Source organism: Megascapheus bottae, chromosome 2, assembly GCF_031878675.1.
Source record: "Megascapheus bottae isolate mThoBot1 chromosome 2, mThoBot2.hap1, whole genome shotgun sequence".
Lineage (NCBI taxonomy): Eukaryota > Metazoa > Chordata > Mammalia > Rodentia > Geomyidae > Megascapheus > Megascapheus bottae.
Genome location: NC_143510.1, coordinates 89,591,000 through 89,660,804, shown reverse-complemented (window position 1 = coordinate 89,660,804; position 69,805 = coordinate 89,591,000). Strand labels below are relative to the sequence as shown.

General features: G+C 52.7%; 1 protein-coding gene across 4 annotated transcripts; it reads right to left on the bottom strand.

The window, feature by feature from the left end:
• Positions 1–12,225: 12,225 nt before the first annotated feature.
• Triobp (TRIO and F-actin binding protein) lies at positions 12,226–61,916 on the bottom strand. 4 transcript variants are annotated; one of them, XM_090328668.1, is made up of 21 exons: positions 61,781–61,847; positions 60,715–60,886; positions 56,200–56,893; positions 54,325–55,995; positions 50,155–50,266; positions 48,708–49,598; positions 45,833–45,910; positions 42,896–43,033; positions 34,533–34,589; positions 31,714–31,782; positions 31,500–31,589; positions 31,189–31,298; positions 28,774–29,296; positions 26,918–27,028; positions 19,790–19,937; positions 18,097–18,199; positions 17,711–17,870; positions 17,516–17,626; positions 16,224–16,310; positions 14,485–14,648; positions 12,226–12,788 (listed from the first exon to the last, which is right to left on the bottom strand). In XM_090328668.1, the coding sequence occupies exons 2-20, from the start codon at positions 60,827–60,829 to the stop codon at positions 14,487–14,489; spliced, it is 5,430 nt and encodes a 1,809-aa protein (XP_090184794.1). In that variant the 5' UTR covers positions 60,830–60,886; positions 61,781–61,847; the 3' UTR covers positions 12,226–12,788; positions 14,485–14,486. The 4 variants fall into 4 exon arrangements, with proteins under 4 accessions (XP_090184794.1, XP_090184798.1, XP_090184799.1 ...); XM_090328672.1 differs by lacking the exons at positions 42,896–43,033; positions 45,833–45,910; positions 48,708–49,598; ... (3 more) ...; positions 60,715–60,886; positions 61,781–61,847 and adding an exon at positions 38,911–39,087; XM_090328673.1 differs by lacking the exons at positions 12,226–12,788; positions 14,485–14,648; positions 16,224–16,310; ... (10 more) ...; positions 60,715–60,886; positions 61,781–61,847 and adding exons at positions 26,306–26,754; positions 38,911–39,087.
• Positions 61,917–69,805: the final 7,889 nt, after the last annotated feature.

The following is a 69,805-nucleotide window of genomic DNA, read 5'->3' as shown; positions in this document are numbered from 1 at the left end:
TGAAATAGTGCTCACACGCTGAGTTCAAGCTCCAAGTCAGACACAGACACAGACACACACACACACAGACACACACACACACTCTAAATTATGTATGTTGAAAAGTGATGGATACCAAAAATAAATGGAGTAGGGTGGCGCTGAGAAGAGCGGAGCTGGCATAGGGTTCCAGAGACCCCAGCAAGAAACTGACATTTAGGCAAATATTTCAAGGTGAAAAGGGAAGGAGACATTTTTATTTTAATTTGATAATTGGGTTATGGATGATGCTACTCCAGGCCCTCCATTTTGGCTTGGCTTTTCATTCAAGGCTGGTGTTCTACCACTTGAACCACAGCACCACTTCTGGCTTCTTGTTGGTTCATTAGAAATCAATCTCTCAGATTTGTCTTCCCTGGCTGGTTCCGAATCACGACTCCCAGATCTCATGCCCCTGAGTAGCTAGGATTATAGGTGTGAGCCACCAGGACTGCACATCTCTATTTGTAGAGAAAACCTGTCACATACCTAGTGCAAAGGTCCTGTGGCAGGCATTTGCAGTGTGGTTGACTCAAGAAGGCCAAGTGGAAGAGATGAGTTTTAAAAGGATCAGGCAGCTGGGTTTGGGTGGCTCACTCTGAACCTGGGCATATCGGAAGATCCAGGATACTCCCCCAAAGCCAGGCATCTTATTAGCCACCTTCATTCCCTCTTGTTGTATAAGGCAGAGATTAGGCTTGGGTGTCTTTAGGCATAGTTCCTCTCACACCTGCCCTGCCAGCAGCCCTGAGATGCCAGCAGATTTTTCCACACCTGTTCCAGCACTAAGCTGGGCCCAGCTCAGGTCCCTGGATACTGATTGCTGATTGTCATGTTGAAAACACCTGAGTTGGTTTGGAGGCACGTAGACACCACAGCAGTATTCAGCTCTGTGCTGGTCTGGGGGGGGGGGGGGTGAGAGGCCGCAGTGGTAAAAACTGAGTAGACATTGTTAGACTTCTGGTGCCCCCAAATCTTGCTGCTTTTCCATTTATTTTACTTTCTTTCTTTATCATATTATAAAGGTCATGTGCAGAAGGGTTACAGTTACACAAGTCAGGTAAAAGAGTACACTTTTTATTTCTGTCCATTGTGAGGCTTGAACGCAGGCCTGGGTGCTGTCCCTGAGCTCTTTCTTTTGCTCAAGGCTGCTGCTCTGCCACTTTGAGCCACAGTTTTACTTCCAGTTCCTGGTGGTTCATTTGGAGATAAGAATCTTGTAAACTTTCTTTCCAGGACTGGCTTTGAATTGTGATCCTCAGATCTCAGCCTCCTGGATATCTAGGATTGCATAGGTGTGGGCTACCAGCCCTTGGCTTTTTGGACACTGTCATCCCTCCCCTACCTCTCTCCCAGTTTGCTTTTCAAAGGATTAGAGCAACGCTCAGGCTGGGTGTAGAGCAGGTTTCCCCGTGCTGACGGCATGCCTGCAAGCTTAGCTACTCAGGACACTTAAGAGCTGAGGACAGCAGTTCAAAGCCAGCCTTGGTAGGAAAAGTCTTTGAGACTCTTACGTCTAATTAACCATAAAAAGGTAAAAGTGGAACTGTGGCTTGAGTAGTCAGGTGCCAGCCTTTTTTTTTTTTGGCCAGTGCTAGGGCTTGAACTCAGGGCCTAGGAACTGCCCTTGAGCTTCCTCAAGACTAGAAAGACTAGAGCTCTACCACTTGAGCCACAGCACCACTTCCAGCTTTTTCTGTGTATGTGGTTCCGAGGACTTGAACCCAGAGCTTTGGGCATGCTAGGCAAGCACTCTACCACTAGGCCAAACTCCTGCCCAAGAGTGCCAGCCTTGAGCAAAACAGTGCAGGGCCATCATCTAGGCCCTGAGTTTAGCCCCTAAACTAACACAAAACAACCCCCCCCCAAAAAAAGCTAAAACAAAGCAAAAAACTCACAGAGAAGGGAGGATACCACCAGTCTTGAAGGCATGGCAGCATCCCTTGTGCCAGGGACCTTTCCATCAACCTTCCTATGGTCTCATCTCTCAGTTTCCTAGTTTTGCTTCCATTCCCCAGTGACCCCTCTGTTTTCCCATTTGCCTATCCACCCAGCATAGTGTGGAACTCCAGCAACGTCCAGCACATTGGAGGGAAGACAACCCTGTGGTGCAGTGCAGGTTGGTGTGTGTGTGTGTTGTTGGCCCCGGGGGTTGAACTCGGGCTGGTGCTCCAGCACTTGAGTCACAGCTCTACTTCTGGCTTTTTGATGGTTCATTAAAGATAAATGTCTCACAGACTTTCTGGCCCAGGTTAGCTTCAAACCACAATCCTCAGTCTCACCCTCTTGAGCAGCTGGGATTACAGACATGAGCACTGGCACTCAGATGGCCTGTCCACCTGCTGGTGGCTGTGTGTGAGTAGAACGGGGCACATGCTTGTCCTCCGGTGACTTGGACCCCAGAGAGGGAGACTGGAATTGCTACCATTGTAAACTGCCATAGTGACAAGCGCCAAGCAGGAAGGGGTGACAGGAGTGACAGGTGCTGACTTGAGCGCATGGAAGCCAGTGTTTAAGGCGGAAGCCTTGGGCTCTGTGAGCCAGGGGAAGACGTTTGAAGCTTTGGCTTTGCTCTGGGGGCTGGTACGGTTGTGAACTGTGCCCGGGCTTACTAAGCAGGCGCTCTACCATTTGAGCCAGTAACCACTTTCACTTGGTTACTTTTCAGGAAGAGACTTCAGGGATGGCCTCCATCCTTCTATTTGTGGCTTCCCAAGTAGCCAGAATTGCGGGGTAGGGCAGCTTACCAGCTTGGTGGTTGAGATGAGATCTTGCTATGCTTTTGTTTTCCGCGTGGGCCAACCTTGTTAGATGTTCCCAATCTCCAGCTCCCACGTAGCTGGGATTTACAGGGGTGAAACATCCCCAGAGCAGCTGGACTATGGGCACGAGCCACCACACTCAGCCTTGGAAGTTTGTTGTAAGTGCCATAAGGGAGCATTGTGGAACTAGGCTTCATAAAATCATTCAATTATTTTAAAATAAAAACGTGCCGGCACTGATGGCTTACATCTTCTACTCCTAGCTACCCGGGAGGCTGAGATCTGAGGATCATGGTAGGAAGACAGCCTGGGCAGAAAAGTCCATGAGGCTCTTAGCTCGAATGAATCCCCCAACAAGTCCAAATTGGAGCTGTGGCTCGGGCAGTAGAACATTAGCTTTGAACAAAAGGATCTCAGGCACAGTGCCCAGGCACTGAGTTCAAGCCCCAAATGAGAGACAGAGAAGACAGAGGGTGGGGGGTAGGTAGGGAGGGAAAAAGGGGGAGGGAGAGGGAAGGAGGAGAGGAGGGAGGGAGGGAGGGGACACACATATGTATCAGGTTTGTGGTAATTCCCTGCAGCTGATAGATGGTTGGGTCACTTCCTAGACAATGTTTTCATGACCTTTTTCATCCTGGGACAAAGCAGAAGGAGCTGGAAACGTGCAGGGCTTCATTGCTGCCAGCTAATCAGCGTCACCTATCCACAGCTCAGCAGTGTGAACGCTGCCCGTTCAGCCATCCATGCACTGAACCAAAGTGGCAGCCGTGGAGGTGGGAAGCAGGGAAGCTGGGAGGATTGGGGAGGGCAAATCCAGAGGGCGGCCTGAGGGCTGGGAGTGAAGAGGAGGGAAGGACACCAGGCAGGGTGAGGTCCAGCATTGGCTCCAGGTCCTTGCTTTGGCCCCACCTTGAGCCTCAACTCTCACCCGCTTTCTCCAGTCAAGAAATCAATTATAATCCCACATGGGCAAAGAGTCAAACAGTCAGAAAGATAGACACGTTTCCAAAGCAACTGTTCACCAATTAAAGTTTAACTCATCTGACGGCACTAAACCTTCTTTTTCCCACAGCTTATTTTCATTTGTTATTATTGTTGGGATGATGTATCTTAGCGGGGTTACAGTTACATTCGTCAGGTAGCAGGTGCATTACTTCTCCCACATTGATACCCCTTCTCCTGTTTTTGTCCCTGTTTCCCTCCCTCCACCCCTAAACTAAACCTTAACAAACTTCCTAAACTTATCCCAGAGATAATCACCAAACACTGGGGTTTGAGTTCTCCAGCGATCAGCGCTTTACCCTGTGAGGCTCTGCACTCTGCCTTTGAAGAACTCATCTCAGTTCAGGCGGGAAGAATGTCTTGGCCATATTCAGCGGAGCTGGCTGGGGCCTGTCATCCTAGCTACTCTGGAGGCAGAGATTTAAAAGGATTTCAGTTTGAGGCCAGCCTTTGGGGGCAGGGGGTGAATCAGCTAGATCCCCATCTCAACTTATAATCTGGGCATGAGGTTTCACATCCATAAGGCTAGCGATGTGGAAGTCATAGGTGGGTACTTACCTGAAAAACAGCTAAAAGCTGAAAGGGTTGCAAGTGTGGCTCGAGTGGTAAAGACTCGAAAACATGAAGCTCTGTGTTCAAACCCCAGAACCGCCAAAAGGAGAACCACAGCCTTCACCTGGGGGTAGCTGAGGGAACCCAGGAGGAGAGACCTGGCTCCCATCAGTCCCTGAGAGGGACTACTGGTCAGCTGCCATCTGAGCCTTCAGTGGGCACAGAGGACACAGGCCTTTCCTGGAGAGGAGATGGGTCACTCTGTGGGAAGGAGGTGAGGCCCGCTAAGGACGTCATGCAGGATGCCTGTGCCATCAGTGGTGAGGGCTCCACGCCCTGTGTTGCCCCCACCACACCCCATCACCCTTCTCACTTCCAGGATCCCGGGCTGAGCTCACACAGGACTGGGGCAGACTGTGACCCTGGGGCCCAGCAGCATCCTCTGCCCCCAGTCCTCATGAAACAGCTCAGCTTCCTTTAGAGGATGGATGCAGCAGCCCCTGAGACTCTTCTGGAAGAGCCCTCAAGAGGGAGACACTGGGCTGAGTTTTAATCAATCGAAGTTGCAGTACTGAGCTGGAACTCAAGGTCCTTTTCTTGCCTAGTTTTCGGGAGTCACACATTTCTACAGTATTTTAATTCTATACAGGATTTTCATGTGTAAGAAAGAAAGAAAGAGAGAGACAGAAAGAAAGAAAGAAAAGGGTATCAACGTATGTGAATTAATGCACCTTCTATCTGGCAAATATCATGTAACCCTTTTATTAATTACAATAAAAAATATAAAAAAAGAAAGAAAGAAGAAAGAGAGAAGGAAGGAAAGAAAGGAGGGAGGGTGGGTGGGAGGGAGGGGAAGAAAGAATCACCCTTAAGAATATCAGAAACAAGACCTTTCCTATGACCCAGCCATACCATTCCTAGGGATCTACCCTGAGCATCATAACCCAGGATATGATAAGGACACCTGCACAGCCATGGTCATCACTGCACTACTCACAATTGTCCAGCGATGGAAACAACCCAGATTCTCCACGACAGAGGAATGGACACAAAAAATGTGGTACATTTAAATATACAATGGAATCCTACATAGCCACCAGACAAGATAAAAATAATGGCATTCGCTGGGAAGTGGATGAAACTAGAGCAAATCCTGTTGAGTGAGATAAGTCAGGACCAAAGGAACAAAAGGCAAAAGGCACATGGTCTCCTTGATATGTGGATATTAGATCTAAACAGTACAAGAGCCAGGACTCAATACTCAAGTATTCAAGGTCATTGACATGAACTTGGAGATACAAATATAACTAGATAGACATATGAATCTATGATGGGATATATATTATATAGATAGATTGATATGTATCTATGACATACAAACTCTCAGCTTAATTTTAATTTTGTTCTTAAGTTTATGTGCCAATGATTGCCTAGAGAGATCCTGTTCTTGAATACGTGTTTGTTAAAATTGCCATTTGAAATGCGATGTAAAAAATCAGTGTTAATAAAATCTTTTAATTAAAAAATAAAAAGAATAGCAGAAACAAGCCCAGCATTGTGTCTCATGCCTGTAATCAATCCTAGATACCTAGCTACACAGGAGCCTGAGATCTGAGGATCACAGTTCAAAGCCAGCCTGGGCAGGAAAGTCTTCTTATCTCCAGTTAATCACCAGGCCAGAAGTGGAGCAATGGCTCAAGTGGAAAAGCAGATAGAGCACTAGCCTTGAGCAGAAAAGTTCAGAGACAGTGCCCAGGCCCTAAATACAAACCCTAGAACCTGAACACACACACACACACACACACACACACACACACACCACACACACACACACACACACACACACACACACACACACACACACACGTCAGAAATATAATGAAAGCTAAGCAAACTGCAGGAAAGCTGAGGAATAGTCATAGCTTTAGCTAAAAGAAAAACAGTAACTGCCTCATAGGAAAAGTCCATAACAAGAGAGTCAACACTGTAGCCAGTGTGACCTCTGATTCCTGAGGCAGCGAACTTGAGCTGTTCTAAAGGCAGCACTGCCATAGTTTCCACTCTTGAGATGAAGGAAAGTTTTACAAAGGACAGCACCCTGGGCTCCACCCAGGTTCCCCCTCCCGGCCCACCCCCAGCAGAGCAGAGCGGGTTAGATTAGCATTCAAAATTATTTTTTTAGCCAGGAGAGCGGTGGCTCACATCTGTAAATTCTAGCTACTCGGGAGGCTGAGAGCTGAGGATCCAGGTTTAAAGCCAGCCTGGGCACTAAAGAACATGAGATCTTATCTCCAGTTAACCTCTAGAAAACAGAAGTGGGGCTGTGGCTCAAGGAGTAGGGGGATAGCCTTGAGCTAAAGAGCTGAGGGACAACATGAGGCCCAGAGTTCAAGCCCCAAGACACACAAAAAAAACGTTGTTATATATAAAGGTGATTGTACACAGGGATTACAGTTACATAAGTCAGAATATGAGTTCCTTCCTTCCTTTCCTCTCTCTCTTCTCTCCTCTCTCCTCCCTCCTCCCCCTGTCTGCCAGTCCTGGGCTTGGACTTAGGGTCTGAGCATTGTCCTTGGACTTTCTTAACTAGAGTTCTACCACTGAGCCACAGCACCACTTCCAGCTTTTTCTTTTTCTTTTTTTTTTTTAATTCTTTTTTGCCAGTCCTGGGGCTTGTTTATACTCAGGGCCTAAGCACTATCCTTGGGCTTTCTCAAGGTTAGAGCTCTACCACTTGAACCACAGTACCACTTCTGGCTTTTTTCTATGTATGTGGTACTGAGGAATCAAACCCGGGTCTTTGTGCCAAGCACTCTAGCACCATACCAAATTCCCAGCCCCGACCCCCGACCCTCTTTCTCTTTCCTTTCTTTCTCTAGTTCTAGGGCTTGAACTCATGGTCTGTGCATTGTTCCTGAGCTTCTTTTGCTCAAGATTAGCATCTACCACTTAAGCCACAGCACCACTTCTGGCTTTTGTTTTTGTCCATTGTGGGAGCTGTCCCTGAGCTCTTCAGCTCAAGGCTACCGCCTTACCCCTTGAGCCACAGTGCTACTTCTGGTCTTCTAGTGGTTAATTGGAGACAGGAGTCTCATGGACTTTAGTGCCTGGGCTATGACCTGTGATCCTCAGATCTCAGCCTCTGAATAGCTAGGATTACAAGCGTGAGCCACTGTACCTGGCTTGTCCTGTCCCAGAGCTTATTTTTTTGGGGGGAGGGGCAGTCCTGGGGCTTGCACTCTGGGCCTTGAACACTGTTCTTGGGCTTTCCTCAAGGCTAGTGCTCTACCACTTGAGCCACAGCCCCACCTCGAGCTTTTGCTATGTATGTAGTACCCAGGAATCAAACCTGGGCCTTCATGCATGCTAGGCAATCACTCTACCACTAGGCCAAACTCCCAGCCAGTCCCCCTGAGCTTCTATGCGTAAGCTGGCACTCTACCACTTGAGCCACAGCTTCACTTTCAGCTTTTTGGTGGTTCATTGGAGATAAGCGTCTCATGAACTTTTCTGCCCAGCTGGCTTTGAACCATATCCCTGAGTGGTGTGAGCCTCCAGAGTCCAGCTGTGTGAGGTCTTCTTGCAGGATCTGGCCAGGCTGAAGGAATGACCTCTAATGGCAAATACTATGGTGACCAGACCTGCTGAGACTGAGTCACTGCATTATTGGCCATTTTTTGTCCTCTGTGGGATGAGAACAGCCCCAGGCACTTCAAAGGCTCACTGAGAGCTTTAAGAGGGGCCCTCTATCAAATTCGCTCCTGGAAGATGCTCTATCAAAGGAAGCGCTTCTTCCTTGGCCCTCGGAGCCTGTCAGAACTCGTAAAGTACAATGGGACGCAGGGATGGCTCGCATGAGTCAGTCACAGACTCAGCCTTTTCATGTTCCACAAACTACCATTTGCCTCTCTCCCTTTGGCTTGGCTATGGGGCTTTTCAATGAGTTTATGGGGAGGCACAGCCTCTTGCCATTTGGCGTGGGCCTGGGGCTGTGCCTGTACGCTGGGTGCCTGGCTGGACAGTCATTCATTTCCTTGGTGAGTCATCAAACATGCATCAGCTGAGATTTCTGCACACTCCATGCTGGGTTGGAGGGCTCTGGGGATCGCTGAGTCAGAATGAGCCTCAGGCTCTTAATGTGGGAGACCCCTAGAGCAGATCAGATGTAGCCCCATCTGGGGATCAAGCAGGGCCTCAGGTGGTGGGTGATGACACTGAGTCTTGCTTTGCTTGGGGGGGGTGGGACGGGCAGGAAAAGAGTGGAGAGGAGAGGAGAGGCGGGAGGACAGGCCAGTACATAGGGGCTCCTTGGGAGCTGCAAGTGGCTTCCTGGTTTGGAAGCCCTGAGCCTAGGGAGCTGAGAGGAGAGGGAGGAGCTGTGGCTGGGGGAGAAGCTGGGACAAGGGGAGAAAATTCGGCAGGTGGAGAAACTGAGGCAGATGGAGAAGTTGACATAGGAGCTACAGCAGGGAGAGGAGCTGAGGTAGGTGAAAAAGCTGAGGCTCACGCCTGTAATTCTAGCTACTCAGGAGGTTGAGATCTGAGGACCATGGTTCAAAGCCAGCCTGGGCAGGAAATCACATCTCCAATCAAACACCCCCTCCTCCAAAAAAAAAGTGGAAGTAGAGCTAGGGCTCAAGTGAGAGCCTGAAGTCTTGACTGGTAAAGCTCAGGGACAGCGCCCAGGCCCCAGAGTTCAAGTCTCAGGGCAGGAAAAAAAAGCCAACCAACCTGAAACTGAAAACTGGTCTCGGTCTTCCCCCCCACTTCTTTTTCTCTCTCCTCCTTCCTCTCCTACCCCTCTCCCTCCTCTCTCTGCCAGTATGCAGGGCCTAGGCACTGTCCCTTAGCTTTTTCTGCTCAAGGCTAGCTCTCTAACACTTGAGCACAGTTTTTCTTCCAGCTTTTTGCTGGTTATTAGAGATTAAAAAAAAAAAGACTGTTGTGGATTCTAGGATTATAGGGATGAGTCACTGGTGACAGCCTGGACACTTTTTTATTTTTGCCTATCTTGGGGTTTTAACTCAGGGCCTGAGCACTGTCCTTGGGCTTTCTCATGGCTAGTACTTTACCATGTGAGCCACAGTACCACTTCCAGATTCCCTATGTATGTGGTACTGAGGAACCAAACCTGGGTCTTCATGCATGCTAGGCAAGCACTCTACCACTAGGCCAAACTCCCGGCTCCCAGCTGAATACTTTCTATGCAGACAGATTGCAGACATTCCAGACTCTCCCAAGACCACCATACTGTGAGGAAGCCCAGGAAGTGGCCTTGTGAAGAGTGGAGAGGCATCCCAGTTGAGGGCGCTCTGCCAGGAGGGAGGGACAGTGTGGGTGTCCCCAGATGACATGACTACAGCTGCTATAGAAGGACCCAAGAGAAGCTTGGATGACCAGATGAACTTGTTCCTCCTAAGATTAGAATTTCCTTTCTTCTGGCAATGCCGGGGGTAAAACCCAGAGCCTGTGCATGCTAGGCAAATATTGTGCCAGTGAGCTATATCCCCAGATCCTGGCTATTCCCCCTCACCCCTTTTCTTGTCTTTTAGGCAGCACTGGAGCTTGAACTCATCTTATGCTTGCTAGGCAGGTGCTCTCACCTGTTACGATAGCGTCTCAACTTTTTGCCAAGGTCAGTCCAAGCTACAATTGTATTTATATTTCTCACATACCTGGGATCATAAGCATGCATTACTAGTCCCAGCTACTGGCTGAGATGTAGATCTCAGGCCTGGGTGGCTTTGAACCACAACCACATTGATTTCCATAGTCGACAGGCATGATACTACAGTGCCCAGTTCTGGCTTATTCCTTTGTGTGTGTGCTGGTCCTGGGCTAAACTTAGGGCCCAGGTGCTGTCTCTGGGCTTTATTGCTTTAGGATAGTACTCTACCATTTGAGTAACAGCTCCTCTTCCGGTTTTTCTAGCAGTGAACTGGAGATGAGTCTCTCAGACTTTCCTGCCCAGGCTGGCTTTGAACCAGGATCCTCAGATCTCAGCCAGAGGAGCCAGGATTAGAGGTGTGAGACACTGGCATCTGGTCCTGGCTTATTCTTTCTTAAGGCAGTTTTTTTTTTTTTTTTTTTTTGTATTGAGACACAGTCTGTAAACAGGAACATACCTTTCAGGGGGTTTGAACTCAGGGCCTGGGTGCTGTTCTTGAGCTTTTTCAAGGCTGGCCTAGCACTCTCCCACTTGAGCCACTGTGTATGTGGTACTGAGGAAATGAACCCTTGGCTTCAGGCATGCTAGACGAGCACTCTACCACTAGGCCACACTCGTGGGCCATCAGGTCCTTTCTTGCAGGTGTACATTCTCAGGTGAAGCCCCTCCTCCCCAGCCCAGGGGTACCCACCATTCTGAGGATGCTCACCAGTGACTACTACATCCATTCTGAAACTCCATGTAAATGGAACCTTCTCGAATGTGCTCCATATGCTATCTAGAAGATATATGCAGGTTTCCTTGCACATAGCAGTCACTTTTATTACTGTGTCATATGACAGTATATAAATATACCACATCCCCTTTGGTCTGTTGCTGAGGGACAGTCATGTTTCCAGACTTGGGCTGCTTCGATCAAGGCTGCTATGAATCACAGTGAGTTATGCTGTGGACATTGCTGGGTTCCTCTGGGTGCATCTGCAGGAAGGAAATGCTGAACCCCAGGGCAAATATGTGTCAGCACGCGGGAGAGCCACAGGGCTCTGAGTGTGCCAACACTTGGTCCTCTACTTACCCTGTGTGGTGGACCCTGCCTTCATGGCTCGTGACTGACAGCTTAGCATGTTCACCTGTTTGTTTTTGCTCATGAGCGATGGAACAGAGGACAGGAGCCAGAGCCAGGGGGTAATGGAGGGGTTTCAGCCTCAACTGTATGGATGCCAGTTAGTCGCCCCATCTCCAAGAGACTTAGGGACTTTCATTTGAAGAAGCCTGAGGCTGTAGCTCAGTGGTGGAAAGCTTGCCTAGCATGTAAGGTGTCCTGGGTTCATCCCGAGTCCTTCTCCCTGAACACTTTCCTTCTCATTAGCTAAGTAGCAGCAGGCCAAGTCAGGGTCTGTTCTGAGTTCTCAGTCCTGAGTCCCAGCCCAATCTGGTATTTTTCTTTTTCTTTTTGCCAGTCCTGAGGCTTGAACTCAGGGCCTGGGTACTGTCCTTGGGCTTTCTCAAGGCTAGCATTCTACCACTTGAGCCACCATACCACTTCTGGCTGTTGGAGATGTCTCATGGACTTCCCTGACTGGGCTAGCTTGGAATTGCAATCCTCAGATCTCAGCCTCCTAGTAGAATTACGGATATGAACCACTGGTGCCTGGCTTCTGTGTGGTGCTCCCATGGCTGAGAATGTGGCCTCTTCCAGCTCTTGTGATGGTGACCAGCCCAGCAGGCCACGAGGACACCCATCTTGGGCCAGGGGAGCTGTAGTGGTTGCACCTACTGTTCCCACCCTTCTCCCTGGCACAGCCTCAGTGTAGCAATAGCACTAAAAGACCTATTTACTGGAGAAGCAAACTGGGTTCAGTGAGGCTGTGCCTTGCCCAAGGACACAGTCAAGGGCAACCTTAGCTCCAGCCCTTGCCACAACTGCAGGGCTGCTCAGATGGTGAGAAGCCATGATGGACGAGGTACCAGGCTTGAGTGCAGATCTGACAGAGCAGGTTTGGGTGGGTGGGGCGGTCCCTGGCTGTCACAGATGCTGCTGTGGGGCGCCTGCACACCCCGCCCCAAGCCTGCACACCCCACACACGCATCACAGTTTTTCTCATGTGGAGGAACTGGATTGTCAGCCCCACGCTCAGAAGCCCACACCCAAGCTTTAGGAAGGGCGGGGTGCTGGAGAGAGGTCCTCACGTCCCAGTGTGCCTTGCCACCCAGGACACTGAAGCTGCTGGAAGGTTTTATTAAGTTAAGAGAGCTTGTGGAGCAGAGGACGTGTCTTCATGGGTCAGCGAGCGGCTCCATGGCCAGAACTCCTCAGAGGGGCGGGGGTGGGGACAGCTGCTGGCTCACTCTGTCCCCATCCCAATGTATGGGCCACCCACCCAGGACCCCCCCCCCATCAACCCACCTTGGCCATTGCCAGGATCTCCAGGGACCCTCAGGGCCAAGATGAAGCTCGGGAGGGGAGGCAGATTCCACCAGTAATTGCTTTTCTTTAAAAGTAGAAAGTATTTTAGGAAAAAAAAGAAGAAAAAAATCTCTATAAAAATCTCTTCACATAAAAAATCCTGAAGGTGCAAGGTGAGACCCAGTGCGAGGGGCGCGCTCAGATACGCAGTGTGTATGTGCATGTGTGTGCATGTATGCACATGCGTACATGCTTGTGTGTGTGCACGTGCCTCCCACGGGGTGGGAAGAAAGCTTGGCTTCTGACTTCTATCCATCAGGAGAGCTGACAACTGGTCCCCTAGGCTGAAAGGTCTGCAGCTGGGCTGGACTCCGAGGACCTGGAAGGCAAGGACAGGTGCTGAGGTGAGGCACGGGGTGAGGAGGGACTTCCACACTCCTACAAGACTCTCAGCTCTTCTCAAAAACAGCCTGGCTCTGCCAGCGCCTCCCTCTCACGAGTCTTACGAAGTATAGACTTGTCACAAAGAGGACCCTCTTGTGCCAGATAGATACTATAATCTCACCTATAAGACTAGCCACTCAGGAGGCTACGATCTGACCATTGTGTTTCAAAGCCAGCCTGGGCAAGAAAGTTTGTAAGACTCTTATCTTCGATTAGCCAGCTGGAAGTAAAGCTGTGGCTCAAGTGGTAGAGCACTAGCCTTGCACACAAAAGCTCAGGGGTAGCACCCAGGCCCTGACTTCAAGGTCCAAGCACAAAAAAAATAGTAAGATTGGGGTGGGAAAGTCAGACACAGTGGCTCATGCCTGTAATCCTAGCTACTCAGGAGGCTGAGGTCTGAGGATCATGGATCAAAGCCAGCCTGGGCACTAAAGTCCATGAGACTCCTATCTCCAATTAACTACTAGAAAACCGGAAGTAGCACTGTGGGTCAAGGGGTAGGGCAGTAGCCTTGAGCTGAAGAGCTCAGGGACAGCACCCAGGCCCAGAATTCAAGTCCCATGACAGAGGGAGAGGGAGAGGGAGAAAAGAAAAAAGGAAAATGCCAGGCACCAGTGGCTTATGCCTATAATCCCAGCTGTTTGGGAGGCTGAGATCTGATGATCATGGTTCGAAGCCAGCCCAGGCAGGGAAGTCTAAGAGACCCTTATCTCCAATTAATCATAGAAAAAGTCGGAAGTAGCACTGTGGCTCAAGTGATAGAGTGCTAGCCTTGAGCAAAAATAGCTTATGGACAGTGCTTTGGCCCAGGGTTCAAGTGCTAGGAATGGTTTTAAAAAAAGGAAAGAGAGGGCTAGGACTTTGGCCTAGTGGTTAAAGTGTTTGCCTAGCATGCATGAAGACCCGGGTTCGATTCCTCGGTACCACATACATAGAAAAAAGCCGGAAGTGGTGCTGAGGCTCAAGTGGTAAAGCTCTAGCCTTGAGAAAGTCCAAGGACAGTGCTCAGGCCCTGAGCTCAAGCCCAGGACTGGCAAAAAAAAAAAAAAGGAAAGAGAGAAGTGGACATTGGTCAGGCAGGAGTTGGGGTAGATCACAAGGACAGCTGTAAGGAAGCAAGGTACAGTGGCCATGCCTGTGAGCCCAGCTATTCTGGAGGCAAAGCAGAAGGATGGTGAGTTCAAGACCCCAGTAAAGTTAGGGAGATCCTGTCTCCGATACACAATGAAACTGCAAGGGTTGGGGCACAGCTTGGTGGTGGAGCTCTAGCCTAGCACGTGTGAGGACCTGCACTTGATCCCTGGTATGACACACAGGAGACAAGGGGGACTGAGCGCCTGTGCAGTTTGACACAGAGGAGGGGCAGGCCATACCAGTCTCTATGCCAGCCTCACCCCTTACCTGTGACACTGGCTAAGTGACTGCCCAGCCCCTGGCCTGTGTCTGACTACCACCAGATCTCTGTGCACGCTTGGTGTCATGGTCCCAGTTGCAGATGGGGAAACAGAGGCAGGAAAGGGACTGCTAGCTCAAGGGGCCAGTTAGTCAGGCTGGGTACTGTCCACTTCCCCCCAGCAGGTTTGGGCCTCACTCCACTGTCCCTGCCCGTCCTGCAGCACCAGGGCATCCACCTCTACTCGGCCAGGCTGTTGCGAATGGCTTCCTTCTCCTGCAGGGCTGCCATCGCGAGGCGCAGGTGCTCCTTCAGCTGCTCAATCTCCCGCTCTGACCGCGTCTTGATGTGGTTCAGCTCTACGTACACATCCTGGTACTTGCCTGATGTGAAGCGCTTGTCCTGGGATGGAAGGTGGGCCATGAGTGTCGCAGCCCCCTACTGGACCCACCCCTTGGCACATGACCTCTCTGTTCCATGCTGGCAGTGCAGGGAGCTGCAGTGAAAGCCTCCAGGGCTAGCGCAAGGATAGGGCAGCCATGCAAACCAGACCTGAGTGGAACTGGCCTTCCCAGCTCCTAGCATGAGACCTGGCAGGTAGAAAGTGCTCAATAATAAATAAGTCAGGTGTAGTGACATACACCTATAATCCTAGTTATTCGGGAGATGAACACAGAAGGGTCAAAGGTTCAAAGCCAGCCTTGGGAATAAAAGTGAGACCCTATCTCTAAAACAAAATAAAGCAGAAGCTGGTGGCTCACACAAGCAATCCTAGCTACTCAGGAGGCTGAGACTGGAAGATCAAGGGTTGAAACCAGTCAGTCAATTCAGATAAATCTGGAGAAACTCTTATCTCCAATTAGCCAGCAAAAAGCTGGAAGTAGAACTATAGCTCAAGTGGTAGAGCACCAGTCTTGAGTAAAAAGGCAAATAAGAATACAAGACCTAGGACCAGCACAAAATTTAAAAAAAATTAAAATTAAAAAAAATAAATAAGGGGCCAGGAGTTTGGCCTAGTGATAGAGTGCTTGCCTAGCATGCATGAAGACCTGGGTTTGATTGGTTGATACCACATACATAGAAAAAGCTGAGGTGGTACTGTGGTTCAAGTGGTAGAGCTCTAACCTTGAGAAAACCCAAGGACAGTGCTCAGGCCCCGAGCTCAAGCCCAGGACTGGCAAAATAAATAAGTAAAGCTCACACCTGTATTCCTAGCTACTTAGGAGGCTGAGATATGAGAATCACAGTTCAAAGCCAGCTTAGGCACAAAAGTCAGTGAACTCTTATCTCCAATTAACCACCAGAAAATGGGAAGTGTTGCTGCAGTTCAAGTGGTAGAGTGGTAGCCTTGAGCTGAAAAGCTCAGGGACAGAGCCCAGGCCGAGTCAAGCCCTACAACCAACAAAAACTAAAAATAAATAAATAAATAGGGCTGGGAGTTTGGCCTACTGGTAGAGTGCTTGCCTAGCATGCATGAAGGCTTGGGTTTGATTCCTTAGTACCACATACATAGAAAAAAGCTGGAAGTGGTGCTGTGGCTCAAGTGGTAGAACTCTAGCCTTGAGAAAAGTCCAAGGACAGAATTCAGGCCCTGAGCTCAAGCCCCATGACTGGCAAAAATGAATGAATGAATGAATGAATGAATGAATGGATTAGGGGCATGACATAAGCAATAGAGCACTTGACTAGCAAATGAGACGCTTTGCTTCAGTACCCCCACTATAATGCAACAAACCCCCACATGGATGAGCAGTGATAAGTAAATATAATAATGCTGAATTTAAAAAAGAACAAGTGTGGCCTTGAGCAGTCACTTTGCCTTTCTTGGTCCTTCTTCCATGTCTGTAATGGGTCAAGGGCGGCACCAGGAGGGCTCAAGAAGGATGAAGCAAAGAGGTGCCAGAACACCTCCCTGACGCATCCAGGTGGTCTGAGTCGCTGTGTGCCCCCTCCCCACGCCCCACTGGTCCTCCCTACCTTTTGCATCACCTGCAGCTCATCCCGGAGGCACTGTACCTCCTTCTTCAGGTACTGAAGCTCATTCTCCTTCACCCGCAACAGCACCTGTGGGTTCAGGAACCAGGCTGACCCAAGGCCACAGCCCTGCAGCCAGGTCCCTTCCTGAGTCCCAGACCCTAGAGGAAATTGCCGACCTGCACCAAGATCCCTATTATTCCATCCTGGGGACCCACCTCCCCCATAAAGCTGGGGTTGCAACTGTTATGGTCACCTTAGTTGTAGGCCCAGCTAGGGGCCACAGGTGGAAAGGAGGCTGGGCTGTAGCCCTCCCTTGACTGACTGAAAGCTATGTGACTATGGCAGACCACTGACCCTCCAGTCTGAGGGACTGTGTAACTGTGAGACAGACTGGACTGTGGGGGATAGGCCCAGTCTAAAGGCTTAGATTGGAGCTGACTGCCTGGTGCAAACCTGCTTCCCACAGCAGGGAGCTGGGTGACTTCTGGGAAGGCCTAGGACCCCCTGGATCTGATTTCTCATCTGTCCAGCAGGGACAGTAACTGTGAAACTCCTAGAACTACTGGAAGATGAGAGCAAAAGATGTACAGAAGTTCCAGACACAGATAATAAATAAAGTAAATCAAAACCAGGCACTGGAGCCTCAGATTTGTAATCCTACCTACTCAAGAGCCTGAGATCTGAGGATCCTGGTTCAAAGATAGTCAGGAAAGTCCTTGAGGTGTTTCTGTCTCTGTCTCTGTCTGTCTGTCTGTCTGTCTGTCTGTCTGACTCTCTCTCCCCGCCCCCCATCCTGGAGTTTGAACTCAGGGCCTGGGCACTATCTCTGTGCTTCTTTTTGCTCAAGGCTAGCATTCTACCACTGGAGCCACAGCTCTACTTTTAGCCTTTTCTGTATATGTGTTACTGAGGAAACAAACCCAGGGCTTCATGCATGCTAGGCAAGCATTCTACCACTAAGCCACATTCCCAGCCAAAATCCACAAGTGGAATTGGGTCTCAAAGGGCAGAAGTTCAGCTTGAGTGAAAACAAACAAACAAACAAGCAAATAAATAAATAAATAAATAAGGGACAGAGCCGAGCCCCTGAGTTCAAGCCCTAAACTCGTACCGTAATTAATAATACTAAAATAAGTAAGATCAATCAAATGCTGGGGTAAAGCTGGAACCACACACTTCCTCTAGGAGCTACTGCCTCTGTGGAGTGGCCTCCCAGGATCCCTCTTGCAGGCAGGTGATGGTAGCTGGGGAGCAGCCAGGTATGGGGGGTCAGAGAAGGGGGCCTCCCTCACCTCCAGCTCACAGGAGCTCCGCTCATTGCGCCCACAGCTGTTGCCTGAGCCCTGGGAGGCAATGAAGCTACGCAGCCTGTCGATCTCCTCTGACAGGCGGGTGTGCAGCTCCTGGGGAGGGCGGGTGGTTAGGTCGGGGACGTGGTCCCACCTGGTCCATCTCCATTCCACCACCCCGCCGGGGGCTGGCCTCACCTGGTTGTGGCGTAGCAGCTCCTGGCCCTCCTGCTGGCAGCGCTGCAGGGTGTGCTCCCGCTCCTCCGCCTGCCGCGTCAGGGCGCCGATCTCCAGGCACTTTTGAGAGTAGCGTTCGGACAGCACCTGCAGCTCCCGCTTCAAAGCCTCTACGTCTGATCTGCCCAGGGGACAAGGGACAGAGGGCTCTTGTCACTGCTGGCCTGAGCCAGTCAGCCCACTGTGGGTTGGAAGGCAGCCCCTGCGCTCCAGAACACTAAACCCAACACGTGTCCAGTGCCCACGGCCTCAACACCAAGTCCTCAGTTCTCAAGCACCCAGGTGAGCAGCAGGCCCTGGCTTACAGGCAAACCTAGCCAAGTCCTCAGGCCCCACTGCCCTCTTACTGATGCTGCTTCCGGAGGCCATCTGGACCCTGCTGGAGACTCCGTGTTTTGCTCAGCTCCCTGTTCAGCTCCTCCTGGTAGGCCTTCTTCATGGCTTCAATGGCTGGGAGGAGGCAGAAAGGCGGAGAAGTTGGGGAGGTGTCAGAGCCACCAAGCTGTGCCTCCCTTCAGACTCCAGACACACAGGTAGATACAGTCAGAAAGCAGTGTGCAGAGGGCACCAGACTACAGGAGGGGCCCAGAGCAATCTAGGTGGTGTGCTGAACCGAGTAGTTTGGGGCTAACTTACTCAACCCCTTTGGCCCCAGAATGGAAGAACAACCCTGCCAGATGGTCCTCCTCGGAGGACACTTTCAGGGCCCTCTGGTGTCCCATGGCACCTCTAGTTATTGGTTCTGTGGAGGCTGGAGGACCTTCAAACAAGACCCATCAACCCTGCCCAGGGCTTAGGCTCTACAGTCAGACCTAAGTGACCTGTGCAGGTGACTGAATCCCTCCATACCTCAGGCCACCTTTGCGAAGTAGGAGGCCCACAATTCCATTTTTCAGGGATGACTACAGATGGATGTAGGGCATTTCGAAGCAGGCTTGGCAGAGGAAAGGCATGAATGTTAGCTCCTGCCGACGCTATTTCTCAAACTGGGAGCTTCCCCAAAACAGACAATTTTTTTTTTCACACCACTCGAGGTTGTTGTAAGGATTAAATCCTACTCTGTGGTTTTCTCCACAACTCCAAACCCAGACAATGCACACAGAGTTCTCCTCACCCTTCCCTGAGGGAAGGAACAACAGGCTGCTGGCGTGCTGTTCTTCTCCGTGTGTAGGATTTCCAAGTTCACTATGGAAACCTTTGTGCTGTGTTACGGGGTGATCTAGGCCAGGATCTGGCCGGGGCAGAATGACCTCCCTAAAGTTCAGAAGGGCCTAAGCAGGAAGCAGGCTCTGTTCCCAAGACCTCTTTCACGCTTTCCACCCAGGATGCACAGGGCGTGCCAGGGGCCATGCAGGTGTGTGAAGGGCCAAGTGAGGGAGAGGAGTTGTCTGTTACACACATTTCCTGCATCTGACTGGGAGAGCACGTTATTTACAGGGCACCACTCTGTACCCAAGGTGCTCTGGGCTCCAGCGCCAGCAGTGCCACCTTGGGGTGGTGTCACTAACCCGAGGCCTGGCTTCATCTGTGCAGTGGAGGCACCAAGGGAAGCATTCCCGTGAGAAATGTGCAGGGCACAGGGAAAGGCTCCCCCCTTCCCCCACCCCATTTCTCGGTGGGGCCTGTGAGATGGGTGATCTCTTACTACATCCGTCTCTCCTTTTCTAGAAGGACCAGAAACCAGTTCGGGGGCTTCTAAGCCCACTTGACCTTGCCCCCCCCACTTCCACCCCTTCTTCTTTTTTTACTTGGTGCTGGTTCCAGGGCTTGAACTTAAGGTCTTATACCCTTGACTTTTTGCTCCAGGCTGGTGCTCTACCACTTGAGCCACAGCTCTACTTCTGGCTTTTTGGTGGTTAATTATAAGAGTCACCGACTTTCCTATGTAGGCTGGCTTCAAAACTCCAACTTTAGATCTCAGCCTCCCGAGCTGCTAGGATCACAGGCGTGAGCTGCTGGTGCCTGGCTCCCTTCCTCTTCCTGGACCCCCCCCCCCGTCAGTGCAGTCAGGGGAACCTCAGTCTGGGATGGGGTCCTCACCGGAGGCCGTGGCGGCTGTCTCCTCTTCCAGCAGCCATTCCTTCTCCTGTTGCAGCCGTTGCAGCTCTCGCTCGTGGTGGCGCTGCAGTTGCTCCATCACCTGCTGGTGCGAGGTCTCCATCGCCGCCAGGCTGCGCTCGCATGCCTCCTGTAGGCCAAAGGCCAGGAGGTCATGGGGCTGCCCCACTGACCCCCCCCCCCTGCAAGGGGAGAGGCTGTGGGCAGACCTTCCAGGACCAGGCTTGCCAGCTAGACCCGCACCCCCCAGCCTGCTCCTGCCCCTGCTGCCATACCAGCCTCTGCATTTACAACTTTCCCCACCGCTCCCCTGCTTCTGACCATCCAGTGAGTTCCTCTCACTCCTTCCTGCACGGCCAGTGCCAGCTCCCACTGTGGGCTCTTATCGCCCGATCCCTGCCAAGCCCTTCACCACCGAACACCTTCATATAAACCAATTCTGTGCTTGTTCATACGTCTGAGCTTTAGCTCATTCTATCCCACCCGGCCCAGAATATGCCTTTCCAGGCCGACCTAGCTCAGCTGAATGGTTTCTTCCAGCTCTGTCTCTGGGCAGCCTCTCCCCTACTTCCAAGGCTCTGCTTGGCTGACGCCTGGAATTCAGGTGTGACGTGGCAAGTACTCAGCGAATGCGCTGAGGCTGACGACTTACTGTACAACAGGACTTTGGAGATAAGTGGTACAGGTATGCATGACACTGACAATGCCCACGGCTGAGTACTCGCTGCTGCCATGGGCAGCATGGGGGCAGTGGCAGCACAATTACCACTCACATAGTGAACAGAGTCTCATTATGGACAGTTCATTCTGGGATTATAGGCATGTGCTACCATACCCAGTTGACATTTTAACCATCTTCCCTTTGACCTAGCAGTCTATTCCTAGGACTCCTAGCCCATAACACGGCAAGTGGTGTGTGAATGAAGACTCAAAAATGAGGCTGTTTGGGGCTGGGAGTTTGGCCTACTGGTAAGAGTGCTTGTCTAGCAATGCAGGAAGACTGGGGTTTGATTCCTTGGTACCACATACATAGACAAATGCCAGAAGTGGGGCTGTGGCTGGTGTGGTAGAACGCTAGCCTTGAGAAAGCCCAAGGACAGTGCTCAGGCCCTGAATTCATGCCCCAGGACTGGCAAAAAAAAAAAAATGGGGCTGTTTGCTATGGCAAGGTTGGCAGAAAACAGGTGAGAACTGAAAACAATCTAAACATCTACCCAGGGAATCCTTAGATCAGTGATGGACTGAGCCCCACAAAGGACCCTAGGTACTGTCCCAAAGCAGAGAAGCGGAAGACGGGGTGAAAGCGATGGCACTGATCAAAACGCGCTGCATTCATAAACGGCTGTGTTAAACGGCAACTCCTTTGTACAACTAATCAAAGATTAAAAAAAGAAGAACCTGCCTAAAACAAAACAACAGGCAGCAAGGTCTGGGTAGACTTCTGTGAAAAGAGGTAAGGAAGATAGAGAGGATAATGGGCGCCCAACAGTACACACAACTTGCGCCCACTCACGAGAGCAAAACAAGCCACACTGTGCATTCTAGTGTGTGCAATTACAGCATGGCTAACACCTGCTAGGGTGGGAGAGAGTAACCGCCCCCAAAGGCACCATGGTCTTTCTCCTGGCACCTCTGACTATGTCACCTTCCACGCAACAAGAACTCAGACTGCTCCTCAGCTGACCCTAGTGGTGCAAGGCTGTCCTAGGCTGCCCAGCCCCTGAGCAGGGAAAGATTTCAAAGGAGAGGAGGCGGGTCAGAGTGACACCATGTGACAAAGGCTGGGCTTTGCCTTTGCAGCTTGGGAGAAGGCTAAGTACAGAAGGAACCACGTCTCCATGTTAGCCTGGCCAGACTGTGGTGGATTTCTAAAAAAAAAAAAAAAAAAGGGCAAGATGAGAAATAGCAATGTGTGCCATTGGGAGCTGGCACAGGTGCAGATCTGAGGATTGCAGTTCAAAGCCAGCCTAAGTCCCTGAAACTCTTACCTCCAATTAACCAGCTAACAGCCAGAAGTAAAATTATGACTCAAGTGGTAGCACTAGCCTTGAGCAAAACCATGCAGAGACAGAGCCCAGGCCCTGAGTTCAAGCCTCAGAACAGGCACAAAAATAAAAACAAATATAAATAAATAATGTACTTTAAAATTAGAAGCCTGGGAAGTGGCGCTGTGGCTCAAGGGGTAGGATGATAGCCTTGAGCTGAAGAGCTCGGGACAACGCCCATGCCCAGAGTTCAAGTCCCATGACCAACAAAATGAATTAATTAATCAATTAGAATAAAATTGGAAGCCTGAGCTGGGCGCTGGTGACTCACGCCTATAATCCTAGCTGTTCAGGAGGCTGAGATCTGAGAATCACAGTTCAAAGTCAGCCCGGGAAGAAAATCCGTGAGACTCATATCCAATTAAGCACCAGAAGACCAGAAATAGCACTGTGACTCAAGTGGTACAGCATTAGCCTTGAGCTGAACAGCTCAGGAACAATACCCCGGCCCAGAGTTCAAGTCCCATGACCAATCAAAGAAAAAAGGGGGGGGCAGAAGTTTAGCCAAGTGGTAGAGTGCTTGCCTAGCATGCAAGAAGACCCAGGTTTGATTCCTCAGTACCACATACATAGAAAAGCCGGAAGTGGTGCTGTGGCTCATGTGGTAGAGCACGAGCCTAGAGGAAAGCCCAAGGACAGTGCTCATGCCCCGAGTTCAGTTCCAAGGACTGGCAAAAAAAAAAAAAATGCTAAAGGGTATCAATGTATGTGAATTAATGCACCTTCTATCTGGCAAATATCATGTAACCCTTTTATTAATTACAATAAAAAAAAGAAATCTAAAAAAAAAAAAAGCAAGCAAGCAAGCAAGCAAGAAAAGTTGGCGTGGTGGCTCAGGCCTGTAATCTTAACTACTCAGGAGGCTGAAATCTAAGGATCATAGTTCAAAGCCGGACTGGGCACTAAAGTCTGTGAGACCCTTATCTCCAACTGACCTCTAGAAAACTGGAAGTGGTGCTGTGGCTCAAGGGGTAGGGTGGTAGCCTTGAGCTGAAGAGCTCAGGGACAACACCCAACAAAAAAGAAAAAGGAAAGAAGAAAGACAGAGAGAGAGGGAGGGGGGGAGAAATGGGAAGCCTGTGTCCTTAAAGGACTAGGTTGGCAGATAGGCAGACACAGTAGTTGACGGGGTATGGGGGATGGCAGGAGGGCATCCAGCCCATGGAGAGGGCTCCTGGGCTGGGCGCTGCTTCTGACCTACCTTCCCGACCTACCTTCCAAGCGGAGAGGTGTCCTGATATTGGCTGCACCTCTCACACGAGATGAAGAAATGAAGTTCCCCCACCAGGTCCCTTCTGCCCAAGGCGGTGCTTAAATCCCAGCGTGAGAAGCCCCAGAATCACCCCCACAGGTGTATTGTGGCAAAAGGCCCCCCAAGCTCTGCAAGGGGCCCCACTCAGTGCCCCCCAGCCTTGTATCACCCACTCAGTGCCTCATGGTCTTTCAAGGGTACCTGATCAATGTCCCCAGACCTGTGAGGGGGCCCCACTCAGTGCAGATGCCCCAGCCTGTGGGAGTGGCCCTCAGAGCCTAAACTACCAGGCCAGAGAACCTGCAGCTGCCTCTTCCTGGGTTGAGAGGTCTCATGGCTCCATTCTTCCTCTCAGCTGCTCTGATCCCAGTCTTCAAGCTGTATTTGATTTCCTTCTCCCACCCCCCATGCCCCAATCCTACCTGCTCTCCCTGCCCCTGGCACCGTGCTAAGGTCTTTGGAGCCCCTAGTGGAGCACCCGGGACTAGTTCTCCCTAGAACTCAAAGCTCACCCTTCTTCTGGTCTCAGTTTCCCTACCTCTAAGTTAAGAAGCCAAAGGAGTCTGCGTGTGTGTGTGTGTGTGTGTGTGTGTGTGTGTGTGTTGGCACTGGGACTTGAACTCAGCGCCTGGGTACTATTCCTTGGCTTTTTCACTCAAGGATGGTGTTCTGCCACTTGAGCCACAGCTCCACTCTGGCATTTTAGTTGTTAATTGGAAATACGAGTCTCCCAGCCTTTTCCTGCCTGGGCTAGCTTCAAACCATAATCCTCAAATGTCAACTTCTTAAATAGCTAGGATTACAGGCATGAGCCACTGGCACCAGGCTAACACAGGATTATTATTATTATTATTATTATTATTATTATTATTATTATTGTGTGTGTATGTGTGTTTGGGGGGCGGGGTCGTGGGGCTTGAACTCAGCCTGGTTGCTGTCCCTATGCGTTTTAGTTCAAGGCTAGCGCCTTACCCCTGGGCCGGCTGGGGCTTTGTCCCTGAGCTCTTCAGCTCAAGGCTACGGCCCTACCCTTGAGCCAAGCCCCACTTTGCATTTTTGAGTCGTTAATTGGAGGTAAGAGTCAGGTCCTTTTTGCGCCGGGCTGGCTTTGAAGCTTGATCCTCAGATCTCAGCCTCCTGAGTAGGATTATAGGTGTGGGTGCCCAGCCACGGGATTATTTTTTGTTTCATTGTAGTGGCAGAAAGCTTTTCCCAGTTGAAAGCTGGTTTTCGTAGTAACATGACGATGGAGCTGCCCTGATCACAGGTGAGGGCCCACCTGGAGAGAGATGCCCCCAGACCTTCCCAGGTCCCCAGGAGCCCGGGCAGGGCCTCAGAGGTGCTCAGGTTGGTTCAGGGACCCCGGGCTCTGTTATGGGCTCAGCCAACCTGGGAAGCCTCATCCAACCGAGGCCCCTCCTCCACTCCCCAAGCCCAGGAACCCCAGGCTGGCCTCATCTCCCAGCTTTTCCTATCAGCTCCTCCTCTGCCACCGTCAAGTCCTAGGGCCCTATGAACCCATTCTTCCCCAGCCTCGCCCCAGCTCTTCAGGCCTGGGCCTTCCCCTCTCCAGAGCCCTACTGTCCAGCACCACTTTGTGAATGTGGCACCAGACTTGTTCCTGGAGGATCCACAGTGGGTACAAACCTGGCTTCCACCTCCAGCCACAGCCACTGCCCACCCCCGCCCCAGCACACACACCACCAATGCTTTCCTGAGAGCCCCCTCGAGGGGACCGCCCCACACCTGAGGAGAGGTCTAGAAGGCTCCCGCAGCCCAGCATCTGGGATCCCAACATTCTTTTCTCCTTTGGGCAACAGTGTACCATAGAACACAGACAACGGTCAAATTATTTGTGATTCTGTCACCTGGCTGCTAAGCAAGGCTGTTTTCTAAACCTAAAATTAGTTATGTTACAAATAAAGGTAGTTAAGTAGGTAGTCAAAGTATATCATTCCCTGATTATTCATTGCATTTTATTATTCCGCATGTCCCTGAGGTGGTTTCCTGGACGGCCAAGGGAAGCAGACTCTACCCCAGCCCGGCTCAGGGACATCACACAGGTAGCTGGACGTCAGCCATGATGGGAGCTTATACCATGGGAACCAAGAAACTTGGGTTTATTGACTTATGGATTGTCTAGAATTAAGCAGGTGATGAGAATGCTCTTACAGTTAAAAGTGTCACATCAATAGTCATGAGAATGTACACAGAAAAATAGAAACTATAGAAATATATTATATATATATATATATATATATATATATATATATATATATAGTGAGTCATGGCGCTTGAACTCTGCCTGGGTGATGTCTCTGAGCTCTTCAGCTCAAGGCTACCACACTACCCTTGAGCCAAGCTCCACTTCCCATTTTCTAGAGGTTAATTAGAGGTCCTATTGTGCCCAGGCTGGCTTTGAACCTTGATCCTCAGATCTCAGCCTCCTGAGTAGCAAGGATTTTAGGCATGAGCCATTGCACCCAGATAGGGAGAAAGAGAGAGACAGAGAGAGATAGCTATCTATCTATATTTTTTTTTGTCTAGGATCAGAACTTAAATGCTTTCATTCACTGACCAATTGAGCCCCACCTCCAGCCCCCAGAAATAACAGAATGCTCTGAAATAGCCAATAAAAAAGTGACCCAAGGCTGGATGCTGGTGGCTCAGGACTGTAATCCTAGCTACTCAGGAGGTAAGATATGAGGATCATGGTTCAAAGCCAGTCAGAGCAGGGAAGTCTAAGAGACTCGTATCTCTAATTAAAGAAAACCAGAAGTGTCACTGTGGTTCAAAGTGGTAGAATGATAATCTTGAGCAGAAAAGCTCAGGCCCTGAGTTCAAGCCCCAAGAATGACAAAAAACAACAAAGATAAAGAAGAAAAAAAAAAGATTTCCGATTGAGCAAAGAGATCACTCACAATATTAACTCAGTAGTTTCCATATGTGTCTTCTCAGAATCTTACTCATTAGCATAAATAACAATTGCAATTCATATTCACATTAGAACAGGAAATCCCAAAGACATTGTGAGGAAAATTTACTGGCTGTATTCATAGTAATAATACAATATATTTTAAGTTTATCAATTATATACTAAACTGTTACTTGGTAAAATTTAAAACAAATATGTATGCACACAGGCATGCACATTCCAGGACCAGCGTGTACATGTGGGCACACGCACATAGACAGACAGACAGATGCACACACACACACACACACACACATCATATTTTTTTTTTTCTGGAAGACCAAGTGCCCCATTTGTGACAACCAGAATTGTTTCCACACACAGCAGCTGTCCCCAGGGGACAAAGTGGACCCCGACTTGAAAGGCGCTGTCCTAGGCAGAGTTCACTCCCGAGGGCCACTAAAGGCTCCCATGTCCTGCAGAGCTGCTGGGCGCCCCTGGGCAGGCTCTCTGTGTGTCAGGGAACAACTTCCCAGTCTCTCCCCCATCCCCCATCCCCGCCGTGACACTGCACAATGTCACACGGGGACTCACACACAGGCTCTGCAGTCAGCCAACCCCAGGTTCAAATCCCACCTCTGATGCCTGCAGGCTGGGTGCTCTCGGGTGTGTCATGTGAGCCCTCAGCACCCAGGGGCCTGGTCTGTAAAATAGGCACTGTGATCACGCCCACCAGCTGAGGGGGAGAGTGAGAGGGTGTGTGTCAAACAGCTCACACGAGTTCTAGCACACAAGGGAGGGTGGCCAAATATTGTTTTCTGACAACACAGCAACCACAAATCTGCGCCCCCCCCAACCCCCCACCCCTCCCTGCCCCAGAGAACTCGCCTCAGCCTCACCTGAGAGATATAGCCTGGCGGTGTGCGGCCATCCTCCTGGGGTCTGGGTGCACTCTGTGGGGCTTCCCCCCGGAGACGCCATGCTTCCAGCTGCGCACGGAGAGACTGCACCTAGCATAGCAGAAGCCCGGGTCAGCCATAGTAGGGAGCAGCCCATAGCTGTCCAGCTTCACAGGGTCACAAGCCCAGCTTTCCTGAGGCACTCAGAGGGGCTGGAGCTGAGCATTTGGTGGTCATGGTTATTGTCCTTGCCATGCAGGAGGTTGAGACCTGAGGATCAGGGTTTGAAGCCAGCCAGGACAGGCAAGTCCATGAGACTCTAATCTCGAATGAACCCCCCCCACCACCAAAAAAAGCTAGAAGTAGAAATGCTGCTCGAGAGATAAGGGGGACTGGGTGCCACAGCTTACACCTAGAACCCTAGCTATCCAGGAGGCTGAGATCTGAGGATCATGGTTCAAAGCCACGAGACTCTTACCTCCAATTAACCACCAGAAAAACAGAAGTGGTGCTATGGCTCAAGGTGGTAGCCTTAAGCTGAAGAGCTCAGGGACAACACCTAGCCCCAGAGTTCAAGCCCTACCACAGAGAGAGAGACGGGGGGGGGAGGAGGGAGGGAGACAGAGAGAGAGAGAGAGAGAGACAGAGAGAGAGACAGAGAGACAGAGAGACAGAGAGAGAGACAGAGAGAGAGAGGGAGGGAGGGAGGGAGGGAGGGAGGGAGGGAGACAGACAGAGAGAGAGAGAGAGAGAGAGAGAAAGAGAGAGGAAGTGAGAGAGGGAGGGAGGGAGGGAGACAGAGAGAGAGAGAGAGAGAGAGAGAGAGGGAGGGAGGGAGGGAGACAGAGAGAGAGAGACAGAGACAGAGAGACAGAGAGACAGAGAGAGACAGAGATTGAGGGACCAGCCTTGAGAAAATGTTTAAGAGACAGTGCCCAGACTGAGTTCAAGCTCCAGGTCTGGCACAAGAGAAAGAGGGGTACAAAGCCGTGGTGTGGCTGGTTCCTGGGAGAGAATGTGAACATGGCTCATGTCAAGGGATATAAGAGGCTCTGGACAAAGCTTGGGATGTAAAAGATGAGCAACCAATGGTCTCCCTTCCCTTCCCATTTCCCATTCCTGTGTTAAGAGCACAACTAAGAAAACAGCAGAAAACAACAGCAGGCTCTAGGAACAAACGTTTCTGACCAAGGGGCCTGAAAACTGGAACCGCAAGCAGACAGGGAGTGAGCTCCCCATCACTGTGGGTGTGTAAGACAAATGCCAGGGCAGGGTACTGGCAGTCCACACCTGTAATCCTAGCTACTTAGAAGCTGAGATCTGTGGATCATAGTTCAAAGCCAGGTTGGGCAGGAAAGTCTATGAGACTCTTACCTCCAATTATGCACCAAAAAAGCCAGAAGTGGAGCTGTGACTCAAGTGGTATAGAGCACTAGACTTGAGCTCAAAAGCTCAAGGATAAGCTGGGAGCCAGTGGCTCACGCCTATAATTCTAGCTGCTCAGGAGGCTGAGATCTAAGGATAACGGTTCAAAACCATCCCAGGCAGAAAAGCCCATGAGACTCCTAGCTCTAATAAATTACCAAAAAAGCCAGAGTTTGGCTTACTGGTAGAGTGCTTGCCTAGCATTCATGAAGACCCAGGTTTGATTCCTTGGTACCACATACATAGGAAAAAGCTGGTAGTGGTGCTGTGGTTCAAGTGGTAGAGTGCTACCCTTGAGCAAAAGCAGCTCAGGGACCGCACCTAGGCCTTGAGTTCAAGGTCCAGAACTGGCACCAAAAAAACAAAAGACATACACCAGGACCTGGGTTCAAGGTCTGGAGCAAGCCTGAGGGGGGGGGCAAGGGGCCCACCTCCTTCTCCAGGGCCTCGTGGTTGTCCCTCGAGGGCGTGTGGCGCTCGCTGTGGCTCTGGTTGAGCAGAGCGGTGAGTGGTACCCGCTTGCTCTCCCTCAGGGGCAGCTTCTCCAGCTCCTGCCACTTCTTCTCAATCTCCTCGCTAAGCCGGCTCTGCTGGTCCTCAGTCAGGGGGGCACCCAGGCCCCGACGTGGCCCCTCCCCAGTGGGTGTCTCTGGGGCCCCGCTGTCCGTGGCTTCAAACCACTTGCGCCGCTCCTCGGAGCGCTGGGCCAGGTCCCGCTCCAGCTCCTCCTGCTTGGCAGGGCGGTCGGGGGTGCGGGCTAGGGTGCGGGCTCGCTGCGGGGAGCTCTGGGTCAGTGGGGAGAGTTCCACATAGTCCAGGGACTGCCGCGGCCCATCCGCCCTGCGAGAGCTGCCCCGGCTGACCTCGGAGCCAGCCCGCTGCTCTCCCACCTTTGGGGAGCCCTTCTGGAGCCCGTAGCTGTGCAGCGTGTTTTCCTTGTTGCAGTCCGAGAGCCTAGGGCACCAGCAGAGCCATGTCAGGTGGGACCTTGCCCACTGGCACACAGGAGCCCCTTCGGAGGGACCCCCAGGTGCCCGGTGCCCCCAGAGGAGCAGCCCAGCCCTCCGTTTTTGATCTGAGCAGCTCTTGAACCCCAGGGAGGGCCAGCTCTACAGTTGACCCCAAACAGGTGCCATCACACATCGCTGCCCCTCCCCTGCCTCCTTCCCGTCTCTCCATGGCCACTTCCTCCCCCTTCCTCACCCCTCCTCCCAGCCCGGGGAGCGCTGCCCCAGAGAAGTCCCCTTGAGTGTCCATCTCCAAGAGGAAGGGCCAGCGAGGGTCCCCTTGTTAGTACCTTTCCCCATTTTGCAAAGAAGTTAGTAGATCCCTCAAAGAGGCATCTCACAGTCTGGTGGGACTGAGGTGGGGGACTTTATGGAGAGGCCTGGCTGACTTAATTCCTCATGTGGATGGATGTGAGCCACTGTGTGCAAAGCTCCCAGGAGGCCCTTTGTAAGTGCTATTAAAAACAGGAAATAGGGCTGGGAGTTTGGCCTAGTGGTAGAGTGCTTGCCTACCATGCACGAAGACCCAGGTTCAATTCCTCGGTACTGTATACATTGGAAAAAGCTGGAAGTGGTGCTGTGTGTCAAGTAGTAGAGCTCTAGCCTTGAGAAAGCCCAAGGACAGTGCTCAGGCCCTGAGTTTAAGGCCCAAGACTGGCCAAAACAAAAGAAAGAAAGAAAGAAAGAAAGAAAGAAATAACAACTGGCCACCAGAGACTCGGGCCTGTAATCTAGCTATTCAGGAGGCTGAGACCTGGAGGATTACAGTTCAAAACCAGACTGGGCAAAAAAGTTTGTGACGTTCTCTTTCCAATTAACCACCAAAAAGCTGGAAGTGGAACTATGGCTCAAATGGTACAACACTAGCTCCGAGAAACAAAACGAAACAAAAATCTCAGACACAGCGCCCAGGCCCCAAGTTCAAGCCCCAGGATGAACACAAGAATAAAATAAAATAAAATAGATAAACGCATGAAATAGCTGAATACCAGTGGCTCACGTCTACAAGCCTAGCTACTCAGAAAGGTAAGATCTGAAGGACTGCAGTTTGAAACCAACCTGGACAAAAAAGCTTGAGACTCTATTGCCAGTTAACCAAAATACCAGGAATGGATCTGTGGCTCAAGTGGCAGAGTGCTAGGCAGCCTTGAGTGAAAAACCTAAGGGACAGTGCCTAGGCCCTGAGTTCAGGCCCCAGTACCAGCACATACACATAAAACGCCAGTGGCCAGGGACTGGGAGTTTGGCCTATGGTAGAGTGCTTGCCTAGCATGCACGAAGACCCGGGTTCAATTCCTCAGTACCACATACATAGAAAAAAAAAGCCAGGAGTGGTGCTGAGGCTCAAGTGGTAGAGCTCTAGCCTTGAGAAAGTCCAAGGACAGTGCTCAGGCCCTGAGCTCAAGCCCAGGACTGGCAAAAAAAAAAAGCCAGTGGCCCAAGGCCAAACACACAGGTGTGGCTTAATGTCCCCAGAGGGCTCAGTCATAGGTAACAAACTTCCCTCACCTATCACGATGGCAACAATGAAGGGACAGCCTCCCAACCTGGAGGAGAGCACCGAAGCCAGACTGCTTAGTAGACACTTAGGCACAACCCCATGGCACAAAGACAGAAGATCCTAGACTTACAGATACAACTTTTTCCAATTAAAAAAGGAGGGAAGGGGGAGGGACGTGAAGGTCAAGTCTCACGTCCTCTATGTATTTTAATGTGAATGCCCAGGAGGCTGGTGTACCAGAAAGGTACAGACACCGGGTGTACCTCAGGTGAGTTCCCAGAACCCCACTTGGGGATGAGGGAGGAAGTTTCTCCCCAATGCCCAAGCCCAGCCCATACTTGGTGACATCTGGGGCTGAAGTGGGTCGCACGGTCTTCCTCAGAGCCTCGATCCAGTTCCGCCGGATGCCCGAGGTCATGGCCGACAAGGTGTAGACATTGTCCTTGGTCTGCAAGTGTACCCCGTGGGCAGGTCACCATGTGGCCTTCCAACTGGATTGGGGGGGGGGGGGGACTTGCTTCCCAGAAGCTAGGAGCCTGCCCAGGTTCTGATGGATGACGGGTATCTGGGTAATGAGTGAGTTATGAGCTTTCAGCCTTCCTCTCCCCTCCCCTCCCCTCCCCGTCCCACTGCACCCCTGCAGCCTCACATGGATCTGGAAGCCATAGTTTCGCTGTACAGCATACTCTGTGACGTCCGTGCAAGAGCGCAGGTCGATCTCGCCGTCCAGCTCATCTGCCTAGAGCAGAGAGGCCCACAGGGTCCATGTGAGCCCTGGAGGACTGCTCTGCTGACATCCAGCCAGCCTGTAGCCCCAGCCCCTTCCAGGAGCCCATGAGTACCGGTCAGGGACAGGGCCTCACCTCCTCTGCAGTGGAGTCTCTGTAATACTTGAGGCTTGAATCCGTCAGCACAAACCAGTGTTTCTTCCACTGTGAAGGAGAGGAGGGAAGGAATGGTAGAGGGAGGGAGGGGGCCTGGCAGGCGGGTGATTCTGCCATCCTGGGCAGCTAAGGGTCAGTGAGCCCTGCAGTTCCCCTCTGAGCCTCCAGGGGGCAGCTGTGAGCCAGGTTGGCTTCTCCACAGCCACACCCAGTCCTCTGATTTGGCTCCTAGACCCCCCCTAAGACAAAAGGCTTTGCAGGCAGACCAGGGAGGGGGTGTGACCTGTGCAAGGCCACTTGCCTGGCAAGTCAGAGCGTAGGTGGGGCCAGAACCTCCCAAATTTTTTTCTTGTTTTCCCATTTGCCCCCTGGATTGCCACTGTGGTCAAGAACAAAGATCTCCCAGAAAGGACCGGAAAGGCCCAGGGCATAGACTGAGTGCTAGGCAAGGTGGGAGTCTCTGGGCATGCTGGGAAAACATAACCTGCCCGTCCCTGATGCAGGAGTCAGGTCTCTGCAGTGCTTGCTTTTCAGCTCCTGATGAGGTTGGGCAGGGACAGTACACTGCCTGATGTCCTACCCCAGCCTACCTCTGGGAATGCAATCCCAGGGCTAACCACTGCCAGGGTCACTTCATGTCACCTCCCGGGAGTCCCCTACACCACCAAGTCATCTAAGGTATTTGCTGTTTTAAGTACTTAGTTTCCTTTCCTCTAGGACATGGGAAGGTTTCCAGTAGGCAAGGATGATACTATTTCTTTCCAGCTGCCTCCCCTGAGAAATGTAAGGGTTTCAGCACCCAAGAACCAAGATCCAACAGTTCCCTTGAGAGTTGTACTTGTTCTCTTGGAAATTGTTGGCAAGTGTATCTGCCTCTCTGAGCTTTGGTACTCAGACCTGGGCAGTCGGACTACAAAGCCCCTCAGCCTTCCAGGGGTGCTACAAGTTTCTACCCCCATGTCTGTCACACAGCACTTGGCACAGCAGTGGGCCCCAGGTGGCCCTCTCTGAGCGGACTGAGTATCCTACAGAAACTTCAGCCAACTGAGGCAAATCATTTCATAGACCTTCCATGCCTGCTTTTCTTGTGTATGTCAGTACTGGGACTTGAACTCAGGGCCTGGGAACTGCCCCTGAGCCTTTTCTACTCCAGGATGGCAATACACCACTTCACTTCCAGCTTTTTGGTCTTTAATTAGAGATAAGAATCTCACAGGTGCCAGGAGCATGGCCTACTGGTAGAATGCTTGCCTAGAATGCCCAAAGCCCTGGGTTCGATGACTCTACCACATACACAGAAAAAGCTGGAAGTGGTGCTATGGCTCAAGTGGTAAAGCCCTAGCCTTGAGAAAGCCCAAGGACAGTGCTCAGGCCCTGAGTTCAAGCTCCAGGACTGGCAAAAAAAAAATGCTATAGTCTTCTTGCTGGGCACGGGTGGCTCACACCTGTAATCCTAACTACTCAGGAGGCTGAGATCTGGGGAAATCAGTTCAAAGCAAAAGTCCGTGAGACTTATCTCCAATTACCCACCAGAAAACTAGAAGTTGAGTTGCCCTGTGGCTCAAGTGGTAGAGCACTAGCCTTGAGCTGAAGAGCTGAGGGACAGCGCCCAGACCCAGAGTTCAAACCCCATGGTCAACAAAAAAAGAAAAAAAAAAAATCTCACAGACTTTCCTTCCTGGGTCGGCTTCAAACCTCAGCCCTCAGATCTCAGCTTCTGGAGTAGGATTGGTATCTGGCTCATGCCTGCTCTTCAGGAGCTAGAATGGGCTCAGAGGGCCTCAGGTGCTCGAGCTGCACCTGGAAGGAATGGACACTCATGGACCATTTTCCTTCTGTGCTGGAGGAACCAGGCTGATTGCACTCCGGGGGCCCTTTCAGCTCGAACATTCCAAAACTCTATGAAAGAGCATGAGTAATGGCGAGTTCTGGGTGGGGCTCCAAATCCCTCTGCCCTCCAGGGACCCTGGGTGGGGGAGGCCAGGAAGGGGTCACTGGCAGGGCGCCAGGCCTTGTGCGCATCTGGAGAGCAGCCATTGGGGACAACAGGCAGGCAGCAGGGATGGAAGGCTGCGGGCTGGAGCAAATAAAGAGGGAATACAGCCGTGTAGGCAGGAAACACAATGAGCTTCCCTTTGGCTTCCAGCCCTGCCTGGCATGCGGGCTGCATGCAGACCCGAGCCACAGGCACATGCAGGCGGGGGTAGCAGACAACCTTTCCTGGCTAGGTAGGCAGGGAGCCAGCTCAGCTCCCAGGCTCCAGTCCGACAGCTAAAAGGGCAGAGCTGGTGAAATATCCACTGTCCCTGCTGGTTCTGAAGACAGAGAGGCGGAAGGGTGGTGAGCTGAACTGTCAGCAGGATCGATGTAACTCTGTTTCCTAATTAGTAAGCTCCATGCCCACTCTACAGAGGTGGCACTAAGGCCTCAGGAAGGCTGAAACCCCATCAAAAGTCTCCTGGGTGAGTAAGACCTCTGAGCCCATGTTCTGGCTGCTCCCCAAGGCTGAGTTTTGGCCATCTGTCCAGGCAGAGAATCTCCCACACCCTTGGATCCCTAGCCAGGGTTATGAGATGGTCTGGCCAAGCAGCTCTTGGTGACAGCAGGGAAAGGGGGTGGCTCACAGCTCAGCAGAGGGCCCAGGCCTCTGTCCGCCATTTACATGGCCACGCCCTCTGTTCCTTCCCCTTGACAAGAAACACCTTCCCTAAGGTTTCACTTGGCCCCCACAGGCCAGGGCCTTTAGAAGCCCTGCACAAAGCCAGCCAAACTCTCCTCCAGGGCACCTGCCCTCCTACCTCTCCAGGCTCGTCCAGGATTGACATCCATCCTTTCTTGAAGTTGAGCAGATCGGGCTGTGGGGAGAGAGACGGGTCAGGCCCACACTGGGCTGGCAGAAGGCAATATATCACCCATCCTGCCCCAGGTCCTGTGAGGCTGAGGTCTGAGGACATCAATAGAGCGAACTAAGGGTACAGGAAGGCTCCCCCGGCCCCCACTCTGCCCCAACCAACCCAGCCAAGTGAGCTCCCAGCCACTGGGCAGCCTTGGGCCCCTTCTCCAATATCCACATCCAGAAAGCCAAAAGAGTGGGCTGGATGGCTGACAAACACCCCATGCGTCTGAGCACCCTCCTGCCAGCTTTCCTTGATCATGAGTGGGTGGAAAGGAGGCCAAGGGGAGCTGGGAGGTGGGGGAGCCTGGAGCAATGTACCAAGCAAAGTGTCCAGTCTCCCGTGACGAGGCATACCAGATCCACAGGGCTGAGCCCCAACACTGCCTGTCCCTGCGTGGCCCTCCAGCCAGTCTTGGCTGGTGCCCCTGGGTCCCCGTAGGACAGACATGGCACCTCAATCCTACCTGTTGAGTGCTGCTCAGGGGAGCAGAGCCCAGGGTCCTGGGGCCTCTCCACTGCAACATGGTCTACGGGGACCAGTGAGCTGCACCCCCTGCCTAGATTCATAAAGAATCTGTTTGTCCTGGCAATTGTCCTGCCGAGGCCCCTCTGCTGGAGGGCACCAGCTTCCAGACCCTCCCTGCCTACTGGGCCCTCTCTCATCTAGGTCTGGTCCCTCTACAGTCTCAGCTCCTGCCAGTCTGTGGCAGAGCAGGCCAGTCTGGCAGGCAGGGAGGAGGCAGCCACCTGTTCCTATGGCTCTGAGCCCACCTATCAGGGCCTCCATCAAGGCCTCACCAGGCGAAGGTGTCTGGTTGCCTGGAGGGAGCTGGTGGCTCTCACTCAGTGGGGTGGGCGGCTACAGCCTGAAACCAGAGCCAGCTGACCTAGCCACCCTTCCTGACCCACCCTCCTCAGGTACAGAAAGTGGAGCATCCAGAACCATCCACAGCCATAATGAGGCGCTGAGCAGGCTAGCAACCTCACCTTGCATACCCTGTGTGAGGGAGGAGTCAGGCTTCACTCCAAGCCAGGAAGCCCGGGGGCTGTGTTCGTACTGTCTGCCGCCTATCTGCCCGCCATCATCCACCTGTGGCCAGGCTTCCCAGGGTGGTTGCTAGATTGGTACATTGCTAACTAAGGCTTATAACTAGTGCCAAATGCCTAGCTTTTCTATCCTTCAGGTCCCCCCCACCCCATAGCAACCCCTGGAAACACCTCAGGAAACCAACATCTGTCACTTCCCTGATCTCCAGGCCTGCACTCTGGGGGCAGCCTCATCCCTGACATATCAAGTGTTTAGGGTGGCATGGGCTAGTCCCCTAGAGCTAACCCAGGAGAGTCTCTGAGAGGACTGAGATGTCTCAGTCAGGTCACGGGCCCCGCCTCAAACTTGGTGAGGCTGAGCTATGGCTGATGACAAGGAGGGATCGGGAGGGTAAGTTCCACTGCCACTCTGCACTCTGGGTGCCTGCAGTGGCAAATGGCTGGGGGTCCTGCTGGCTCTCACCTCCACCAGCTTGCCAAAAGAGCAGACACAGCAGCTGATGACCCTATAAAGGCCAGTAAAGACAGCAATGTGCTAGACTAGGAGCCACTGAACGCCACCAAAGCAAGTTTCAAGTTGCTGGGTGCTAACGCCTGTCATCTTAGCTACTCAGGAGGCTGAGATGTGAGGAGCACAGTTCAAAGGTAGCTTGGGCAGGAAAGTCTGCCCAATTAACTAGCAAAAAAGCTGGAAATGGAGCTGTGGCTCAAGTGACAGAGGAACAGCCTTGAGTGAAAAAGCAAGAGACAGTGCCCAGACCCCGAGTGGAAGTCTTCGGGATAGGGTCACCCTTAGAAGAACATGCAGCCAGGGTCTGAAGGTCTGCTGCATCTCTCACATTGCCATTTTCCCTGGTCCTCCGAAATTGCAGGCTGGCAGCCCCTTCCCTGTTTTCTCAGAAGAGCAGCCACCCTCACTGCCTCCTTCCCAACATTGGTCACAGGTCAGTCCTGCCTTCCACATGGACCATGCCACAGCCCTTTAGCACATACAGCCTGGGGGGAGCCATAGAAAAAGGCTGCAAGTCATATAGGTGCTTTAAGTCTCCAGGGATGGCTCCAGAGGGCTCCAAAACAAAAATAGAACCTCCACCTACCCTTCCAGTCTGGCCTCCCCCTGCCTGGGGGGGGGGCTCTTGTTTATATTATAGTGTTACCACACAACATGCCACTAATACACTCTCCTCACACAGCCCCCAAACAGCCGAGCCAGGACACCAGCCTCCAGGACTCAGAGCCCTTCATACTTGTGTTCTCTGCCTGAGATCCAGGAGTTCTTCATGTCTGAAGAACCCACCTAACTGCGCTTCTGAGGCCCCTCACCCCAGGCTGCCTGCTAGGTGCCTTGGACCAGCTTTCCTAGCCCCTGACAAAGGTCCCTGCTGCATCAAGCTTGTCTAGATCATCCTTACAAGCTGTTCAGGATCCAGGATCCAGCCCAAAAAGTGGTTAAAGTCTTTACAGAAAATCCCCCTCCACGTACATCTTGTTTTTGTTTTTGAAGTCAGGTGCTTTTCTAGAATCAAAAACCAGCCAACAAGTCCTGTGGCCCTTGCCTTGAGACAGACAGTAAACAAGAGACCTAGTGTATAATTTGATGCCCGACAGTGGCTGGGTAACGAGGCTTCTCAGCAAAGCATGCTAGGGCTCAGGCAGGACATGTCAGAAGATTCAGACTCCAGGCCCAGTGGGAATCACCAGCTCCCTGGAACCTCTGAGCAGGGACCTGTCCTAGCTAACACCTGGGCCACATGCTCAGTGCAGACCCCTGAGCTCAGAAGGTGGGGAATTGGAGATGGAAGGAAGACAGAAGGAAGAACACCAGACTGGAGTAGAATCAAGTCTGAATGACAACCAGGAAGAACTCAATGTGGTTAACGGTGATCACAAGTCTCTTCTGCTCCCAAACCTTTCCTGTCCCCATCACCCCTGCGAAAGCCCGAAGTGCTCTCCCAGGTCTGGAGTCCCTTCCTCCTAGGCTCCTTTTTTGGGCTCTCCGGCATCCCCAACATGGCCTTGGTCCACCTCCGTGCACCTCTGCAGGACAAAGTCCTCCAACTCACAGGACACCCTGGGTGGGAAGCCCCCTCCCAGCTGAAAAATGCAGTGTCCCCCGGCACCTCCCACACGCCCCGGTCCAGCGGCCTAACCCTTGCTCGGCATAGGCTGCCCCAGAAGCAGCAACTGTGTACTTTTCTTATCTTGCCCCACAAAGCAAACTGAGACAGACCTAGATATAAATGCTGGCCCGGCCCAGCACCAACCTCATCACCCAGCCATGTTAGTTCATCTCAGTACAGCTGGGATTCCCCCAGCTATTTGATGGAGATGCTACCAACCTCCCCCTGGCCTCAGGACACTGACTCAGCTCCTCCCCCACCCCCTTACATCCCTGTGTTCCCTGCCCTGGAAGGGGAGGCTGCTGACAGCAGGAAGGGCCAGCAGGGAGGTGGCAGGATGTGCGGAGGCTGAGGAAGTCCAGGCATCAGGCTGCAGCGCCAGGTCATCACATTCTATGGGGACTGACTGTGGGGCCCCCCAGGCCACGCCCCCCAGCAGCACTGCCCACCCCTCACTTAGAGACACACCCTGCTCCTCCTCTCAAGCCCAGGAAGCCAACAGGCTCTCCGTGTCCCTGGGTGGGGCACCAGCCAGAGATCAAAGGCAGCACCACTCCTCCCTCCCAACACAGTCAGATGGTCAGACTGACAGGAGAGGGGACTCCTTCTCCGGGAAACTTACCAATGCTCCTTCCCGAGCCTCAGTTTGCTTGTCTATGAAATGGGGAGTGGGGCAATGGACTCAGCTGTGAGGCTCAAGAGGACAATTCAGGTATAGATACTGAGTCCACCCCCACCCGCAGGCCCGCCTGACCCCCCAGGATGGGACCGCAGCCCACGGGGTGGGCGGTTCCCGGCCAGCCTCCCTCACTGGGTGCGAGCGCCCACATGGGTGGACAGTTTCATCAGGCGAGGCTAGCTGGGGTCACCGTGACCCACCCAAGCCGGGGAGCACCTCTCCCCAGCCAGGTAACTCCGGGGGAGGGGGCAGGCGAGCGTGCACCTCGGGGCTGCGGGGAGGGGAGCGCAGGCGAGGCGGACCTCCGGGGTCCCTGGTCTGGCCGCCTCCAGTGAGGAGGGGGCTGTCCGGGCTGGGGGAGGGGGCGATCGGCTCTGCGCCTGCCGTTGCCCCGGTCCTGGCCGGGCCGGGGAGGGGCTGCCGGGGACACTCACCGTCATGGCGGCGCCCCGGGGCGGCGGGAGCTGGAGGCAGGAAGCTGAAAGGGGCTCTCGGGCCGGGCTCCGCGGCGCACCCGCGCCGCCGCCGCCGCCCCTCGCCGGCCACTGCCGCTCCGGCCCTGCTCCGCTCCGGCGCGGCCCCGGCCCCTTCCATCCGCCCATAAAACTTTTTTTTTTTTCAAACTTCCTGGGAGGACCCCAGCGAGCCAATCAGCGGCGAGGACGCCGGGACAAACAGCGGCGGGGGCGGCGGGCGGACCAATGGGAGCGCGAGCCTGGCCGGAGGCGTGGCCTACGCCTCGGGACGGGGCGTGGCCTACGCCACGGGACCGGGCGCCCGGGCGGCTGGGCCAGCGGATGGGGCGGCGGCCCGAAGGGCGGACCCGCCCGGCTCGGGCGGACCAGACGCCGGGAGGAAGGAAGTGCCCGGCGTGCAGGTGGCCGACGGGGTTCGGGGTGGCTGGGCGTGGCCCATAGTCTCCCGGACTCGGACGTGCGGCCCTGGCCTCCAGTCCCTCGACGGGGCGATGGGTCCCCTAGGCCTGGGCTGGAGAAGGACGGAGTCCGGGACACAGTACGGGAGGTTGGCGGGGTTACCTGGTTCTTTTGTTTTCACCACAGACCCGAGAAGCTGGGCTCCTTGGTCCGCCCTTGACAAAAGGCTCAGAGAGGTGGACAGACTCGCCCGAGGTCACACAGTAAGAAAGGGCATTGCCCTCTAGTGGAGAGCTCCCCGGGGAGCTGCTGGCTGCTGTGATTCCCTCAGGTAGGGACGAGGACAGGCCCTTTGCAAGGCAAGAACATTTTGAGGCCACAACCAGTGGTTCACACCTGTAATGCTAGTAGTGGCTGAAATCTGAGAATCTCAGTTCAAAGCCAGTCAGGGCAGGGAAGTCTGATCCCATACACCTTCCAAAAGCCTTGTCTACTGCCTCCCACTCCTCTCCCAGTGGCCTTGTACCCAACCCTTGCAAATTGTCCCTGCATCTGAAAATTCTATTAAACCCATATCCAGGCCTGGAGCCACCGGCTCCTGCCTGTAAACCTAGCGACTCAGTAGGCCAAGGTCTGAGGATCTCTGTTCAAAGCCAATCAAGACAAGAAAAGTTCCCTCAAGGGCAGGAAAGATGATGACCCAGAAGATCATGGTTATGAATCTCCAAAAGAGCCAGCAAAAAGCAAGGCTGGAGATGTGCCTACAGTACCAGGAGACCAAAAAAAGCATATTTGAGTTCTCCAATGTCCTCATAGCCTTTTTGACATAGACACTCAGCCCCCTGTTACCTTAAATAAGATACTAAACCTCTGTGGGTAGCACTAATGGTGCTATTACCTCCTGCAGTAAGGATTAAACATTGACCCAAGTGATACACCTAGAACGATTTCAATGACCCTCATTAGCTTTCCTGAAATAGGGCAGGGAATCCTGATTTACTTGCTATTCAGTTATTCCTTCATTTTTGATTTGGGGTTCAAGTGACTACAATTATTAGACCCATTTTACAGGTACAAAAAGGAGGCAACCTGGGCACCGGTAGCTCACACCTGTAATCCTAGCTACTCAGGAGGCTAAGATCTGAGGATCAGGGTTCAAAGCCAGCCCAGGCACGAAAGTCCATGAGACCCTTATCTCCAGTTAACTGCCAGAAAACTGGAAGTGTTGTGGCTCTAGTGGTAGAGCACTACTCTTGAGCTGAAGAACTCAAGGACAGTGCACAGTCCTAAAGTTCAAGCCCCACAACCGACCAAAAAAAAAAAAAAAAGTCTGCAGGAATTGAAGATATTTCCCAGCACCATCCCTCCCCATCAGGAGAAGTGCAGACACAAATAAGTCCACCTCACAACACACACTTGGCGCCTCCTCCTGTACTTTCCAAAGGACTTGCCTAGTGCCTCTTATCCCTTATTTCTCACCCCTGTCCCTGTACCCATTCCTTGCCAACTGTCCCTGCATCTGAAAATTCCTCCACTAAAGCAGTATTCAAGCTCCTAGCCACCCAGGAAGCTAAGATGTATGGGCTGTGATTCAAAGCCAGCCCAGGCCAGGAAAGTCCGTGAGACTCTTAGGTCCAATTAACCACCAAAATGCTGAAAGTGGAACAAGTTCAAGTGATAAAGTGCTGGCCTTAAGCAAAAAAAGCTCAGGGACAATACCCTGGCCCTGCATTCAAGCCACAGACAGCACATAAACACAGAAAAGCAGTGTCCACCTGTGTTCTCTATTTGCCCTTGTCTTCCTCTGGCACTTGTCTGTCTTTGTCCCCAATTGAGAGAATCACTGCAGACAGATAAACCCACGTTCTACTGCCATGTCTTGTCTGTTGGTGACTCTGATGGGGAGGGGAAATTTTTCAGTATTTAGCACCTGAGCTGGGTTTTGATTTGTGTGCGTGCGTGCGTGCGTGCGTGCGTGTGCGTGTGTGTGTGTGTGTGCTGGTTCTGGGGCTTGGCCTCTGGATGGGTACTCTTCCTTACCTTTTATGCTCAAGTCTAGTAATCAGCCACTTGAACCATAGTTGTACTTCCAGCTTTTTACTGCTTAACTGGCGATAAGAGTCTCATGGACTTTCCTGGCATTGAACCTTGATCCTCAGATCTCAGCCTCTTGAGTAGCTAAGATGACAGGCATTAGCCACTGGTGCCTGGCCTGAGGCTCAGAACTCTCTCTGCTTTGGGAAGTTTCCTACTGCCAATTCACTTCCTTATCTGCGTATGAACCCCAGGTGATGAGGCCACAAAGCAATCAGGCATGGCATGTACAGAGCAGGGAGCTAGAGACACAGTACGCATACCATAAACGCTGGTCATAAGGCCAGCAACATTACTCAGCCTTTCCCCACTTCCTCCCCCTTCTCTCCATAGGAACTTGACTGCTTTTTCTTGCCAGCGCTGCAGGTGCAATGGTGACCTTTAATTAGTCTGATAAGGTCATTCCTGCCCAAGGCTTGAAGATACCACTCCACCCAGATAACTATGACTGCCCAGCCCTCAAAAGCAGCAGAAAGGGAATGGGTGCTGTTTTCAGTGGCTCACATCTGTAATCCTAGCTTGTTGATGTTGTTGTTTTGGGACTTGAACTGTAGGCCTGGGTGCTGTCCCTGAGCTTTTCAGCTCAAGGCTTCCACCCTACCCCTTGAGCCACAGCACACTTCTGGTTTTCTAGTGGATAACTGGAGATAAGAGTCTCACCACGGACTTTAGTGCCCTGGCTGGCTTTGAACTGCGATCCTCAGTTCTCAGCCTCCTGAGCTTATATTACAGGCATGAACCACCACGCCCAGCCTTGTAATCCTAGCTTTGATTTGGCTTTGCAACCCCGGGTAAGAGTCCCAGGCTTCTGAGCCTCAGGTCTTTCTCTGTAAAATGGGCATCTTGTCTTTAAGATGTCCAGCCCATCGGTAGGCTGAGCCAACCCTATTAAAGACCAGTTTCGTGTAGCTAAGATGGGAGACTCCACAAACCAGCCTGTGACTCCCTGAGATGCCAGGCCCCTTTTGCTCCACTGTGGAGAAGCAGGGGTGGGACAAGTCACAGTTGCCTCCCCTCTTCGCCCTTGAAGAAGGCCTGACCAGAGGCTTGAATGTTTACAGGTCCCTCTGGGCAGGGTGGGTTACGTAACACCAGATGTCTGCAACTGGCACAGGCCCAGGTCTGAGACTCACTTCGCAATCCCAGAGCCCCTGCAGGCCCGCCCTACCTCTCCCCTTCCTCCTCCCCGCTCCCCTAGCTCTCCAGCCCAGGCTGCTATAGAGCTACTGATGGGGCCGTTCGCTGCACGATTATCCAATCACAGCTCACCCTGGAAGCTGACCGTGACACCTCCTAACCCTAGAGGTAGGCAAAACCCACCAGGAGCTCAGCTGCCACCTTTCCCTCCATGCAGGGGCCCCACTCCCTCCTTTTTCAGCCCCCACTGTCTCTTAACTAACACCAACCTCCTCCCTTTTTGCCCCTCCAGTCCCTGCTAGAACCAGCCTACCCTTTGCCACCTGAGGACCCCCAGAGATAGCAGGTACGGATTGAACAGCGTGGGCCGGTCCCCGGGCATCCTCCATGAGGCCACCAGTCGGCCCTTCAGTGGGCTCCCAGCCGTGCCCTCTGCTGGTCTCTTGTCTGCCTGTCAAACAGGGTCCAGTGTTGGCCGCATGTCCCTTTGATGGGATGAATAACCCCGGCCACATCCAGCCCATTCTACCACCACAGAGGCCCAATTTCTCATCCTTTCACAAAGCTGCCAGGAACAAAGCTGCCTGACTTGTTTTCCAAATATTGTCTGACTGACAGGGCCTTAGGGCTTTTTAGGTCCCTGGAGAGGTGTGTGGCACATCCTAATGTTAAGCTGTGGGCTGGCAGAGCAAGGGCAGTGACAATCACAGACTTACATTCTGCTCATGGGCTGCCTGTTTGCCAATTATTTTGCATGTGGTTTCAATGTTAAATAATCCAGAGATTACTAAGTACACTTATGATTGTTTTTGAAATACCTAAAGATGTGGAAAGTCACGGAGGCCTGCCTCAAGAGGTAAAACAGTTGCTTAGCAAGTGAGAGGCCCTGAGTTCAAGACTAAAGTTAAAAAAAAAAAGTGGAAAGCCAAGTACTGTGGCTTGCTTCTGTAACCCTAGCTACTCAGGAGACTGAGATGTGAGGATCATGATTCAAAGCCAGCTAAGCAGGAGACTCTTATTGTCAATTAACCAGTAAAAAGCCATAAGTGGAGCTGTGGCTCAAGTATGCTGGCCTTAGGCAAAAAAAAGTTAAAGGACAGCACCTGGGCCCTAAGTTCAACCCTTAGGACTGGACTGGCACTGCCTGCATACACACACACACACACACACACACACACACACACAAAATAGAAATGGTAGGCTCACCTTCCTCTAAATATCTGGAGCCAAGGGGGTCAAACGAATACTGCCCAACCTCCACTTGTCACCTTTGTTACCTGCCTGGCCTCCAGGTTTGTGACCCCACTTTTGTGAAAGGAATGAGCGATAGATCTGCACACAGAGCCTAAAGTGCTCCTCCTTTGAAGTTACCCTCATTGGTAAAACTTGAGATCACAGCAAAGTAGAGACAGGCTCCAAGTCGCATGGTGGGTCGTAGGCAGGGAAGGACAGGTCCCAGGTGTCCCTGGTCTGCAGCTTCTCAGGAAGGAAGCTAACTCCAAGTACATGGCCAGTGGAAGGGGCTTCAGGGAAGGGGTGTGCTGTACCAGCCCCATTACAGCCCTGCCCAGTAGCCTGGAGAGTGCGAACACTCCTTCTCCCCAGATAGATCCATGGTGGCAGTCTGGCTTACCTCTGACCTATACTGGCTCACAGGATGGCTTAGGTATATATGAGTGTGTGAATGAATAAAGGAGGCACTGCCTTTGGGTGGATGAAAGCTTTCCCTGTGGCTGGGAAACTGCTCCTGCCCCCCACTGTTGCTATTTCCTCTTTGTTCACAAAGCTCTAGATCCAGGAAGCATGAAGAAATGACCCCGAAAGAGGAAGAGCAAAGTTGTCACAGCCCTGATATTGTTCAGGTCACCTAGAACAATGCCACCCCATTTCACAGATGGGAAGTCTGGTCACTGAGCAGTTAGTGGGAAGCCATGGAGATCAGGGCAGGGCCAGGAAGAAGTGTGAGCAAAAGTGGGCAGCAGAGATCCTGAGTTCCAGTTTGAATCCAGCCATTAACTGGCTCTATAACAACTCCCCTGCCTCTGTTTCCTCATCTGCACAGTTAAGGATAGCTTAGCCAGATGTTGGCAGCTCACTCCTATAATCCTAGCTACTTAGGAGACTGAGATCTGAGCATCACCAATTCAAAGCCAGCCCAGGCACTCATTAGATGCTCATCTCCAGTTAACTACCAAGAAGCCAGAAATGGCACTGTGGCTCAAGTGGTAGAGCACTAGCCTTGAGCACAAAAGCTCAGGAACAGTGCCTAGGCCCTGAGTTCAAGCTCCAGGACAGGCAAACAAAAAACTTCTCAGCCAGGTCCAGTGGCTCACACCAGTAATCCTAGCTACTCAGGAGGCTGAGATCTGAGGATTGTGGTTCAAAGGCAGTGAAACTCTTATCTCTAATTAACCACTAGAAAACAGGAAGTGGTGCTGTGGCTCCAGGCGTAGGGTGGTAGCCTTGAGCCAAAGAGCTCAGGGACAGCACCCAGGCCCAGAGTTCAAGCCCCATGACTGACTGACAAAAAAAAAAATCAAAGAGGGACAGCTCTAACTAGTGTGAGGACCCACACTTAGGAGCTCCAGATCACCACATGTGATGTGCACACCGCACGCAGATGTGCTCACGGTCACATCTGACTTCTCAGGAGGCAGCAGGGGGACGAACTGACCTAGGAAAACAGTCCAGAACAGTCTGTCTCTTCTTCTGCCTGTGCTCATTGCCTGCTCTGACCTCACCCCTCAGAGGCTGGGCTGATGAGAACGGCCTGTCTGTAGGTCGTGTCGAGGGCAAGGCAGAATCTTGCTCCAGCTGCAGCCAGGCCCAGCAAGCCTCACCCCTGTATACATGCATCTCTGTGCCCCAGGACCCTGGAGAAGTGGCTGTGGGTACCTCCTCACCCTCTCTGCTCCCACTCCTGTTCCTTCACCTCAGATTTCTCCAGTTTTCCAGACCTGGAAGAGCATTGCCTTCAGGGACCATCAGGGATAAAGGGCTATTTGCCTAGAGACAGGCAATGTTACCTTCCAGGGGAAGTTAGAAGAAAAGCCCTGGTCTTCTAACCCCAACATCATCTGTTCAGCCAGGTCTCTGAACCAGAGATAGCTTCTCAAGGACACACCGTGCACACAGGTAACTCCATGACAGAGCCAGGTACAATCTGAATGGCCTCAGGAGGTCAGCCTGTCTCCAACATGACTCTTTCCCCATCCCCTTCCTAGCTGCCCAAGCCCCATAGCCCAACTACCGAATCTGCCTGCTTCTGGTCAGTCAGTGAGTCCGTGTCTCTGCTTGGTTCTGACTCCTCAGGCTTCTTTGGCTGGAACTGGAAACAAGAAAGAACACAGCTTAACCCAGGTCACCCCTCCGGGGTCCATTCATCCATAGGCCACCTTCTCAATGACCCAGTTACACCCATCCATCCATCAATCTTCCATCTAGCATCCAGCATCCAGCACCAAGAGACACAGGTATCTATCCTGCCATCCACTCGATGTTACCTAACCATTATCCATTCAACATCCACTATCTGTCACCCTTTCATATTTTCGTCCTATTTATCATCATCCAACATCACACATGTGTTCATCCATCCTTCCAACGTTTACTCATTTATCCATCCTTCCAACAATCGTCCACATCCTTCATCCATGCAACATCCATATGTCCACATATCCATGCTTCTATATATCTGTACATATACTTATCCATTCCCCAACAGACACTCGTCCATTACCTAAACCCCATTCACTTACCCATCATCCATCATCTGACACCCATCCCCCAACACCCATTTCCTGTCCATCACCCATCTACCCAACAGCAATCATCTGTCACTCACCATCTACCCCAGACCCATTATTGTCCATCACTCATCATCTACCCAACACCTATCATCTATCCAACACTCCATCTCCTGTCATCTACCCGAATACCTATCATCTGTCCATCACCCATTATCTACCCAACACCTACCATCTGTCCATCACCGATCATCTACCCAACACCTATCACCTGTCCATCACCGATCATCTACCCAACACCTATCACCTGTCCATCACCGATCATCTACCCAACACTTATCACCTGTCCATCACCGATCATCTACCCAACACCTATCACCTGTCCATCACCGATCATCTACCCAACACCTATCACCTGTCCATCACCGATCATCTACCCAACACCTATCACCTGTCCATCACCGATCATCTACCCAACACCTATCACCTGTCCATCACCGATCATCTACCCAACACCTATCACCTGTCCATCACCGATCATCTACCCAACACCTATCATCTGTCCATCACCGATCATCTACCCAACACCTATCACCTGTCCATCACCGATCATCTACCCAACACCTATCACCTGTCCATCACCGATCATCTACCCAACACTTATCACCTGTCCATCACTGATCATCTACCCAACACCTATCACCTGTCCATCACCGATCATCTACCCAACACCTATCACCTGTCCATCACCGATCATCTACCCAACACCTATCATCTGTCCATCACCGATCATCTGCCCATGATCTCACCAGTTTCTCTCTTCTCACATGCACGTGGCATCCCCATATTCATGGATCAGCCCTCCACTGGACTTAGCCACTCCTCTATGCCAGCCCTGAGCTGGAAGTCACAGTCCCCACCTTCACAGAGCTCATGTTTCTCACGGGAAATGATAACCCACTGTGACAGATGAAGAGAAACCAAATTGCCAAGCCCAGGAGGAGGCTTCTTCAGCCCAGGTGAGGTGAGTATTCAAGAAGGCCTTTCAGGACAGGACACCTGACCTAAAACTGGAGCAATGAGCAGGTGCTTGGTGGGCAGCGCAAGGGAAGGGGAGGCATGTCTGGCAGTGGGCACCACATGTGCAGAGGTAGAGAGAGCGTGCCCAGAGACCTCCCGCCAGTATGGCAAATTCGTCAGAGGCAACTCAGGGTTGGAAGGAAGGGAAGGAGGCTTGAATGTCATGCAAAGGATTTTTGAGAGGGACAAGTTGGAGTCCAGAAGAGTCTGGGGAACACTCTGCTTTGTCATCAGTGAAATGCCCTGTCATGGTCTGTCAATCACCCAGAGCCTGAGTAGCATAACTCCAGATGAAGTCTTCCTGACATCCCACCTTCCTCTGACAAGCTAGCTTACAGCAGACCACTGGATGCGGCATGGTGTCCTTGAGCAGTCTGTGGCCACCACCCTACTGTCCCACAAATTGATGACCACATGAGGGCAGGGCCATGTGGGTTTACTCTGCACCTCTAGTGTCCTTGTACTGAATGAGTAGAGGGTCACCTGATCCCAGCTTGGGAGAGATGCAGGGGAGAAGGGCTCCCCTGGCCCGCTGTGGGTTCAGAAACTTCTTTTTTTGTGTGTGGGGGGGTGGGGTGGGGGGGTGGGTTGTGGGGCTTGAACTCAGCCTGGGCGCTGTCCCTTAGCTCTTCAGCTCAAGGCTACCGCCCTACCCTTGAGCCAAGTCCCACTTCCCGTTTTTCCTAGAGGTTAATTGGAGATAGGAGTCTCTGGTCCTTTTGTGCCCAGGCTGGCTTTGAACCTTGATCCTCAGATCTTAGCCTCCTAATTAGCTAGGATTGCAGGTGTGAGCCACCAGCGACCCACTGTGGCTTCCTCTTTGTATCTGAGGAGACTTAGGGGCCAGAGAGGGATGATAGGACCATACCTGGGCTCAGCAAGGGGAGCAGAGCCAGGGACTACATTGGTGGCAAACCCAGGTAGCCAGATAGGAGCCTCAGATCCAACCCAGGCTAGGAGCTGTGGCCAGAGGGGATGTGTTAAGGTCCCGGGGTGATGGGCACTAAGCCCACCTGGGTCCCAGCTGCCAAGCCCTCTCTACTTCTGCTTCAGGTTCCTCATTCACCAAGGAATGGTGTCACTCACTCTCCCCAGGTTGCCATGAAAACCAGGTGGCGAAGGGCGTGTGGGACCTTTCAGCTGGGGTTTGAAGTAAAGGCTCAGGCTGGTCAGCATCTCTGCTGGACTGGGATCATCCTGATCTGTCTTCTGGGTGGCTGGGATTATCGGTGTGAGTCACCTCACTTAGCTCACCTAGCCTTGTCTTCCTGGCTAACCTTCACAGTGGGACAGGCTTACCTCTGGTTCTGGTGGGCTGGGAGCCCCCAGCTGGCCCATCTCCTCCAGATCAGTTGAAGTTGCTGTTTCTGGCCCACTTGTCAGGTGGGTTGTTGGCCACTGGGTGGAGGTATGGGCAGGTCTGGGCGGATGAGCTGGGCTGTGGGGCTGTCCTGCTGTGCTGCGCTCATTGAGTAGGCTGGCATCTGTCCAGCCTCCAGGATGGTGCTGTTGCTCCGGGGTATCCTCTGTGCCTGGGGGGCCCAGATCTGGCACTGAAGCCTTGGCTGGGTCACCCCAGTGCCCAGCAGAGCTCTTGTGAGGCAGCTGAGCCTGCAGGAGCTCCAGCAGGCCTTCCCAATCCAGCCTTGGGAGTCGGGCCCAGGTCCCCTCCGCGGGTGGCTGGAGGAGGCCCAGCAAGTCCCTCCAGTCAAGCTCAGGTGGCCTCTCGGGGCCCTGTGGGGGCAAGCCTCCCCCCTCTGCCCCCCAGCCCATGATAATAGGGATCTCAGGCTGCCTGGAGGGTGAGCATGCCGCCAGGCCTTCCCAGTTCTCTGGGGGGTTCACAGGCTGGCAAGGACTTTCCCGGTCCTTCTGGGGAGCTTCCCCCCAGGCCTCTGGCTGCCTCCAGCTTTCCCTGGGCTCCCTGGAGGGGCTCTTCTGTGTCCCCTCCAGGCTGGGCTCCTCAAGGCCTGGCCAGTCCCCACGGCCCCGATGTTCCTCCTGGCCACCCCAGCTCCTTTCCTGGTGTCTGTCTGTCCGTAGCTCTCTCTCCCGGGGCCTGGCTGATGTCCTGATGGGTGGTGGGGACCCCTGGAGCCGTCGGTCTCCCACAGGTCGCCTCTCAGGATGAGGGGGCTCTGCTCTGCTCCACAGGGTTGGTTCTGCCTGCTTGCCAGGGGGCTTGGCCACCTGAGGATGAGGGGAGGGGTAGGTGAGCTGGGGGCCAGGCTTCAAGGCTGTTGTGCGCTTCAGCCAGGCACCAGGAGAGGCAAAGCTGTGTCTCCACAGCAGCTGGGATGGAAGCCGGTGGAGACACATCCGGGGTCTCGAGGCTCCCTCTCTGGGGATCAGCTCTTCCTTCTCACCCACTTTCTGCTGTTCTCCAAAAGAGACCTGTGAGGATCTGCTCATTTTCCGGGGCTCCCCCACCCCACCCCTGCCGCAGGGTATTGATTCCAACCTGAGCTATCACGTAACCCAAATTTCCACCTGCAGTGCCCATCCCGTGGAGGTGAACCTTGCTCCTCCAGGTACTAGGGAAGGAGGGGTGGAGGGGCTGTTTTCCAAGAGCCAACACATTCCTTTTACAGTGTTTTGAGAACCACTGGGGAGAGGGGACTGGTGGGCACCATTGACCGGGGCTCTGACCCTCATGGACGACCTCCCTGCCCCAGGCGCCTGGCTGGCACGGAGGGGAGGGCAAAGCCACAACCGTCCCGTGGGGCTGGCGGCTGGCAGTGCTCACCTGCCTAGCGGGGGCAGGGCTGGACTGTCTCCGGAGTTGGCTGTGACCTTGGCTGGACCGTGGTGACCGTCCCTCGTCTCGAGCCTGGAAGGCTCCCGGGGCCTCGGACTTCCTATGACCAAAAGCAGCTGCTTCTGAGGGGGTTCAGGGCAATTCCATTCCCAGCCCCTCCCCAGCCCTTTCCTCTCACGCCAGGATATGGGAGGTGTGAGAGCACCAGAGACCCCTCCCCAAGCTCACTGGAGAGTCCTCACGAGGGATAACCCTCTTTAGGGCCTCAGTTTCATCTTCTGAAAAATGAGATCGGTCAGCACTGTCTAACCAGCCTCATGGGTAAAGTGAAGAACACAGGAGAAAAGGAGCCAGTGGAGGGAGCAGGATGGGGAAGGGGCGGGCCTTGGCTGTCTCTGTGTCACGACTCCCTGTTACTAACCAGCAGCCCACCAGCCACAAAGGGCAAAGGGTAGATTGGTCCTGGAGGAATTGGATTTATTGAGCACCTACTGTGTACCAAGCACCGTGCACACATTATCACAATGTTGAACAAACGTTTATTGAGCATGTCCTGGGTTCCAGATGCCAACCTTTGGGATGCCCAAGCCCACTTCACCCTCTGGAATCCAGGTGGCAAGGTCAAGGGTCGATGGTACAGGCCCCGTGCCCTGGTCCTTCTGCTCTTTCCTGTTCACACTGTGAAGTTAGGGTTTCTTAAGCTCCTTTTGTCCTCTCCTCAGAGCTAACAGGACTCCAGCACCCAGCCTTGAAAACTCCAGAACATTCTAGCTGTTGGCAAAAGAGCGTTTAGCGTGATGGGAAGGCAGACACACCCTGTCATTGTCTCTCAGCCTTTTGACTAAAACTGATGGAGAAATCATCTTTCCTTCCAACGATATAGACAAATGTCACATGCAGCAGAATCAACTCTAACTGGTGGGAAAAACCCCTGCTTCCAGGAAGTTGTCTTGCTTCCTAATGGGTAGGGGACTGACTGGCCACAGCAGCTCATACCTGTAATCCCAACTACTCAGTAAGTGGAAAATAGGAGGTTCAAGGCTAACCTGAGCAAAAAGTTCGTGAGACCCTTTCTAAAAGCAAAAAACACTTGGTGGTTCACATTTGTCATGCTAGCAAAGTGGGAAGCATAGATAGGAAGATTTCAGTCCAAACCTGGCCCAGAGCTTTTGCCTGGTAAACACAAGGTTCTAAGTTCAAACCCCAGTAACACCAAAAACCAAAAAAAATGTAGGGGCCACAAATACACTGTGCACAAATGTCCCTCCCATAATAGGGACAAAGGAACCACAGCAGGAAAGCCATGAACTCCTATTAAGTCCAATGAACCACCAAAAAGCTGCAAGTGGAGCTGTGGCTCAAGTGGTAGAACACTAGCCTTGAGCAGAAAAAACAACAAAAAACCCTAAAGGACAGTTCCCAGGTCCAGTGTTTAAGCCCCACTACTGGCACAAAAACACTGCAGAGGTTGCATGGAGGGAAAACAAAATCAAGTTTGGGGCTGGGGTATGCTATACCTGCATGACCTTTGCCAGTGCCATTAGACCTGGATTGAGAAAGCAAGTGAGGTTTGGGGAGTTTTTGGTGGTCCACACAGATTGACCGGTTTCCTGGGAGCGTGTCAAAGGCTGAGGACTCCTTGACGAGTGCTATTTTAAATCAAATTTGAGGTGACTGCTTCCTTGTTCTGTGAGAACAGAGGTCCTTGACTCGGTCTCCCTAGAACTGAAGTCTAAAATCTAGGACCTCTGGTAAGAGGTGACACTCTCCTTCCTATTAGGTGGTGGGAGGGCCGTGGGAAGGAAAATGGCAGAAGATGCCCACCAAGTCAGGCCACTGTGAACTTTCCATACAAATGCCAGCTTGCTCCACAGGCATTCTCTTCCCTCCCTCTGCCTTGTAGGTCTGAGGCATTCTAGAAGATTCTAAGATCCCCCCCCCACACACACAGACCCAGCTTTTCTGATATAGGAACAATGGCATCTCCTAGGGCCATCTGCTTAAGGGTTGGTGTCAGGACCTCAGAGACAACCAAGTCTCTTTTGGCAGATTGAATGGCCTGGTTAACCTCCAGTGCCTTTAAAAACAAACAACAACAAAAATAAACAACGAAAGCCAGAAATCTAGTCAGTCTTAAGGCAGGATATTTTCCAAATAGTCGTGGATACTTATGTGATTCTAGAGATGTCAAAACATGAACAGTCTTTCAGAGAAAGGCCCCTGGCTCAGAACAATGCTTGGACAGAGTAGATGCTCAACAAATATACATTGGGGAACATACAACAGTTCAGCCACCCACTCAACCTGTCCCTTCTACAAATGTGTCTTCAGAGGACAAATAATATTCTTCTTGAAAAAACTGCATGCAAGTGGGAAAAAAAAAAAACTTAGTTGGTATAAGACCTTGATTAAAAGGTAATGTACAAGCCGGGTGTTGGTGGTTCACACCTGTAAGCCCAGCTACTCAGAGGCTGAGATCTGAGGATCAAGATTTGAAACCAGCCTGGACAGAAAAGTCCATGAGACTAATTCACTACCAAAAAGACAGAGGTGGGGTATTAGCCTTGAGCAAAAAAGCCAAGTGAGAGCTCTAGTTCCTGAGTTCAAACCCCAGTACTAGAATGGAGAGAAGGAAGAAAGGGATGGAGGAAGGCATTGAGGTAGGGAGAGAGAAAGAGAGAGGTGGGGGAGGGAGGAGGAAAGAAGGAAGGAAGGAAGGAGGAAGGGAGGGAAGGAGGGAGGAAGAAAACTATGGATTTTGAGTGAAGTCTCAGTGTCGGTCTACAGACTGTAACAGGAGTAGCCTGTGTATGTCTGAGTAGGGGTACCTGGTAACCCCAAACTTTGGACTCAATTTTGTTGCAAACCTAAAAGTGCTTTTTTTAAAGTATTTTTTTAAAGGCCAAGAAAAATTACCGCATGTGTTGGAGAAGACAAAGGTTGTCTCTTGGATATTAAATGGGTCAAGTTTACTGGAAAAGGAAATTTGAAGAATAAGAGATAGGGTTTCTCATGCAGATTCAAATCTCAGAGAAATGGTCCTTAGAAGAAGGAAGGGAGGACCGATAGCACAAAATATCACATGTCCCTCTAGTGTGCTGAAAATGCACTAAAATTAGATAGGGTGGTGCTTCTCTGTAAATAGACTAAAATTCATTGATTTATACACAAAAATCTAGGTTCAGATCTGCTTTCTGTTCCTCTCCCCCCGCCCCACCCCTGCCTCCTGTTTCTCTTAATGCTAATTGAATTCCAGTTCTGATTCTAGAAAATTCAGCAACTGGCACTTCTGTGGATAGTTTTCAGCCACAGAAGACACTATCTTTCCCAGCACTAGTCTGGGACTGCGGACCAAGGAGGATTTCCAGGTCCTGAGAAAGCAGTGGTTCATCTTTAAGTCTGTAATTTTCTCAATCAAAATATATAGTTCCAAGCCAGGCACTGCAGCTCACACCTGTAACCTGGGCTACTGAAGAGGCTGAGATCTGAGGATTGCAGTTTGAAGCCAACCTAGGCAGAAATTGTCTATGAGACTCTTCTCTCCAATTAACCAGCAAAAAGCTGCAAGTAGAGCTGCAGCTCAAGTGGTAGAGTACCAGGCTCTATTTACCTCGAGGGGAAAAGTCACGCAAGAGCAGAAGGCTCTGCATTCAAGCTCTGGGCACAGCTCAGTGGTAGAACACCCAGTACAATCAACACCAAATAAATAAAATCTAATATGACTTGACTAGCAGCTCTGCGTAGACATCTTTGCTTTGGGACATGTGAGTTTGTTTGATAAGACAGACAAGAATCACAGCCACTTTTTTTTTTTCTCCCTCATGCAAGGAGGAAAAATGACAACCACCTCCACCAAAATCTCTGACCCTGGACCCAACAAAGGGGTTGAGAAGTTTGACTTCATTTGAATAAATGTGCTAATGGTCTCCTCCATTTGACAGAGGGGGAAACTGAGGCTCAGATAAGCTAGATGACTGCAGCAGGTCACAGAAACTCTGGTGTCTAATAGGCAGAAACGGAGAAGGGAAGTGACTTGCCCAAGGCCACACAGCGAGTACACGAAGCCTTCTCCCTGGACAGCCCGGCAGCCTCCTCCGGGACGGGCCTGGCTGGCTGTCCCCAGCCCGGCTGGCTGCGCCCCCGCCCCGCCCGGCTCACCTTCGCTCTTGCCCGAAGAGGCGGTCGACCTCGGTGCGCCCAGGGCTGCGGGTGCGGCCCCCGTCGCTGCCCTGCGTCGGGGGCCGGGGCTCCCTCTGCGCCAGCCTCCTGGGAGGGGGCAGGTCGGCCAGCAGGGCATACTCCTCCCTCTCCAGATGGTGCCTGGGCTCTCCGGGGGGCGCGGAGCCCCGGGAGCCGGAGCTGCTCGGGGGCGGTGAGGAAGCCAGGAGCGCCAGGTCCCCGGGCGGGTGGCGGGGTGGCGAGGAGGCCCGGGGCGCGTCCCGGTGGCCGATGCATACTGGCGGGGGGCCCCGCTGGGAGCCGGGCAGAGAGTCCGTGGAGGGCGCCAGGCTCTCCATACTCGTCCCGGGGGGGTCCTGGAAGAACAGGGAGGGCTCGGGGGCCTGGCGCGGCGGGGAGGAAAACGAGGGCGCATCGCGGTGCCCGATGCACACGGGCGCGGGGAAGTGGGGGGGCTCGTGCAGGGAGTCCGTGGACGGCGCCAGGCTCTCCGTGCTGGCCCTGGGGAGGTCCTGGAAGAGGAGCGCGGGCTCGGGGAGCTGGCGCGGCGGGGAGGAGGCCCGGGGGGCATCCCGGTACCCGATACACACGGCAGGGGGAAACTGAGGCGGCTCGTGCTGGGGGGACTCGATTATCTCAGCATCCTCTGTGTCTGGGAGGAAGGGAAAGGGGTCGAACTGCGCGTGTCGAGGGGGCGAGGACGCCCGGGGGGCATCGCGGTGCCCGATGCACACGGCAGGAGGCAGGGAGGGGGCGTCGTGGTGCGGCCAGTCGCTCTCCGAGGAGGCCCGGGGTTCCGGGAAGAAAGGGAAGGGGTCATGCTGCAGAAACCGGGGTGGCGAGGAGGCTCGGGGCGCATCTCGGTGCCCTATGCACACGGCACACGACAAGGGGTGGGGCGCACCCCCTGCCCCGGGGTGCAGGGGCGAGGCCCGGGCGTGGCCCGGGCTGTGGGCAGCGGAGGAGGCCGGGGCAGGGGGCCCGGAGGCCGGCAGGGGGGCCCGCTGGGCTGGGCTGGCGGGAGAGGAGGCCTGAGGCCGCTCCCCTTGGGTTGGCCGCAGGGCAATGGCTGCCCAGGGCACCTCGCTTGGCTTGGAGCGGGCAGGCGGCGAGGAGGTCCGGGGGCCGTGGCTCTGGATTGGCCGCAGGGGGAAGGAGGCCCAGGGGATATCTTTGTTGGTGCGGTGGGGGGAAGAATTTCTGGGGCTCCCGTGTGGAGTGGAGCGGCGGGGGGAGGCAGCTCTGGGGTTGTCCTTTGGGGAGCAGCTTGGGGAAGAGCCGGCCCCAGGGTTGCCTCGGTGCAGGGGCGAGGGCTGCCGACCGGCCCGTTGGGTGCAGGCATTTCGGAGGTGCTCCCATCTGGTGCTAGAGGCTTTCCGGCTCTCTCCTGGGGCGGGGTGGTCGCGCTGGGCAGTCCCAGTGGGAGAGGGAGGCCTGGGGTTGCCCCGTTGGACATTTCTGTTGGGTGATGGGGACCTGGGGTTGCCCCACTGGGCACAGGACATCTTAGAGTTGTCTTGCTGGGCACAAGATGTTCTGGGCTTGTCCCGCTGGGCAGTTCTGTTGGGAGATGGGGGTCTGGGGTTATTCCGCTGGGCACAGGGTGTCCTGGGGTGGTCATGTGAGGTAGTCCCAGTGGGAGACAGGGGTCTGGGCTTGTCCCGCTGGGCAGTTCTGTTGGGAGACGGGGGTCTGGGCTTGTTCCGCTGGGCCGTTCTGTTGGGAGACGAGGGTCTGGGGTTGTCCCTCTGGGCCATTCTGTTGGGAGATGGGGGTCTGGGGTTGTCCCGATGGGCCATTCTGTTGGGAGACGGGGGTCTGGGGTTGTCCCGCTGGGCCGTTCTGTTGGGAGACGAGGGTCTGGGGTTGTCCCGCTGGGCCGTTCTGTTGGGAGACGGGGGTCTGGGGTTGTCCCGCTGGGCACAGGGTGTCCTGGGGGTGTTTCTCTGGGTGATTCTCTTGGGAAAGGAGGGTGCTGGGTTGCCCCACTGGGCACAGAGCATCTTAGAGTTGTCTTGTTGGGCACAGGATATTCTGGGCTTGTCCAGCTGGGCAGTTCTGTTAGGAGAGGAGGCTCTGGGGGTGTCCCTCTGGACACAGGCTGTCCTGGGGGTGTCCGGTTGAGGAAGACAAGCAGGCACCGCTGTTTGAGGGCTGTCCCATCGGGAGGCAGTGGTTCTGAGGCTGTCTGAGGAGGCTCGGAGTGAGGAGGAAAGCTGGACATGGCTTCGTTGGGTGGACGAGGTTCTGGGGCTATCCCTCGAGGAGGCTCTTGAAGGAGGGGATGTTCTTGGAGCGTTCTGCTGCGAGGCTAAGGTCCTGGGGCTGTTTCTCTGGGAGATGTGAGGTGGAGAGGAGGCCTGGAGGTTTTTCTGGGGTGTAGAAGCAGTCTGGGCAGCAGAAGCAGCTTGAGGTCCACTCTGTGGTGTTGCAGAGGAAGCCTGGGCTGGAACCCTGGGGCGGGACTGCTCCAAGGAGAAGTTTCCACTGTCTCCTCGGAGTCTGGCCCAGTGCTGTCCAGCAGTCCTCCCACCACCACCACCAGAATCTGGAGAGAGACAGAAGGTCAGAGGTTAGGGGAAGGTCCCCGAGGCTCTCATGGCCCAATGTCCTTGGTTCCCTGGAATGGGAGACCCAGGCAGCCACCATGGCTGCTTCTGAGATCCTTTAGGCCTTTCCAGCTGGGTCAGGAATTTGAAATCAAACCAATTTGAAGCCAACTGAAATCTAGACCACACCCAGTGTTTGTGGCTTATACCTATAATTCCAGCAACTCAGGAGGCTGAGATCTGAGGATCATGGTTTGAAGCCAACCCAGATAGGAAAGTCTATGAGACTCTTTTTTGTCTTTGTTTGTCATTCATGGGGCTTGAACTCAGAGTCTGGGTGCTATCCCTGGACTCTTTTGCTCAAGGCTAGCACTCTACCATGCTGAGCCACAGCTCCACTTCCATTTTTCTGGTGGTTATTTGGAGATAAGAGGCTCATGGACTTCCTTACATGAGCTGGCTTTAAACTATAATCCTCAGATCTCAGCCTCCATTTTTTTTTTTTTTTTTTGCCAGCCCTGGGCTTGAGCTCAGGGCTTGAGCACTGTCCTTGGACTTTCTCAAGGCTAGAGCTCTACCACTTGAGCCTCAGCACCACTTCCGGCTTTTTGCTATGTATGTGGTACTGAGGAATCGAACCCAGGTCTTTGTGCATGCTAGGCAAGCACTCTACCACTAGGCCAAACTCCCAGCCCCCAACATACATTTTTTGAATGCTCTGGTACTGGGGGCAGGGGACTGAACTCAGGGCCTCACACTCTTGTTCATTTTTTTTTCTCAGTGCTGGCTCTCTACCACAGCTCTGCTTATGACTTTCTTGCTGGTTAACTGGAGATATGAGTCTTGGGAATTTTCTACCTGAGTTTGAACTGAGATCCTCACTACTGTCAGCTCAGGCAGAAAATCCACAATTGTATCTCCAGTGCACTGGCAAAGAAACTGAAGTAGAGCCAGCCTTGAGTGGAAAAGCCCAGGGACAGTGCCCAGAACCTGAGTTCAAGCCCCAACAATATCAGCATGCACACATGTGCATACATGCACACACACACACACACACACACCTTGAGGGACTTTCTAACTTAGTTGAAATCAAATCCAGAATTTCCCAGCAGGGAAAGACTCTGCAAGGTTTGATCTGTGCTGCCTACCCCGGCTTCTCGCAGCCCCCTTCTCCACTTACCATGCTAGCACCCATTCTTTTAGCCTCCCAAACTATAATACTTCACCACCCCAGGGCCTTTGTCTCAAGTACTGTTCCCTCCTTGCCTGACTGGCAAGGGATCTTCACTTGGGACCCCTGGTTACCAAGGAGGAGCATCTCCTCCTTCCAGTCTATCTTGTTCCTTTATCTCCTCTCTCTCTCTAGCAAGCTCTGTTAGGGCACAGACTAAGCTAGTACCTACCAGCACACAGTAGGTATGCACTTCACCCTCTGGCTCCAGTCCCTACCGTTTTGAGCATCCTCTCCACCATGCCAGGGCCCACATCTTTTCCTTTCCCACTTTCCCATGCTGCCATTTGGACTCTCCCAGAACCTGCCCCGTTCTTGTGGGCTGGAAGGGATTCAGAGGCTTCGGCTTGGTACAGCTGGCCCATTCCCCCAGGGCCTTGGCCCCAGCCTGCAATTCAAGTAGCTGCCACTAGGTGGACAGAGCTGATGGCTACTAAGTGGATCATAGAACGAGGCCTAAGAAAGAGCAAGAAAGCTCCCACCTAGGACAAAATCCAGCCCAGCCCACCAGACCATGGCTTTTCTCGAGCTACTTCTGCTTCCCACACCCCTTTCTTCCCAAGAAGGCCAAGGGCACAGCCATCCAGCCAGACAGCCAAGCCAGGGCCTGTCCCCAGTCCTGCGTCTCCTTCCCAAAGCTCTTCTATGAACTTCCCCTACCACTGTGGCCCTAATTCCCTCACCTGAGTGGCAGTGAAGGGTTACAGAACAGTGGAAGCACCGTGTTCTGGCCCCCCTGAAGCTATCTGGTCCCCTTCCCTAGAAAGGCCAGCTGCTCATGGCTTCTCTTCCTGTGTCCCCACTCCCACACCTGAGCTTGCTCAATTTGTCACATGTGACTGGCATTCTACCACTTGAGCCACATATCTCAACCCAGCTCGTGTGTATGTGTGAGTGTCTGTGCTGATACTGGCTCTTGAACTCATGACCTGGCACGGTTGATTATTCTCATCGCCCTCCCTCCCCAAGGCTGGTGCTCTACCATTTGAATCACACTTCCTCTTCTGGGTACCGGTTAATTGGAGATGAGCCCCCAGATTTGTCTGCCTGGTATGGCTTTGAACCCTGATCTTCAGATCTCAGCCTCCTGATTAGCTAGGATTACAAGTGTGATCTCTTGGCACCTGGCTCATGATTTTCTGCTTGTCATTTTAGTCACCTCCATTTACCTGCCTGAGGTCCTCCCTTCCTGCATCCTGTCTGATTCCACTTCTGTCTCCCCACCACCTCTATTCCTTATCATGAGAGTGAGATGACATATCAGGCCCCCTCTGCTTACCTCTGCTACAAGTATCTCCTTTAAAAAGGTGTGTGGGGGGGGTCTCAGCACGGATGCTCACATCTGTAATCCTAGCTACTCAGGAGGCTGAGATCTGAGGATCCTGGTTTAAAACCAGACTGAGGAGGAAAGTCCATAAGACACTTATCTCCAGTGAACCACCAGAAAACTGGAAGTGGAGCTGTGGCTCAAAGTGGTAGAGCGCTAGCCTTTAGCACAAAAGCTCAGGGGCAGAATCCAGGTTCCAAGTTCAAGCTCCAGACCATCACCACTACCAATCTCTAACTACAATGCCATTCTCACTGAGAATTCTGGATCTATAACATGGTCTGTATTGGGGCTGGGAGTTTGGCCTAGTGGTAGAGTGCTTGCCTAGCATGCACGAAGACCTGGATTCAATTCCTCAGTACCACATACATACAAAAAAAAAAAAAGCTGGAAGTGGTGCTGAGGCTCAAGTGGTAGAGCTCTAGCCTTGAGAAAGTCCAAGGACAGTGATCGAGCCCTGAGCTCAAGCCCAGGACTGGCAAAAACAAACATGGTCTGTATTCAAATTGCCCAGCTAGCTGCTCCTAGCCAAAACATCCTCTGGGTCACCCTACCATCATGGCACCTCCCTGACTCTGGGAGATATCTCTCCCTCCCTCCCCTTTCTTGCTCTCCCCCCTCTCCCCTTTCTCTCTCTTCCTGCCCCCTGGCTGGACAGGCATTATATCACTGAGCCATATCCCCAGATCTCTGTAGCTTGCTTTAATGGTCCACAGTTCTTTGGAATTGGCCTAAAAGCAGCTTTTTCTCTTAGGACAATCACTCTGATTCCCCAGGCCATGAGGCTTACACAGGGGCTGAGCCTGGCCACCAAGACAAGCCTGTTGGCCCACATTGGGTCCCAGTGAGAGCCCTAGTGATGCTAATCGGCAAAGACTGTGCCCTCCGTGTGTGGAAGCTGATGAGGAGGAGAGATGAGGTGCGGGCATTGTTTGGTGGCATCTCATTATTACTGGAGATGGACTAGCTAACAACGGAGCCAGATTCTGAGCAATGTTTGAACATCTGGATCCAGCCATACCTGAAGTGACATCCTTTTTATTGGTGGCAGGCACTCCATTTCTCTTCTGTCTCTTACAACCCAGCAGCTGTGAGCAGGCAGAGCACATTCTGGACTCTCCATAATTAGGAAAGCACTATTATCATTAAGATTGCCCTGCCCAGGGTCCCAGATGGCCAGTGAGATGATTAGCTGGTGATGCCTGGGGTGGGGCACCATCAGACACCCACAGCCCTGGGGACCAGCCCAGTGGAGGACTTACCTTCCTTCCTCAGGCCTGCAGCGTCCCCTCTGACTGGGGACTTGGGAACCCGGGGGGACCGGGGACTTTGGGCACTGTCAGCCTTTGCCCCCTCCTGGGGCCTCCGTGGGATCATGGCAGTGAGCTCGCCCCAGCCGGGTACCTCCCTCGGTCTCTCAACAGTGTCCCAGTCCTGCCAGGGGAAGAAAAGAAAAAGCACTTTGGGAGTGAGGACCACAGGCATGCTGTTGGCAGGCATAGGTTCAGATCCTAGCCCCGTCACTTCCCAGCTGGGTGGCCTTAAGCAAATTGCTTTCCCTCTCTGAACCTCAATCCCCATGCAGGGATTTTACAAAAACTCTAGTTCAGAGGGTGGAAGGAAGCTGAGCCATGGGCTCTTCCACAGTGTCTTCCACCATCAGTCACTTCCCCTTTGTGGGGAGATCTCAGGGCTTTTCTGCTGCCTCATTGGTTCCTGGGCCCGACTAGCCCCCAGCTCATCCATTTTCCATTTTCTTTTTTTTTTTCTTTTGCCAGTCCTGGGCTTGAGCTCAGGGCCTGAGCACTGTCCTTGGACTTTCTCAAGGCTAGCACTCTACCACTTGAGCCTCAGCACCACTTCCGGCTTTTTTCTATGTATGTGGTACCGAGGAATCGAACCCGGGTCTTCGTGCATGCTAGGCAAGCACTTTAACCACTAGGCCAAACTCCCGGCTCCTCATCCATTCTCTTTTGTCCTTGGACAGTGATTGCCAGGACCAGAGTCATGGAGTCAGCAGTGTGGGACCAGGACGAGTCAATGTACTGGGAACCACATCACCCCCCCCCCCCAAGCTCAGCCTCCTTGACCCGAGAGATTGCTGGTTTGTTGGTGACTCACCCATCCAAGTTCTTCTCATCCAAAACCCCTCCCTGCGTGGACAGGGCGCTGCTTTCCCAGCCAGACTCACCCCAGGCCACCCCCTGGCCCAGCAGGCAGGCGATATAAACTGCCAGGGCAGTCCGGTGCTCTGCCGTGAGGGTCTCAACCCTCATCTGGAGGTGTAGGGGTCTCCACGCGTGTCCCCCACCACCAACCCCAGCTCACCAGTGAGGATGAGTTGCTGGTCTCATCAGGGGTGCCCCTGTCAGAGCTGGAGCTGCTGTCCGAGTTGGGGTCCTTGTCACAGCTGCTGCAGGGGGAGCAGGTGGGGCCTTCCAAGTGGGGTACTATGTCCAGGTCCTGGTCCCTGCTGGAGGCAGCTGGGGGGCCCTGCTCAAGGCGTCCTGCTGTTGGGGATGTACCCCTGGGAGAAGAGACAGGCCCATGACTTTCCCCAGGAATCAGGGAGGGACCCTCCCACTACGCATGCGCTCCACGGGCAGAACCCGGCCTCCTTGAGTGAGTGTAGAGTTTCCCATGTTATAGAGGCAGACACTGGTTCAGAGACGTCCAGAGCCTGGCCAAGGCCACAGAGCTAAGAAAGAACAGAGCTGGGTTATGACCAGGCCTCAGTTGGTGGAGGGGGACCAAAATGAAGAGAAGGGGTGTACAAAGCAAAACCTCCCTCTCCACCCCCCCCATAGGGCAAGAGCCAGGGAGGGGAGAGGAAGCTCTGTCACAGAGAGGCTAACCAGGGTGGCCACAGCTCATGTTAGGTTTAAGGCTGGCAGGATCTCCATATTGACCTACAATGCAGGAATGGATAACGATCCTAAAATAGTGCTCTGAGCCACATCTCACATCTGTAATCCCAGCCACCCAGGAGGCAGAGATGTGAGGATCGCAGTTTGAAACTAGCCTAGGCAGGAAAGTCTTACCTCCAATGAACCACCAAAAAGCCACAAGTGGAGCTGTAGCTCAAGTGGTCCCTGAGCCTTTTTGTTCAAGGCTAGTTCTCAGGCCCCGAGTTCCAGCTTCAGGATGGGCACCAAAAAGAAGTAAATATTCTCTAGCAACCATTCTTCTACTACCCCCACGTAGACCCTACAATGCAGGCTTCAAGACTAAAGGCCCTGGCCAGGAGCATAGCCTAGTGGTAGAATGCTCTCCTAGCATGCACAAAGTCCTGGGTTCGATTCCCTGGTACCACATACTCAGAAAAAGCTGGAAGTGATGCTGTGGCTCAAGTGGCAGAGGGCTGGCCTTGAGCAAAAAGTGTCTAAGGACAGTGCCCAGGCCCTGAGTTCAAGCCCCAGGACTGGCAAAAAAAAAATCAATTTCATTTATTCTAGACATTTTTAAGTGGAGAGTTTTTAAGAAAAATAATGCCGGGGCCGGGAGTTTGGCCTAGTGGTTAAAGTGCTTGCCTAGCATGCATGAAGACCCGGGTTCGATTCCTCGGTACCACATACATAGAAAAAAGCCGGAAGTGGTGCTGAGGCTCAAGTGGTAGAGCTCTAGCCTTGAGAAAGTCCAAGGACAGTGCTCAGGCCCTGAGCTCAAGCCCAGGACTGGCAAAAAAAAAAAAAAAAGAAAAAAAAAAGAAAAATAATGCCTACCTGTGAGATGCTCATGTCCTTAAAGCAACAAATGCTTTTCCTTTTGTCTTTCTCTTGTTTCTCTATTTTTCCATTGTTAGGAGGGAGACCCAGGGCCTAACACACTCCCTCTATCATTCAGCTATATCTTCAGTCATCCCCCAACCCCAGGTAAAGGGGGCACAAAAAGATGGGATAACTTGTCCATAGTCCCACCAGCTTTGAAGCTGGGACCCAGGTTTCTAGATGTTCAGGTAATGGACTCCCCAGGTCCCCAAACCCCAGAGGGGAGCCTAGGTCAGTAGAGGCTTGGGGCGAGAGGGAATCCCAGAGCTTAGAGCAGAGCACAGCTGTCAGAGTGACAGCAGGTTCCGTGACTAAAGAGAACCTCCTATTTTTTAAAGCTGGGCAAAAGGACCACAGCTGTGCGTGGCCACCCCACACCTTGCGACAAAACTGAATTGAACGCCATGGGTTAGGCAAGGCCATAGGGAAAAACAGGCCAAGTTGGAGACAGCAGCATCAGTATCTCTAATACAAGTCCCGGCAGTGTGATCTGCATTCTCCCAGGGACCCCAGGAGCACGCCTCTGCCCTCCTGTGCCCAGGCCGATGGACTGACCACGTGCTGTGTGCCAGCCTCTGTCAGATAGATGCTGCCATTGTGAAAGGGTGTGGGAGGGGCAAGGGAGGGCATCCCACCCAGGGGAGTCTTGGCTCAGCTCCTGGGGTCTCCACCTACCTCTCGGGCCCGTGCCTGAGGCCTGGGCCCACTGTGGACTGGCTAGTGGAGGCTGTCACCCTGAGAAGGTCCTGAGGAGCCAGCGGGCAGCGGGGCAGGTCACAGTAGGGCAGGTCCTCCCTGGAAGGGCTCCTGGGTTCCTGGGCAGGCAGTGCAGAGAGGAGGCAGCTCAGAGCCACGTGGGGCTCCCCTCCGCTCCCCCCACCCAACCCCTCCCAGGTGGGGTGGGTGGGAGTGGGCAGACATCTCCTCCTGGGATCTCCCTGCTCAAGGAGAGTGCCATGGCTGAGCCCGCCTCCCCAGGAGCCACCCGGCTGGCATGAGCACAGGGTGCGTGCAGGCACATGTGTGTACACACGTGTGTACATGTCTGGGCCAGCGGCAAGTGTTCATGTGCGTCAAGGCCACCTGTGTGCTCCCAGAGTTGATGTGTCAGAGCGTTTGTGTCAGTTCACTTACAAATGCACTTCCAGTGTGCACCCAAGAACAGGAAGTACACAGAGGACCCCAAGGGGCTTCTGCAGCCGGGGAGGGAGGGTCAGGGAGGGAGAGGAAGGGCTAGGTGGACTGGAGAGGACAGAGAGCCTGGGGGGAGGGAAGAGCGAATCTGAGGGGCACAGCAGAACGGGGGCACCCCACAACACAGTCGGAGGGCTCCAGGGTTGGGTGTGAAGTCCCCAGGTGTGGGCACCCGCCTTTAGCCCAGCAGTTGGTTTCCCCCTGCCCGCACCCAGGTCACAGCAGGAGCTGGGCTCACCCAGGGGGAACGGCTGCCCCCTCCGGACGGCCCCCCCACTGCTCTCCACTGCTGGAGCCACAGGGCCCTCCCCTGCGGTGGGGGCTGGGGCCATGACTCCCGGTGCCCCGCCTCTTCTCAGGTTACCTGGGCAGCAGCGGGCTTGGTGGTGGTGGCTGGCGGCTGGCGGCTGTCAGCACCCTTGTTCCCCGGGGGGCTCGAGCTTGGGCCCCCCACACGGCTGCCCTCCCGGGCCCTGACTCGGTGCCTTGACGGCCGATGGAGCCCAGCAGTGGAAACCTTAGAGCAGCTGGCTTTGGGAGCGGGGGCCCCTCATTACTGTTTCATAAGCTCGGGCCCAGCCAAGAACAATGCAGGACATAAAACCCAGGAATCTGATCCCAGCCGCTCACCTGACAGCTGGGTGGCTGGGAGCCTCCCTGGGGACCTGAGAGCCCAGCATCCGGGACCCAGGCTACAGCCCGCCCAGAGCCCCAGGGGGGCACAGGCTCCATAGCATTCCACAAGACCACCGCTGGCAGGGCCCCCAGCTGTCCCCAGGAAAGGCCCTGTGTGTCTATAGTCACAGGCAGGCCAGGTGAGGCCTGGCTGACTTCAGTTTCACCTCTGCTCTGCAGCCAGATTCTGATCAGAGGCTGGGCAGAGGACGAGGTGTCAGATCCACAGCCCGGCCTGGCGCCTTCGCCACCCATGGGACAGTCCCCCACAGAAAAGGAGGGAGGGAGCAGCCGGGGAAGTGGGAAAGAGTGGCTGGCCCAGCAGGACCTCCAGCCTAGTGTGGCATTTCTTCTTGCTTATGCCCCTAGCCTGCCTCCACCCACACCTCATGTGCCAAGGCCCAGGGTCCAGTCCCCAACTCTGATTTTCTATCGGGCCTCGCATGGACTTGGGTCCTATCTGGGCCACTCTATTTCCAGGTGGAAGATCTTGCTGGGTGGCTTCCTCTCTGGGCTTGGCAGAGATGTAGCAAACACCAAGGGACTTCTCTCTGCCTAGGTCACTTCACCCACAGAAGTGGCATTGATGACCAGGTCCACCGTACCTGAGGTATCATGGGAATTAAGTGATTTAATATTAGGAGGGAGTGTGGCTTGGATGGCAGAATGTCTGCCTGGTAAACTCAAGGCCCAAGGCCCTAAGATCAAACCTCACTATTGACAAAAAATAAAAATAAAGCTGGGGCCGGGAGTTTGGTAGAGTGCTTGCCTAGCATGCAGGAAGGCCCAGGTTCGATTCCTCAGTACCACATACATAGAAAAAAGCCAGAAGTGGTGCTGAGGCTCAAGTGGTAGAGCTCTAGCCTTGAGAAATCCCAAGGACAGTTCTCAGGTCCTGAGCCCAAGCCCACAACTGGCAAAAATAAATAAATAAATAAAACAAATAAAGCTGGGTGCCAGGGGTTCACACCTGTAATCTGAACTACTCAAGAGGCTGAGATCTGAGTCTCAAGATTCAGAACCAGCAGGGTCAGACAAATCTGAGACTCTAATCTGCAATTAACCAGTAAACAGATGAAAGTAGAAGTGTAGCTCAAGTGATAGAGTACCAACCTTGAGCAAAAACGATGAACAAGAAAGAGTTCAAGGTCCTGAGTTCAAGCCCTAGTACCAGCATGCATTCACATACACATTCATACATACATACATACACACACAAATTATTAATTTAAAATAAAATGTAAAAGTGTATTAATATTTGTTTAAAAAACCCACAATAGTATCTGTCTGTACACCTTAAATAAAATAAATGATGGAAGAACATCACATAGAATTTTTTTTTTGCCAGTCCTGGGCTTAAGCTCAGGGTCTGAGCACTGTCCTTGGACTTTCTCAAGGTTAGAGCTCTACCACTTGAGCCTCAGCACAATTTTCGGCTTTTTTCTATGTATGTGGTACCGAGGACTCGAACCAGGGTCTTTGTGCATGCTAGGCGAGCATGCTACCACTAGGCCAAACTCCCAGCCCATCAAATAGAATTTTATAAATGTTAAATCAGTAGAATAATGACAAATGTAATTAAGAATATCCTGGCTCTGGAGCTTATACCTGTAATCCTAGATACTCTTGAGGCTGAGTTCTGAGGATTGTGGTTTTAAGGTAGCCTGGACAAGAAAGTCTGGCAGAATCTTATCTCTAATTGACAACCAAACAGCTGGAACTGGAGCTATGGCTCAAGTGGTAGAGCACTAGTCTGGAGCTAAAAAGCTCAGGAACAGCGCCTGAGCCCTGAGCTTAAGCCCCAGGGCCAGCACAAGAAGAAGAAAAGGACTGACATTCTCCATCAAGAAAATGTACAGGCTCACGCCTGTCATCCTAGCTATTCAGGAGGCTGAGATCTGAGGATCATGGCTCAAAGTCAGCCTGGGCACAAAAGGACCGGAGACTCTTATCTCCAATTAACCCCTAGAAAACAGGAAGTGGGGCTGAGGCTCAAGGGGTAGGGTGGTAGCCCTGAGCTGAAGAGCCCAAAGTCCAAGCCCCACAATTGACAAAAAGAAAAAAGAATAAAGAAATGTACTCTTCACTAGCCGATATAACTTATTATTATTATTATTGTCATTATTATTTGCTTTTTGCTGCTTATTTGAAGGCAGAGTCTAGCAAACTTTTCTGCTAGGGCTGGCCTCAAAGCATGATTTTCCAGACTTCAGTCCCCAATGATTACAAGCATATATCACTGATGGATGGCTTTTAACTACTTTCAAAATAAAGATTGAGGGTCGGGAGTTTGGCCGAGTGGTTAAAGTGCTTGCCTAGCATGCGCGAAGACCCAGGTTCGATTCCTTGGTACCACATACATACAAAAACGCTGGAAGTGGTGCTGAGGCTCAAGTGGTAGAGCTCTAGCCTTGAGAAAGTCCAAGGACAGTGCTCAGGCCCTGAGCTCAAGCCCAGGACTGGCAAAAAATAAAAAAATAAAAAAAAAAATAAAGATAGAGAGGGCTGAGAGTGTGGTCTAGCAGTAGAGTACCTGCCTACCATGCACAGAGGCCTGGGTTCCATTCCTTGATACCACATTACCCAGAAGTGGAAGTGGTGCTGTGGCTCAAGTGGTAGAGCGCTTAACCTTGAAAAAACCCAAGGACAGTGCCCAGGTCCAGAGTTCAAGCCCCAGGATTGGCAAAAATAAAAAATAAGGGCTGGTTGGGCTGGGAGTTTGGCCTAGTGGTAGAGTGCTTGCCTAGCATGCATGAAGACCCAGGTTTGATTCCTTGGTACCACATACATAGAAAAAAAAGCCAGAAGTGGTGCTGAGGCTCAAGTGGTAGAGCTCTAGCCTTGAGAAAGCCAAAGGACAAAAAATAAGTAAATAAAATAAGGGCTGGGAGTTTGGCTTAGTGGTACAGTGCTTGCCTAGCATGCACAAAGCCCTGGGTCCAATTCCTCGGTACCACATACACAGAAAAATCTGGAAATGGTGCTGTGGCTCAAGTGTCAGAGTACTAACCTTGAGAAAAAAAAAAACAAACATCCAAGGACAGTGCCCAGGCCCTGAGTTCAAAACCCAGGACTAAGCTGGGCATGGTGGCTCAGACCTTTAATCCTAGCTACTCAGGAGGCTGAGATCTGAGGATCAAGATTCAAAGCCAGCCCGTGCAATACAAAGCCAAGAGACTCTTATCTCCAATTAATCACTAGAAAATAGGAAGTGGGGCTGTGGCTCAAGGGTAAGGCAGTAGCCTTGAGCTGAAAAGCTCAGGGACAACACCCAGGCCAGAATTCAAGCACCCCATTTCCAGGGCTGACCCTTCCCCGACCTTGCCCAGGAGCCCAGGGCAGCTGAGGCTCCTAGCACATTTTCTTGATGTGGGCCATTTCTGCATTGTTAAATTTTTGTTTATTTCTGAGGCAGTGTTTCTGAATAGCCCAGGCTGTCCTCAAATAGATGTCTGCCACACCGAGCCTGGCTCATTCCTGATACTTTAGCATCCTTCCTTCTAGAAGACAACAGGGAGGGGCTGGGAACAAGGCCTAGTGGTGGAGTGCTTGCTTAGCATGCACAAAGCCCTGGGTTCCATTCCTCAGTACCACATACAAAGAAAAAGCCAGAAGTGGTGCTGTACCCCAGACTGCAAAACTGGCCACAGATACCTTGGATTTGAAATCTCTGTGAGAAGCTGGCTGCCAGGCTCAAGGGGTGCCCAGGAGAGGCCAGAAGAGCCCCTGGAGACTCAGGCCCATGAACACAGGTGGATGCCAGGCTCTCTGGGTTTCCATATAATACCTGCTTGGCACTAGACCACACTGATCACAGAGTGAGAAAATAACTCCTGTGCCACTCCTTCAGTAAGGTCAAGAGGAGAATCTCCAGTGGGTGCTCAGGACCTTTCTTGCTTCTAATACTTGTTCATCTACTTCTACCCCCATAATCACCCCCTCAAAAGAAACAGGACTGGCAAAAAAATTAGTGGGGTGCAAGTGGCTCATGGCTATATTTCTAGCTACTCGGGAGGCTGAGATCTGAGGATCGAGGATCAAGTTTCAAAGCTAGCCTGGGCATGAAAGAGGCTTATTTCCAATTAACCACCAGAAAACTGGAAGTGGTGCTGTGGCTCAAGTGGTAGAGCACTAACCTTGAGCTGAAGAGTTCAGGGACAATGCCCAGGTTCAGAGTTCAAGCCCACAACGGACAAAACAGAAATAAAAATAAAGCTAGGGAGACTAAAGAACACGCAGGAGAATGCAAGCATCTGAATTTGACTGTAAGTTCAGGGTCCAGCCAGGCCCAGCCCATCGCCAAGCCCACATCTCAAATGATCCAACACTCGGAAAAGCCAGCTCACCTGCGGTCCTGCTTCACGTGCCTCCTCAGGGCGGAATGAGTTTCCACAGAAGCTCTGCACAGGCATGATGGCCCCAAAGTATTCACTTGGGGCATTCTCAACCACCTGCTCCATGTTGGGTAAGCCAGGCCAGGGAAGCTCTTGATATCTGGTGAATGACTCTCTAAAAGAATAGGAAGAGGGGCTGGGAGTTTGGCCTAGTGGTAGAGTGCTTGTCTAGCATGCATGAAGACCTGGGTTCAATTCCTTGGTACCACATACATAGAAAAAAAGCCGGAAATGGTGCTGAGGCTCAAGTGGTAGAGCTCTAGCCTTGAGAAAATCCAAGGACAGTGCTCAGGCCCTGATCTCGAGCCCAGGACTGGCCAAAA

Excerpts from the sequence above, each read along its gene's own strand:
- Triobp (XM_090328668.1), bottom strand. The coding sequence starts at position 60,829 with ATGATCCCACGGAGGCCCCAGGAGGGGGCAAAGGCTGACAGTGCCCAA. Across the intron at positions 49,599-50,154 it reads GCCCTGCCCCCGCTAGGCAG|GTGGCCAAGCCCCCTGGCAA; the intron begins GTGAGCACTGCC and ends CCTCATCCTCAG. Across the intron at positions 17,627-17,710 it reads AGCTGCTACGCCACAACCAG|GAGCTGCACACCCGCCTGTC; the intron begins GTGAGGCCAGCC and ends CGCCCTCCCCAG.